The 72,089-nt window shown below is 40.6% G+C and overlaps 2 protein-coding genes across 3 annotated transcripts; both read right to left on the reverse strand.

The window, feature by feature from the left end:
• Positions 1–9,079: 9,079 nt before the first annotated feature.
• Positions 9,080–11,042, reverse strand: LOC306851538 (uncharacterized protein). Of its 2 annotated transcripts, XM_079387836.1 has the most exons (3): positions 10,748–11,042; positions 10,005–10,150; positions 9,080–9,942 (listed from the first exon to the last, which is right to left on the reverse strand). In XM_079387836.1, the coding sequence occupies exon 3, from the start codon at positions 9,909–9,911 to the stop codon at positions 9,252–9,254; it is 660 nt and encodes a 219-aa protein (XP_079243962.1). In that variant the 5' UTR covers positions 9,912–9,942; positions 10,005–10,150; positions 10,748–11,042; the 3' UTR covers positions 9,080–9,251. The 2 variants fall into 2 exon arrangements, with proteins under 2 accessions (XP_079243962.1, XP_079243963.1); XM_079387837.1 differs by having other exon boundaries at positions 9,082–10,150; positions 10,748–11,030.
• Positions 11,043–19,537: 8,495 nt separating this feature from the next.
• On the reverse strand, positions 19,538–22,247 carry LOC306851469 (lysophosphatidic acid receptor 6-like). The gene has a single exon (XM_079387725.1). The coding sequence runs from the start codon at positions 21,443–21,445 to the stop codon at positions 20,327–20,329; it is 1,119 nt and encodes a 372-aa protein (XP_079243851.1). The 5' UTR covers positions 21,446–22,247; the 3' UTR covers positions 19,538–20,326.
• Positions 22,248–72,089: the final 49,842 nt, after the last annotated feature.

The following is a 72,089-nucleotide window of genomic DNA, read 5'->3' on the forward strand; positions in this document are numbered from 1 at the left end:
AACTATTTATATTGCTCTGACATTGTTATTGTCTCGCTCTATTGTCTTTGTGTACTGATTTTGGACCGGATCGTACACGAGAAAATAGCGTGGTGGGACTGGCATGCCAATGTAATTCATCCTGTGCACACTGCCCAAAGGTCGTGTGTGGGTAAAAATGGAAACATGCATTGGAGGAGCAGGGTAGTGAGTTTTTAAGAATGTACTGCTGAACCATTGTTCCCCTGTTGTCTCTGATGTGTCTGCCCACTGCTTTGAAAAGAAGTTGAACACTCCATCTGTTTTTCAGTCTTCCTTCCTTGCCGGCTCAGAATAGCCTAGCACGGCCTTAGAAAAAACTTATCAAATGCAGGTCATATTTATCACTGAGGCTTAGAGGACTGTTAAGTTAATGCTTTTGTTCCATGTATATTATCACTGTTAAATATATATCATACTGTTTTAGGACAGTGTTTTGTTAGTGTAAAGCATTAGTTAGTCCTGTACTGAAATAAAGGCATATTATAACTTTTCATCTAATAATATTTATAAAGTTTATTTTTAATGTTTAGTTTGTTTTATTCACTTCTATTTGTATTATAATTTTAAATTAAATCATGACATTTAAATTATTAGGATATTATACATTTCATGAATATTTTTATATATTTTTTTAAAGTCCATGTATATTTTTATAAATCAGAAAATTATATAAATTGTAACATAAGGTTAAGTATAAACAGAGTTTGCTCCTGTAATGAATGTGCTGTCCTCCCATGCAGTCTTCCTTTCAGTTATGCTGGCTCATGGTCTCTATTGTTAAAAGTGACCCACCTCTGAGGTATCACACAGATCAGCACATTTTGAATTGCAGATTTTAAACTGCAGCTGAATACATCTGTCTAGAACACACAAACATACATAGCCTACTTATATATTTGGCGCCAGCTACTGTAAGATATGCTGATCTTAAGAGTGTCATTATGAACAGTAGAGCTGGACGGTTATGATAAGACACTGAGTCACGTCAGCTAAACCTGCTTCTACTCGTGTGTGTGTGTGTGTTTGTTTGTTTTGTATCCAGGTAATCAGTAGCTTATCACTTCCCCTCTGCGCCGGATGAACTGAATCATCATACAGTCACGACATCTGTGAGGCACCAACACTTTCATAATTGATACGAGAGTGCTTAGAAATCAATGTTTTGGTTTCTGTACATGGGTATATGTAACATGTCACATGTAAATAGTTAATTACAATAGTAATAACATTATATGTACTTACTGTATGCAGATGTACTGTAAATCAGAATTTTTTGCATAGGGAAACTGATATTTAGTCAAGTCAAGTCAAGTCTGCTTTATTGTCAATTCTTCCACATGCACGGCACATACATACAGAGAATTGAAATTGTGTTTCTTTCAGACCCTTGGTGCATACAGTAAACATTAAACACTGACAGTAGACGTTCTAATACAGATAAATACAGTTTAAACATATGTACATACAACTATACAGATATACAAATGAGGACATTGTAGAAAAATAAAGAGAGCGATGGATAAAGTGGCATAAGGCACATGGCAGATAGAGTATAAGTTGTAATGATAACTTATAAACCTTTAAAGACAGGCTTGTGAATTCTAAAGTTGTATCCATTGTTTTCAAATGTTATATGCATTATTTCAGTTTATACAATGCTGAAAAACGTCTTCGGTTACGTATGTAACCCCAGTTCCTCGAAGGAACGAGACGCTGCGTCCAGAGATGCTTAGGGGAACGCCTTCAGCGTGACCGGCTCTGAATGCAAATAAAATCTGTCCAATGGATGGGCGGGATGTCACGGGCGAGGTGACGTAATGACCAGCTGGTATAAAAGCACATGTGGTGAAACCTATTTAGTGTTGTCTGTCTGTTCTCACATGTCGAAAAGCCAGTTTAAGGCTAAACATGGGAGCGAAGCGCAATACAAGCAGTGTGTTCCTCCCTGCAAACGTTTTTTTGTGTGCAGGGGATACACACAGCTTGTGTGTGCTTTGCTTGGGAGCAAGACATGCGGAGGCGGCTCTTGAGGGGGCTGATTGCCCGCACTGCGGGGTCCTTCCTCTGTGTGTGCTTCGCTCCCGAAAGGACGCAGCTCGAGTTCCTGAAGAGGAACTTCATTACCCATAATTCTGTACAGAAAATTCCACCAATTTTTTAAAAAATGGTTACACTTTATTTCGATAGACATTCTACTAACTATAAGTAACATTATAACTACATGTCAACTAATTCTCATTAATTTGCAACTACATGTCTACTAACTCTCAGTAGGGTAGGTTTAGGGTTAGTAGAATAAGTTGACATATACTTGCAAAGTTTCTAATAGTCAGTATGTTGTATGTTGTGGACCCATCAAAACAAAGTGCTAGAAGATATTAAGCAGACAGTCTACTAATACTCTAATGACTGCTAGTTGACATGTAGTTGCAAAATTACTTACTGTTAGTAAAATGTCCAAAGTGGACTATCGAATTAAAGTGTTACCAAAAATATGTATATATACTTTTAAGATTTGAAGTACATTACATGTGCTTATTCATCACAATTATGTGTACTTCATTTTCACAAGGGTTGAATAAGCTAATTCATACAATTCCTTTGCTAGGACAGAATTCATGATTTCATGTTTTAAATTTCAGCCTGTGATCACACAAAACTATAGTATGACTTCAAAATATTTTGAATATAGTGCAAAATACCTATCCAATAGCAATATTTATAACACCTTTTATTGGTTTTTTATGTATTTATGTATTTTATGTATTTATGTATAATCTGACTTTTTACATTCTTCAGAATACAGTATATCCAAATTCTGGTTTATACAGTATGCATTACTATTTAGCTTTTATTACTTTGACTGGCCAACAACACCATCATTGATCTTAAAGAGAGATGATGCAAACCCTAAAGCCATTCTGCCAAACGTGATTGATTGCTTAAGACCTAAGAGGCATCATGTGCTCTCAGGTGCCCCACCTCAACTAACCTGCCCATACTCGCTCTTATGTCATTCATTAATGTTCAGAACATAAATCCACCCTCTGGAGAAACCCTAGAGCTTGTGCTATTTCCCTTAAACTGTAAATGTTTCACAACATTGGTAATCAGACCATCCGACGTGATAAGCAGTGTAAGTAAATTATAACCCGGTGTTATTGAACAGTTGACAGTTTATGGAAATGCAAAATGCAAGAAGGTATGAATACAGGAAGTTGATGTAATTTTAAAGTGGGGATTTCCATTTAACAACAGGGTGAGGGTTTATGGGAAGGATTTCAGTTACAGAGTGAGTAACGTTAGTTCACACAGATGACACCTTGTCTGAAGGTCCTCAAAGACGTGTATGAACAAGACTGATCTTAAAACACAAAGTTCTCCGTGCACTCATTTTCCAACTGATTGATCACAGCGGAAATAACAAGAGTAGTTCTAAGGAATACGTGATTAGATGTTGTCAGATTTAGAGGAAGCATATCAATAATTTCACTATAAGTAATTTCATGTTGTTCTCCAGCATGGGTGACATTTTACAGTGATATAATCTTATCAACAAGAACAAATCTGTTAAAATAAACTTTTACTTTTAGCAGTTATCTTTACCTGGATTACAGAGCCTATAAATTACGTTGTTTTTCTCCATGTGTCTTCAGAACTCCTTTGCCTGTTACTCATTCACCCACCCCTTGCCCCATGTAAACATTCTCGAATGCAAACATAGTAAATTCAGGGAATTAAATGTTCAATAATTCAACAATTCAGAGCTGTACGAACACAGGAGTTCCAGGCAAACAGGCGACGGCGTCCACACCCTCCCTACCAACCAGGACAACGAGTCTGGCTCTCCACGAGGGACATCAAGTTGCGGCTGCCCAGCAGGAAGCTCAGTCCTAGGTATGTTGGCCCTTTTAAGATTCTCAAACGTATTGAGGTCACTTACCAGCTTGAGCTTCCAACTAACTATCGGATCTCTCCTTCCTTTCATGTTTCCCTCCTCAAACCGGTCCACCCGGATGCTGACCCTGGGGCCGAAATCCTAGAGCAACCACCACACTTGGACATTGATGGGAACCCACAAGGTGAACATGTTGCTGGATTCAAGGAGGAGAAGGGGTCAGCGAATTGCGAAGTATTGCCAGTTTGCCTGCCTTACCAAGCGTTTTCCATTGTTATTTTCTGCCTGACTTTCTGTGTATTACTCCGCCTGATTATTTCGACTTCTGATTTCCTGGATTTGCCCCTTTGCTCTGTTTATCTGATTGGACGGATGTTTGTGTTTAAGCCCTCTGCCTGCCTCCTGACTCTTGTCTTTTGGATTGCCCCTGTGTTGGTAAACGGATTCAACTGTTACTTTGGTGTTGACCCTTTGCCTGACTTCACGTTTCTGTCTACTGCAAATCCTTTTAATAAACTTCTGCAAATTGATTCCAGTTCTGCCTCAGCGCCATCCTTACAATTTAATATAAGTTTAAACTATAACTATAACTTTTCATTTAATTTAGTGTCTGAAAACATTAGCACTTAAGTATGTTCTTTTAAAGTATATATTTTTCTGTTATAAGTTCTATTGAAAGTATACTAAAGTGTACGCCAAAATGATGTTACAATGATTTTAATGTTACGCTATACAATATACATCAGCATCTGTAAGGTGGTCAACAAACTGCTTTATACTTCTACTTTACTATTTTACTTAACCAAAACTTCAGCACTGAGCACAATGAACACGTACTCTGGTAGCCTACTGATTGAGGTGGGGGAAAAAAAGGTATTTCAAGTATCTAGTATTCTAGGTCAAATGGGGTTTGCTGACCAAAATACTCCCTGCTTAGGGATTTTCATTCTGTGGCACCAAGCAGAATTGAATCAGAATTGTGTGGGTAGATGTGTGTATGTTTTATTAAGCTAAGGATGAATGCTTTGTGCTTCATCTCTGTCTCGTGTTATTAAAGGCAACACAGATACAGATTCTTCTCTGTGCTTTGATAAGACTTGTTTGTGCTTTGAGACGTCTGGATTGTATGACAGCCCATCTGTGTCTTCCTCCCTTCCTTGAGCTGACTGCAACTGAAATGCTTTTTATTGAGATGGTACTGCTGGAGGGAGAGATAAAGCACATTTTTAAGTTTTTGCTCCATCAGACATGTAACATGATCTTGTTTTTCTTGCTTATTAAAACATTTGTGAACATCCGGTGAACTTGAACTTGTTTGCGCAAAAACATTTGTCAAAACATACTCTACAAAAGCACATGGACACTTCACTGATGCAAGGTTGTTTTACACATTTTTAGATACCAAAATATGCCTGAAAGCAATTATAATGCAAAGCAACGAGCACAAGTTTCATTATCAGCTTTGCCACAATTGGCGTACATGGTGAGAATTAGCATAAACATTCTTCACAATTGTATACTTTAGAGCAGTTATGTAAAAGCGCATATTAAACATACTTTAATATAATTTCTACTGAAACTTGTTTATCATGTATTTAAATATATTTGTAATTACATATCTGTAGCTATAAAGTTGCAGTTTAGTTGGGATTTAGTACACATTGGTGCATCCTTTCATGTCATCTGTAGAACTGCGGCATTCAAATTTTATTAACCTAAAATTATTAAATTGTAAGTATTTGACGTGTTTTGTTATGTTAATCAATACAACAAAATAAAAATAAACAATGATTTAAAATTTACAGTTCCACTTTATATACATCATTAACTACTGTGTACTTACATTTAAATTATACATTTGGTACAGTGCACTTATTCCATGGTCTAGTTCAAGTTCAAGTTTATTTGTATAGCGCTTTTTACGATACAAATCGTTGCAAAGCAGCTCTACAGGAAATTAAATTTCTATATATTAATATATCGCAGAATCTTAATATATTTAATTTATGGGTGATATTTGGTAATTCTGTATGTTGTCTGAGCTTTGGCATCCTCTGAGGTCCACTGAGGGGTTGGCATCATCTTTTCTCAGGTGTTCGGTCATCTCAGATCATTTAAGGGTTGGATCCAGACTGAAGCTTCTGTAATTCCTAGTTACCATGGGATGTTAATCCCGTGGCAGAAACAGAGAAACAAATAGACATAATTAGCGTAGCTGCTGTTCCATTTAAGCAAAAATGATTTGTTCAACCCAAGCTAAAGAATAATAATAATGTACATTTGATCAGATATAACTGCAGTACAAGATTATAAAATGCATTATGTGAATGCTTGGCTAAAGAGATGTCTTTAATCTAGATTTAAACAGAGAAAGTGTATCTGAACACTGAACATTATCAGGAAGGCTATTTCAGAGTTTGGGAGCCAAATGTGAAAAAGCTCTACCTCCTTTAGTGGACTTTGCCATCCTAGGTACTACCAAAAGTCCAGAGTTTTGCGACCTTAGGGAGCGGGTTGGATTGTAGCGTGGTAGAAGACAAGTTAGGTACGCAGGAGCTAAACCATTTAGGGCCTTATAGGCAAGTAATAATGTTTTGTAAATGATACAGAACTTAATAGGTAAAATTGGGGTAATATGATAATATTTTCTTGACCTGGTAAGAACTCTAGCCGTTGCATTTTGGACTATCTGTAGCTTGTTTATTGAAGATGCAGAACAACCACATAGCAGTGCATTACAATAGTCCAGTCTAGAGGTCATGAATGTATGAACTAGCTTTTCTGCATCAGAAACAGGTAGCATGTTTCGAAGCTTGGCAATGTTTCTAAGCTTGAAGAATGCTGTTTTTGTAACATGGGAAATATGATTTTCAAAGGACAAGTTGCTGTCTGATATAACAACCAGATTTTTGACTTTAGAGGACGTAACAGTACATCCGTCTAGTTGCAAATTGTAATCCAAGAGATTTTGTGTACTGTTTTTTGGTCCAATAAGTAATATCTCTCTTATCTGAATTTAATTGGAGGAAATTATTGGTCATTCAATCTTTTACATTTGTTACACAATCTGTTAGCTTAGTTTAGAAGTTTCATCTGGTCTTGTTGAGATATATAGTTGAGTATCATCAGCATAACAATGAAAACTAATCCCGTATTTTCTAATAATATTACCAAGGGGCAACATGTATATTGAAAATAGCAGAGGACCTAGGACAGATCCTTGTGGTACTCCATACTTTACTGGTGATAATTGAGATGACTCCCCATTTAAATGAACAAAGTGGTAGCGATCGGACAGGTAGGATCTAAACCATCTTAAAGCCTGCCCTTGAATACCAGTATGGTTTTGTAATCGATCTATGAGTATGTCATGGTCTATAGTGTCGAACGCATCACTAAGATCAAGTAATACTAGCAATGAGATGCAGCCTTGGTCAGAAGCAAGAAGCAAGTCATTTGTAATTTTAACAAGTGCAGTTTCTGTACTATGGTGAGGCCTGAAACCTGACTGAAATTCTTCATAGAGATAATTTTTTTGCAAGAAGGAGCACAATTGAGCAGACACAACTTTTTCTAAAATTTAGACATAAACGGAAGATTTGAAATGGGTCTGTAATTTGCCAGTTCATTAGAATCTAGTTGTGGTTTCTTAATAAGAGGCTTAATAACCGCCAGCTCGAATGGTTTTGGTACGTGACCTAAAGATAACGATGAGTTAATAATATTGAGAAGCGATTCTTCTGCTACAGGTAACAACTCTTTCAGTAGTTTAGTGGGTACAGGATCTAATAAACATGTTGTTGGTTTAGATGCACTGATACGTTTATTTAGCTCTTCCTGTCATATAGTTGTAAAGCACTGCAGTTTTTCTTTGGGTGCGATGAATGAAGCTGAAATACTAGACGCAGTAGAATATACATTTGTTATTGCATTACTGATAAAATAGATAACATCAGAAAAGAAATTCATAAAGTCATTACTATTAAACTGTGAGGGAATATTTAGATTGGGTGGCGTCTGTTTATTTGTTAATCTAGCCACTGTGCTAAATAAGAACCTTGGATTGTTTTGGTTATTATCTATGAGTTTGCGGATATGCTCTGCCCTGGCAGCTTTTAGAGCCTATCTATAGCTGGACATACTGATTTTCCACACAATTCTAAAAACTTCCAAGTTAGTTTTTCTCCATTTGCGCTCAAGATTACGAGTTTCTTTCTTGAGAGAATGGGTTCAACTGTTGTACCATGGCGCAGTACGTTTTTCTCTAACCTTTTTCAATTTGAGGGGGACAACAGCTTCTAATGTGTTAGAGAAGATTGCTAGTCATTTCGTCTAGTTCATGTGTATTTATGGGTACACAGAGCAGTTGAGATAAATCAGGCAGGTTATTTGTGAATCTGTCTTTGGTGGCTGGAACAGTAGTTCTGCCCGGCCAATAACGCGGAGCCATATAAGTAATATCACTAATACGCAGCATGCACGATACGATAAAATGATCAGTAACATCACTTTGAGGTACGATATCTATATCAGTAAGATCAATTCCATGCGATATAATTAAATCTAGCGTATGATTAAAACGATGAGTGGGCCCGGTGACGTTTTGCTTGACTCCAAAAGAGTTTATTAGGTCAGTAAACGCAAGTCCTAATGCATCATTTGTATTATCAACGTGAATGTTAAAATCTCCGACAATTAGCACTTTATCAACATTAACCAATAGATCTGAGAGGAAATCTGCAAATTCTTTTAGGAAATCTGTATATGGCCCTGGCGGTCTATACACAGTAGCCAGAGCAAGAGATAGGAGAGATTTATTTTGCATATCTAACAGTGTAACATTAAGCAGAAGTATTGTAAATGCGTTAAACCTCCTGTATCCTGTTTTCTGAGTAACATTGAGAATATCACTCTATATTGTTGCAACACCACCGCCACGACCAGTCTGACGGGGCTCATGTTTATAACAGTAGCTTGGTGGAGTAGAATCATTTAGACCAAAATATTCATTTGGTTTAAGCCAGGCTTCAGTCAAGCAGAGTACATCAAAATTATTATCTGTGATAATTTCATTTACAATAACTGCTTTGGGTGCGAGTGATCTAATGTTTAGGAGCCCAAGCTTTAAAAATTGTTTTTGTTCATTTATTTTGCTTTTTTCTGGTTTAATCACGATCAGATTTTTTCTAGATCCTGCATTAAATGTATATTTAGACCTCGCTATTCGGGGAACAGACACAGTCTGTATAGATTGGACAACGCAAGTATTTCTATCATTTAAGTGGGTAGAACAAAAGTCATCATAGTAGTTATTTGAGAATTGGCTTACTAGTCAGATGGAGAGTAGTGTCCTGGAGATGTTGTCCGACAGGAGTTCCGCTCCGACTCTGCTGGGGTGCAGGCCATCAGCATGAAAAAGCCTAGGACGCTCCCAGAAAAGATTCCAATTATTAACAAAGAGCAGTTTATTTTCTTTACACCATGACAATAACCATTCGTTTAAAGCAAACAGTCTACTGAACCTTTCGTGTCCTCGTCGATACGTGGGAAGCGGTCCTGACACGGTGATCATCGTCGTGGGCGATGTGCTGCGTACCGTCTCGATCAGGCTCCTGAAGTCCCTCTTCAGTGTCTCCGTCTGCCGCAGCTTGGTGTCGTTAACCCCCGCGTGCAGCACGACAGCACCGATGCTCTTCGTGCCCTTCAGGATCGCGGGTATCTGAGCAGAAACATCGAGAACACGAGCACCGGGGAAACAGTGAGTGTGCACTTTACCTTCAGCTAACGTAGCCCGGACGTGCCGGATGATGGAGTCTCCGACGATCACAGCGTTGCGTTCCGTCTCGCGGAGGGGAGCGAAGCGGTTCCAGGTGGAGATCTTGAAGACCGGAGGCGGCGGAGGGGGAGAGGTCGTCACCCGTGGCCTGGCTCGTGTCTTCCGCTGCTGGTGCACCCAGGGTCCGTGGCGTCCCGGCGCCAAAGTGAAGGACATCTGGGAAGATCGCGTCCTGGGTGCACAGGGCCTGTGCAGAGAAACACATGGAGTAGAGGTGGTGGGAGTGTTAGCAGCATGCTGTATACTTACCCCAGACTTGTGAGCGTCAGTCCGGGATGTTTCCAGGACGGCTCTCCGCTCTCTCGGCTGGGCCTGCTTCTCCACCAGGTCGTGGATCTGCTTCTCCACGGCCTCCAGCTCCAGCTGCACCGAATGCAGCTCGAATGTGTCCTCACCTGCACTCAAAGGTAGTGTAATAACTTTAGAACTATTGTTCTAACTTTAGCTTTAAGGGAATCATTCTTAAGATTCGATATTTATATGATTAATTGATATTAATCAAAATGTCCAACTTATACCTCATTAATGACTTGTCCAGCAAGCATTAAACCAGTATGCCTTAACAATTCAGATTAATTCCGTGGCCACAGTGATACTGAATTGATTAGGTAAGTTAATGTTGACATTAGGTAAAATTAGCATAGGTAAATTTTGAGCGTAGGTAAACGTGATCTTTGGCAAATAATTTCAGACTTGAAAAATCACATAGCAACAGACATGAGATTTCTTAATAGAATCAAAGTTTATTTCACTACTCTAACACAATACTAAGCTAACGTACACACACAAACAGAAGACTTAAACACACACACAGACACACAAATAGCAGGCAATGAATTGTTTGATCTGAAGAGAGTTTTAGGTTCTAATGCTCGTTTTCAAGAATGCTCTAACTTCAACCTGAGGGAAATCACACGCATGGAACTCTTCTATCTTCACTCTTAGCGATGAATACAACCAGTTTCCAACAGCTTTAGGAAATATTGTCTTACTTTCCTTGCTTTCAGTTGAGTTCAAGATTGTGCGCGGATTGGCGGCTTGGTAGGTTGTCGTCACGAGAATACTCTTCAGTGGTTGGTTGGCTGGCTTCGTTCTGACTTGATGATGCTCCCAGGAAGTTGGTTTCCGTTTCTGAGGCTTTAGATGTTAGTTTCTTTGGAAGTTTGAGTCTTGATCTCTGTTCACTGCTCGATCATGATGTTAAATGACTGAGAGCGCAGAGCAAGCAGAGAGCAACGAGCGAGCTGATCTTAAGCTTGAGTTTAAAACTTTTCTTCCCAAACAACTGAGACATACAGTTGGGTATCTGTCTTTAACGGGCCGATTTGGGATCCACCCACGGGCGGCTGACCCAATCGGATTCTTCCTGTGGGGCGGAGCCCCGCCCTGCACAGCTTCTTTCCATGCATGCATTATCTTGTTCAGTTATTTTATCACATGCAGAAATGATTGACAGCAGATTTCTATTCGTATTGTAATCATACATTGATGAGAACAGACAATTTTCATCCACACCAGATTATTGCTGATGAAATCAGCTTTCATTACAAATCAAACATTAGGTAATTTTGCATAACCAAAGTACATATATCAATTGTATCCATTACGCGGTTAAGCCCTAGATGAAACAATTCTAAATAATCACACCACGCATGTGAAACTGAACAAATATTGATCAGGAAAATCATACATCGAAAGATTACAACAATACCATAAGTTCCCATAACACAGCAAGCTTATAAATGACATGAAAACAACCTTAATATATGTTGTAAATATATTGTATATATTGTTTTCGAGTATTTTGCTTCAATAGCAGAAACCAGTATAATTTGTCCATTTTAAAATACTTGAGCGAAAACACTGCGTCTCTTTGTCTGTCAGAGAGCAAAAAAAAAAAGGCGCGTTCCTCTTTTGGGGAGAAATGCGAGGTCGCGGGAAGGTCACTTTCGTGGAGATCTGGTGTTTTGCTTAGTTCGGACGTCGGCTGTAAAACCGTCTTCCCTGCGGATAACATCATTGAATTACTGCGTTAATGGTCAGGGAATCAGGGAGTGTTTGTGCCGGAGTTTCTCCCAAATGACAAGGTCTTTTGCCCTGTTCGACTTTATTTATAGTAAACCGATTGACCGTGCTGTTCTTTATAGATATCCAGATGTTCCTCTCAAATATATTCTGGGTTTTAGAGTTCTCCCAAGATAAGAGATTCAGGGCAGGAGATCGGCCAGCCAGTCACATGCTGGGAGTCGGGCTTTGATTCCTGTTCAGGAATGTGTCGTCTTGAAATTAGGTGTGTGTGTATGTGTGTGTGTTCTTGTTCCGACCAAGCTCTACAGTAGACACAAATCTGCCATTTAAGGCTGCTTTAGAAAGCGCTGTCTTGCAGTGTTGCCATGTCCTCAGATGCGTTTATGCATGTTGTTTGGTCTTATCTTATAAAGATAGGCACTTTATGGAGTTAATAAAGTGATCTGTTCTGGATATGAGATATGTGTTATAAAACAAAGCATGTGGGTGCTTTAGTGTTTTTTGTGCTTGTCCTTGTCTGTTTGTTTTTTAAAGGAAGATCTGGCAACACTGACACTTTACCGCAGGGCTCATGAGCGCAGTTAGCCCTGTGTCAAAATCAAAATGTGCTAAGTTAAGACTTCTTTCACTGTTATTTTCTTGCATCTCACATACAGACGAAGACACATTTCTGATGCACCTTCAAATACGTCATTAACAACTAGTTGTTCAGTTCAGTTCCAGAAGCTGATTTTATCGGTCCCTTGAGTAGCCTACTAAGGCTTGTTACTAACACAGTAACACAAAAACACACATTTAGCATGTACAACAAGATGTACAACGCTTGGAATGCCTTGGCCAAGCATTCACATTTACATAATTGCTTAAAGTACGTTTTTGATGTTTCTATAATCAGTGTGAGAAAGACGATGCTATTCTTCTGATGTACGAATAAACAAGCTAATCAGCTATAATTTTCTCATATCAAACTGATAATATTCATTTCCTTTCCTTGACTGTCTTCCTGTGGGCCATATCTGTTGTTTTGAGCAATCTGATGCTATGCTATTCAGATTGGATACATATGCAGCATATGTCTCTGTGCTGTGATACACAGAAGAGAAGCATATAACAAAGAAGAGAATGTAATAACAAAAAGAACTGAGCCCTAAATTATTACTTGACACACACAGGTCTGCACCTATGCATGACTGAATTTACTAATGCTGATCCCCAGGCCGCAACAGATACAGACATGTCACTGTGCTGAGGTTTCATTCAATTCACAAACACATTTAACTGTGACCATGCCCTTAGTTATAACAACTTGCATTTAGCATTAGACACGTACTGGCAAAGCCACAACTGCATGGTTTTATTTGTGTGAGTTTCACGGCATGTGATCAGCATGCTACACCTTACAAGTTGGTTAACTGTGCAGATAAAAACATGAGAGGTCGATACATTCTTTAAACTAAGAAAAATCTATTTGCCCTACAGAATGTATGACCAAATTGCAGTCATGGCATTGAGTTTCATATGAACCTTATTATTACAAAATTTAATATGAAACATAATTAACACTAAGGCAAACATCAATATTACTATTGCTTATACTTACAGTAGATTATAACAAACCCCTGACCATAAGCAAGTCACTGTGTAAATCATCCCACACTACCCTTGTCAAAAAGTAGTGCACTAAATTTTATTAAATGTGCACTTACTACAAATCTTAAAGATGTATTTAAAAACGTACTTGCAGATAATAATGAAATAAAAGGCCACTTTAAGTGTTCTCAAAGAGAGTACACTTTCCTGACACTTTTATGTTTCTTAACACACTTAAGTATACTTTAAAAAAATGCACTTTGTAATTACATTTTAAATAATTATATTTTAATCATCATTACATTTATTTTCATGTGTTAATACATTTTAAAGGTACTGAATTGCAACTTGTAATTACAAATATGTTTAAATGCATGACAAAAGTTTTAATAGAAATGTATTTGTCAGTTTATTTGTCAGTACACTTTTTACCTATAAAGATGTACTTAAGTCCTACTTAAGTCAGCCAAAAAGCACTCTAAATTTCAGGCAATTTCATTTAATTCAAATTGAAATAAGAATATTTATATAATTGCAGTTAGTATGTTAGTCTGGAAAAAATTACTTTCAGTTCGCACTTACGTATATACTTTAAGTATAGCCTTTGGTCATATGCAGGGGGTCATACTGAGTAGGAGCTTTTTGACTAAGCAACCACACAGAACATGCAAGGAACAACCAATGATTCCCTAGCAACCTCATAGCAATGCACAGAACAAGTTTGCAATTGCTTAGCAATGCCCTGACAACCACTCGCCCTTAAAAAATATAAAAATCAAGCAGTTGGTTGTTTCAGCAAACGCACATTTACACACAGACATGCATCAGCATCTTCTCAGTTACACCATTGTTGAAACAAAGATGCAGTGGTGTAAGAAGCTTGAGATTTGTGTATTGGACATAGTGAAGGTGTGTTTGCATGTGTGTTTGTGTGTATGCTCTGGCTATTCTCAATCCTGGCCTCAGGGGGAGAGCTGTTAGGGCGATAAGATAAGACTGTACTCAGAGCAGTCACTTTGGCTTACGTGCCAGGCTCCTGATACAGTTCAGATAGGGTTTGGAACGGCACAACCAGATTCAACAATACCACAAACACACAGACACACACACACACACACACACTTATACTACTCTATATCAAAAGCTATACACTATACACCTTAACGTGCCATGTTTGAATGACAGGGGGCACGATTTTTAGTCTGTTAATGATGTTGTATGCGTCAGGCTTTAGAATCTCTGTAGTAAAAGTACAGAGCAATAAGTCACATGGACTACTTTATGGTGCTTTTTTGTATCTATAGACTTTATTAATAGAAAAAAAAAAGTGTGATTAGGGTTGAGAAAATGTCGAAAGTGAGAAATCCTTTGTACCCACTGAAGCAATAAAGCATGATACATTATTGACTTAATTGCAAATGCTTTTGTAGGAGTTTTCCTTTCAGATGCAACATTTATGGGAATGATGGTATTTAAATAAATCATGCTAGGTGATTTACTGAGGTTTGCAGTAGCCAGATTACTGGTATTTGTGCCATTATTTATGCCCCAAAAAGCATTGCTGGATCTGAAATCAATACACTCTCTTGAGTTGGTACTTATTTTGAATAAATAATTACTTCATGACCGCTAAAAGTTTCCTACTCCTTTGCGTACTGTGAATTTGCACTTCTTTTGTCACATACTGTTTTTCAACTAATGTATGGTAGGGAAGTATGTAATTTCAGATGCAGTCCTTTATATTAACCTGTTTTGTGCCTGTGTAGATTACACACAGGTGATTATCATCAGCTCTGCTTGTTTGCAACCCTACTCTAATTTGCACTACTCTTCGTAGATTGCATTGGTCATTATGGAAACACGCTGGCTGCGTCAGTGTTCTTTAATTCACGCATTGTTAATAGATCACCTGCAGAAATTGTGTACTGATAGCATACTTGTATATGTGTACTGTTCTTGGAAATAAATTGGCCCACTTTTAGTTCATAAAAGAATACTTTGAATGTAGCAATAGTAAACTATTTTCTAACTTTTTCTTTATTATAGCAACAATAAGTGAAATTATATGTATACTGTTTATACTTCTAACTCATTTATTTAGTTTATGGAAGTACATTTTCAATAATACTTTCTGGAAACTACCAGTTTAAGAGACCATATAAATATAGTGAAAGGGAAGTGGTGTCTGGCCAAGTATGGTGACCCATATTCAGAATCCCATATTCAGCTCTGCATTTAACCCATCCAAGTGCACACACACAGTAGTGAACATACACCCAGAGCAGTGGGCAGCCAATGCTGCGGCGCCCGGGGAGCAGTTGGGGGTTTGGTGCCTTGCTCAAGGGTCTCACCTCAGTCGTGGTATTGAGGGTGGAGAGAATGTTGGTTATTTTATAAAACTAGTAGTTTACTGAGACTACTTGCATGAACTTAAAATTTGTCTAAAAATAACATCTAATAAACTAACAGTATACCAAAAGTTCACTTAATGTATTGTTGCTATAAGAAAACACTTAGATGTACATTTACATTTAGCTGACGCTTTTATCCAAAGCGACTTACAATTGCTATATATGTCAGAGGTCGCACGCCTCTGGAGCAACTAGGGGTTAAGTGTCTTGCTCAGGGACACATTGGTGTCTCACAGTGGATTCAAACCCAGGTCTCTCACACCAAAGGCATGTGTCTTATCCACTGCGCCATCACCACCCAGATGTAAACTAGCTGCTTCCCCAAAATTTACTACTATTGCACTCAATGCATACTTTAATAAACTAAAAATGATGACAATTTTGTATTGAAACATAAAAATATACTACTGGTACATTGATATTAGTATACTTACTATATTAGGTATACTTGACAAATATACTTGAACTATAAATTTACTTAAAATTAACTTGATGTATACTTTTATACAACAAATACTACTACCATGAGTATGTGTCAATAAACATGCTTATCTCCCATTTAAAGACAGAGGAAAATAAAAACAGCAAGATTTGAGAACAGTTATGAGGGCTGAGCTATATTTTCTTGACAACTGCTTCACAGCATCTCTTGTAATGTGGCGCTCACATGTTAAAAGGCCAGAAGGTCACTCACAAACATACACTAGCCTCTTTGTTTTGTTATGACTTTTTCCTTTTTTGCAGTCTCGTGTTATAGGGATACAACATGAAAAAATACCAAAAAATAAAAATAAAAAAGGACAAAAAACACCGTAATACTTAATACATAATCCTTAAAATCCAACACTCATGTTTGCATACATTCAAATAATGGAGAATCAAGATGCTTCGTTCATTCACTGAATATTGATATGAATTTGTTCACTGACACAAGCTATTGTATGACTTCAGAAGACTAGGAGGAATATAATGCTGAAGTATATTTAATATATATTTACATTTACGTTTATTCGCTTTGCAGATTTTTTTTCAAAGCGACTTGTAAATGAGGAATACAGCAAGTGATTCATTATAATCAGGCAGTAAACAAGAGAATTGCTAGTGATACAAAGTTTCAGACATCGTTTAGAATAAAAATATAGTGAAAGCATAGAGGAAGATTTTATTTTCAGACGGAAGAGATGACTTTTCAGCTGTTTATTTAATATCGTCAGGGATTTAGTGTCCAAGATTGGGTTGGGAAGATAATTCCACCAACAAGAAACAGTGAACAAAAATGTTCTGGTTGATTGATTTTGTGCCTGTCTGTAATGGTACCATGAGGCATCACTCATTTACTGTCCTCAGGCTTCTGAAGGGGAAGTACTCATAAGGCTGAGTGGTACTTAGATGGGAGCGGAGACTGCGGCTGTTCTATATGCAAACATCAATATCTTAACCTTGTGCAATTCAAACCTGCATGATCGTGGTGTCCTTGCAATATGGTCTTTGAAGGTCAGTTTATTGTCAAAGATTGCCCCAAAATCTCTGACCATACTTGATGAGATTATTGTTGATATATATCTTTAGAATGTTTAAGCTGTATGAACTGAATCCACAAACACATCCAACATCCTCATATTTCTATTTTATATACATATAATTACTCTTTTTTTGTTGCCCTCATCCTCACTGTACGGGGAAAAACAGCATAAACATTCCAAAGACTAATATTGTGTTGACTAAATGACAGAAATTCAATTTTGGATTGAACTTTACCTTTAAATGGAAGATAAATATTTTTTTATCAATTATTACAAAATCCAGATAGAACAGAATCTAACAGACTGACTAAACAGACTAAATAATATGTTTAGTCTTAATCTAGTTAAAACCGTATTCAGTTCTCTGGACCATGCACCCCTCCCTCTAACAACATGAGGAAATGAACTAGTCGAAGGTGCAGAAATAGTAAACAAGCCTGTGTTGAAGTTTTTGAAGCTTTGAAGTGGAGCTTGAGGTGGCGTGCTGGGTTTCAGATGCTGTGTTACAATGTTTTTATGAAATTCACCTACATGCGTGCCTAAACAAGAGGAGCTTAAGGAATTGAAAATAAAAGAGATTTCAGTTTGATATTTGGGAACTAACACACTGCTCATTGAGGATGTTTTTCCATATTTAGCTCTTTGCTTTAGCTAATTACCTAAAGATTTACTTATATTGTGTGTAGCATGGGCAATTTTCTTGCCAAAATGTTTAATTGTCTAATATAATCTTAAAATGCAATCTTAATTAGTAATTGGTGGACCAACTAGGTCCAGAGACTCTAGACTATCTAACATTTTGACCATTTTGGTAATTGTGCCAATAATATGTTTATGTAGGATTAGTTTGTTTATGGCACTTTTCCACTGCATAGTACGGCAATGTACAGTTCAGTACGGCACACTTTTGGGGGTTTTTCCACTGGGTATAGCACCTGGTACTTTTTTTAGTACCACCTCGGCCGAGGTTCCAAGCCAAAACGTTACCGTTACCAAAATGTGACGTGTAAACTCTGCTGATCACTGATTGGCTGGAGAGAATCATCACTTCCTGCGTCATTGAACTTGCTGCACAAGACACAACAGACCCGCTAGATTTAAATCAGCACAGCCAGCGAAGGATCGAACGCAACTGTTTTCAATGGGCGCACCTTTTTTAACACCCAAAAATGGCTGTTTCGTTGAAGTACATACGTCCCTCTTTTAGATAGCCGAGGAGCGGATCCAGCGAGAGCTTGATGGAGCAAAGCGGAATTGAAAAGTTTTTCAGGAGTAATGGCAGTAGAGGCGGCGCAAATATAACGACACGTGAATAATACCACCAACTCTAAAAGCGGTACTAAACTGCAGTGGAAACCCAAACCGAGCCGAACTGAGCCGTACCGTTTTGAGCCGAGCCGAGTTGTACCACGCAGTGGAAAAGGTTTATTAGTCAAGGATGTACCAAAGTATTAAAATATCAGTGTAACCAAATATAATATTAAGAGAATCTATAATTGAAAAACCCAAAGTAATTCACCACTGTTCTGAATTTTGTGGAGCAAACATGCAAGTGACGTAGAATGTGATCATGTTCAGTGCTGTTGAAGCCAAAACACTAAGACTAATGTGCTTTGCATGTCTAAGTGTGAGCAATTGTATTTGAAGTGGGCAAGTGTGAAGTCAATACTTCTAATTAGACCTTTTTTTCCACTGATGGTATTTTTCGTTTCCTCTTTTCTTTGTTTCTCACATGCTAAAATAGATAAACTGTGGATGGCATGGCAACACGATAGGTGCGGTTGATCTGATGTATCAGTTGTGCCAATAGCTTAAGAGCTCTGGATCTCCCTTTACAGATATCGCAACACCTTTATGCAAACTTTTACAGGCATATTTAGAATCAAGGATTTTGGTCAGGATTGGATGTGTTAACAGTTCCTGCTAAATCTAGCGCTGTGCTGTCATGTCACAAATTATGGTTACAAAGATATTTCTCAACCTCATTTACCCCAAACCTCACTTTAGTTTTGCCTGCAGCAGGTTACATATTTATAACAATGCAGAAAAAACAAATTTTGAAAAAGTTCACAGTTCTTGAATGCGGCTTGTATCAAAGTGAATAAAGTACATCTGATTCACTATTCAGTTTATGACACTTTGAGTGGTTAAAACAAACTTCTTACAATGCATTTAGTCAAGGGACTGTTCTTCGTCAATATTAGCCAAATAAAATAGCTAACAACACAGTGAGAACTTCATCTTTTATATCAATGTGGCAGTACATTTACGGAGGCATATTCTGTAGAAAGTATCCGTTAAAACAGTGACTGCTGAATTTTTAAAAATGACATTTAAACTTTGTAACTGCAATATTGCAGACTATATTGTACTTTTTGAATGGATATTACACAGGGAGAAGAACTGATAATACTCTATTGTAAATAAACACTTTATTAAATGAAGTTTGTAACAGAAAAAAACTGCAATATCAATATCAATAATCAGTATCAATGCCAGTGCAACGTTAATATACAGTATTATATAAAGTGCTAACAAAAGTTTTCAGCTTGTTAATAGTATGACACTTCAGGCAGTCAATGTGTTTACATGTGGCATTGCATAAAATGGTATCATTCTACTTTGTTTGTGGGTTTAATTAAATAGTGGTTATATCCTAGTATGTAATTTTCACATTCACTTACCATTCTGTAAATGTAAGTATTCACATATAGTTAGAGGTTCTGGTCTAGTTTATCAAGTTCCAGTTGATTTACAGTATATATGTATTATTCTTACTCCACAGTTAATTATTCCAAATGTTTGGATATAATTCCATTGAGAACAGGTGTGCCCCCCAGTACTGGGCTGAAGGATGACTTTAAGAGGGAAGTAAATCCCACTAAAAGGGCGTAGTTTACTTACTGCCCTGAGAGATATTAACAAACCAAATTTAGGCATATTCGCAGGTTTTATGCCAGATTTCAGTGTGCTTTTTGTGCATTCAGTTTCTTTACATCCATTTGTCCAATACTTGTCCTTATACATTAGACTCATTGTGGAACATCTTGTTCTTTATGGACCTCAGGCTGAACTGAAGAGCGGAGCTTGTCTCTGACTGCAAAGCCTCAGAGAACTTGACATCAAAGGAACGGTTCATCTGAGACTTCCTCTTAATTGAGTTTTGTATAGTCTCTGAGGTGAAATAGTAGACGATGGGGTCAAAACAGCAGTTGGACACAGCAATACACAGAGCGATCGGATAGATCGTCCGAACCACTGATTCTACTGCACAGCCCTCCAAGGTTTTTGTCCGCACTAGTGAGTAGAAGACAAGGTTGACGTTGTAGGGGATGAAACAAAAGCAGAAAATGGAGAGGTGGACGATGATCATCCTCAAGATCTTTTTCTTGTTCAGCTTCCCTCCCCGACTAACAGTCTGTGGCTTCCTCAAAGTTTGGAGCACCATAGCAGAGCAAACCACGTTCAGTATCAAAGGGATAAGGAACCCCACTGTCTCTATGAAGATCACCACCTTTGAGAGATGGCTCTTCCACTGATTTGAGGAGAAGTTCTCAAAGCAGGCTATCGTGTTGTTTTTTTGCTTGTTAGTACTGTTCAGCATGAAGCCTGTCGGAAGACTTCCAGAAAGCACCAGAACCCAAACAGCAACACATACAATTTTGGCATTGCGTTTGGTCCGGAGACCCCTTGAACGGAAGGGGTGTACAATGGCGAGAAAGCGGTCCACGCTGATGCATGTTAGGAACAGGATGCTCCCATACATGTTGGTGTAAAAGAGTGAGACAGAGAGCTGGCAAAGCAGGCTGCCGAAAGGCCAGTTCTGCTGGATGAAGTAAAAGACCCTCAAAGGAAGTGTGAGCACAAATAATAAGTCAGAAACCACAAGATTCATCATATATGTGGTGGTCTCATTCCGCAGTTTCAGTGAACAAGTAAAAATGTACATGGCTGCAACATTGGTGATGAGTCCCACCATGAAGACAATGCTAAACACTATGCTGTAAAGTGGATATTTGAAGTTGTCATTCTTTGGGCAGTGGGTGATGTTGTGTAGCTGCAAAGAGGAATTTTTGTTGCTGGCATTGCCAGTCCATATCTGGGTCAAAGCCTCCATCTGAACAGTGGTGTTGTACATCTCAGTGAGAAACAAAGGCGCACTATGGGGTGGCAGTTAGGCGAGACTACACAATAAGAGGATTTTCCTCAATCCACAATTCAACAGGGCAAAACAAAGCATGTGCAGCAGACAGATTGCTTCCAACCACAAGATGGTCTTTCCTTCAAGGGCACATAGATCTCTTTAATGTGATTTTTTTTTTTCTGTTGCCAGTTCAAAACTGAAGCGATCAAACACTCCTCTGCGGCATTCTTCAACAAAGCCTCAAGTTGAAGGCATTTCACCCCAGAGACTGGAGCCAGACCCCGACTACCTCTTCCCCTCCCCCTTCCTCCTGTCTTTTCCCTAGCCACCCCACAAGATTGTTGCCCCAAGCTTAGAAGCTACTCACTCCAAAGTTTTAATTCACACAGTCCTTTCCTCTGGTTCGACTTCAGAAATACCATCCAAAAGCAGCCAAAAGGAGTAATCCTGTTAGAATCCACTCCTAGTATATCCCATTGAGGAAAAACAAATGTCTTTGTCCAAAATACTTATGAAAGCAATCCCAAATTCTTCCCAGACAAGTCTTGAAGTATCCTTTAAATTAGCCTTCTTTGTTCTCAGTCCCACATTGTCCAGTGGTTGTAGAGCACCTGTAGACAGCATGCAGCTCTCTCTGAGTGTGACAGTGTAAAAGCAAGTCAGACTTGCTTCATCCAAGGGTCTGTTTCCTGGCCCACCCCCTTCCTTGCTACTCCGTCTTGTTGTCTCTGTCAGCAGTAGCCTCAGGGGCATTCTGTGCTGAGAGCACTGAAGAGGCGAGAGAGGCAGCTGTGCTGTGAAGAACTTTACAAACCGGTGTTATCATGACTAGCATATTTGACTAACCATGGCTCCTCCTACCTCCTGGATAGATTCCTCCCCCTCTAACAGAAAAGCCAGACAGCAACAAATTATACAGTGTACAAGGGGCAAACTGTTCTTTTAACAACTTAACATTTCAGTATTTTTCAACAACTTTGAATTTATTATGGTATTATTTAATATTAAACCTTACCCAAAAGTAAATTATATCAGGAAGTTTTAAAAGTACAAGAGGCTTACTGGAGTTCTTAATTGTGTTTCTTATAAGTATAAACTGTTTTGTTGAAATTAAGATACAGTAGTTTAGATGGTTCAGTTAGAGGAGCTTTGGGAGAATTTTGGTAAAATGTTTTAGTTAATATTGAAATCTCAGTTTTGTAAAGTCATTGGCATCTTGGCAAAGAGTTATTAGTTCTTCTTAGGAGATACTGTACATTTGAGATTATAAGAGAGTTTTTCCATGTCACAGTTGGCCTTTAGCATGGTCCAGTTAGCCCCTGCTGGTAGATGTGGTAACTACACCATCTGAATGCAAAGAGTATTCAAATGATCTGACTATATGACTATATTTGTGTGATTATGTTTATAAAACATATATTTACATAACCAGTTTTATACCACCATATATATATATTCCCCTAATAGCATGAAATGTACTCATTACTCACATAACATTTACTGCTCATGTGCTTGGTTCGGGGAAAAAATAATAGAAGCAGAACTGAGTGCACATGAGCCATGCTGAGCACTGAGTACTAAAATGGGAAGATTTCAAATTCTGAGAGGCAACAGCCAAGCAAGTGTCACTGAGATTAACTGAAAGGCTAAATAACAGAAAGCTGTTTGTAGCACTTGCTCTTTTTTCCCTTCAGGAAAAAAACATCTGAGATACAAGAGACTTGTGCAAAAGTTGTATGGGAGAAGCTATTTAAATCTTAAAGAGCTGTCAACTGGGATTTTATAACATTAATAGTTAGCAACATAGAAACTGCAAGTCTGTTCCTTTTCCAAGCTATACTTAAGAAAGAGGAAATGTAACCAGCTTCCTCTGCAAAAACTTCCGTTTAGAGACATTCTGTCAGGGTTAGGCAAGGGATTTTGTATTATATACCACACCCATGATACACGCACTTTACTTGCAACAACAACAAAGGAACCGGTATTTTATTAAATAATGGAGCACAACAAGGGCAGTAGTTCTAGAATTATTTTCCCCATTCATTTTCTCTATAAGGATTTTAAACAAAAGACCTCAATACAGAATGTTAAGTATAACGAAACAAAATCAACTCTGAGATGAATCTAAACATTTAAAAGTTTGTTCTGAAGGAAAAAAAGATTAAAATTACAAGACTGTGTGCACTTAATGTAAACTTCACCATGGAACACAGCAAATGGTATTATAATAATAATAATAAATCAGACGTCAGAAAGAGCATTTTTAGACACACAAGGAATTTGGCAAAACAGGAAAGGAAAGGAAAGGAAAGGAAAGGAAAGGAAAGGAAAGGAAAGGAAAGGAAAGGAAAGGAAAGGAAAGGAAAGGAAAATAACAAAATTTGGGAAATAAAACCTCAGATGAATAACAGCACATGACATATCACAGCATGTCATTATTTATTTAGCAAAAATAAAGCCTTATAACAACCTAAGGACAGCCTTACTGTTAACATAGGAATTAAGAGGGTAAGTCAGGCACTGCTAATCAAATATCTTTGAATAACTGATCTTCAGCAAGTGTAAGCACCTAAAAGCAAATGTTTTTTGGGGGTTTTTTTGGGCAGTTTGCTGGTCTGGAGCCATAATGCTTATAGTGCTATCAAACGATTAATTGCGATTAATTGCATCCAAAATAAAAGTTTTTGTTTACATAATATATGTGTGTGTACTGTGTATATTTATTATGTATATATAAAGATACACACATACAGCATATATTTTTGAAAATGTTTATATGTATTTACGGGTACATATTTATATTAATATAAATTATATCATATATAAATATATTTAATATATAAATGTAACATCTTTTTCTGAAAAATATACATGAATGAGTGTATATTTATACATAATATAGTTACACATAATATAGTTACACAGTACACAAATATATTATGCAAGCAAAAACTTTTATTTTGGATGCAAATTATCGTTTGACAGGCACAGCACTATACTATATAAGAGATGCACCTGTATATATGTGTGTATATATATATATGTATATATATATATATATATATATATATATATATGTATGTATATGTGTGTGTGTGTGTGTGTGTGTCACGGTTCGTGTGGAGGCGAGGACAGGAGTTGCAGGAAGAATGGTCTTTCTTTTTAATAATAAAATTAAACATAAATGAACAAAAACCACCCAGAGGAGGAAAAACAGGCAGGCGGGCTAGGAACTGCAATATAGGCAGACATAACACACACGACGCAAAACACTTGACGAAAAACAACGGATCAGCACAAGACTATAGACACCTGGAGAATAAATAGGGAGAAAAACGAGCAGGGTAACGAGGGAGACACAGGTGGAGCAACTGAAACAATAATGAGGTGACAAAATGGGAGGGGACAGACAATAGACAGGAGAAAGCATATGGCACCAAAACAATGGTGCATTCCAAACGGGATATATCTTCCTCCGAAGGGCACTTCGAAGTGAAAACAATCATGGCTGCCATATTGAAGTGTCGTTCCAAACCGAAGTGCTCAAAACTAGCCACTTCAAAGGGCCCTTCGGAATGAAGGATTTGGAAGGGTACAACTGATGGACACTTTGGGCCCCCATGATCCTTTGCGCTGACGCTATAAGGGACTATAAATAATTGGACAATTGACTCAAAAGCTGTTTCATGGACATGTGTGGGCAATTTTTTTCATTATTTCTACATCCACTAAGCAGGTAAAAGGTCTGGAGTTGCCTCTAAGTGTGCTATTTGCATTTGGAAGCTATTACTGTGAACCCACATCATGCGTTCAAAGGACCTCTCCATACAAGTGAAACAGACAATTGTTAGGCTTCAAAAACCATTATAGAGATGGCAGGATCATTAGGAGTGGCCAAATCAACAGTTTGGTACATTCTGAGAAAAAAATGGACTGGTGAGCTCAGCAACATAAAAAGGCCTGGATGTCCACGGAGGACAACAGTGGTGGATGATCAGAGGATCCTCTCCATGGTAAAGAAAAACCCTTTAAGCACACTTTTTTTGGGGAGTTTTACCATAACATTTAGTTTTCATATGTATACCACTGTTCAGAACTGTGTTAGCTAACCATGTGCTGATTAGCATCTTTGAGCTAAGTTCAGAATTATCTAAAATGGTCACTACCGAAACAGTCGCTACTGAAATTGTAAGGGGTGGTTTATTACTTTTGTAATGCGCATGTGCAGTGACGTAAATATAGCATAATAACATATGCGGAACGAGCTGTTCTTCCCGGTGAATAAAAGTGTCATAAATGAGTGTCCAGTCATTCTAAAATGCTACTTTCACTCAGCTTATGTGAAGTGGAGCAGGTCAACGTCCCACTAGTCCTTGTTTAAGACTCTCATCCACAGGCGACTGGTTTTTGGCACTGGAAGGGGCACTTTTACTGCTTTCTAAAGTAAGCAGCACTGCGCAATAGTTAATGTGCTGGTCATCGCCTAATTAGGACCCGACGTAAATAAATATCAATTGTACTTTTTAAAACAATACGTGACAACAGCAGGAAACTATAGGAATATTCATACAGGAATATGCATGCAGTGTGCGCATGTCAAAAGATTGAATCCGATCAGAAGCTTGTGATATATAAACACTCACATCAACACGATCACTTTATTTAGTGTTCATGTAAACACTACGTCAGGATTTGACAATCAGAATGAATTCATTTGGATGGAAGAAAAAAGTTTCCATCTAAACGTAGCTATTGTTTCGGTAGTAACAAAAGGTAACACATAATCCTCATATTTGGGGGAAATAAACAACATTTTAGTACAGTTATGCAATTTTTTTTTTGTATTTTAGTATGTTTTAGTATGCAAGTTAAAATTCTGTAATGTGATGTGATTGCTACCAAAGCATTACTGTCACTACCGAAAATGTGCTGTCACTACCATAACATGGGATGTTTTGTCAAAAATAAAGTATACTGAATTATCATTCAAGATGTTATGATAGTTTTTGGTTCAATGTATATTCAAACTGATGAATCCTTAAATTTGAAATCAGTATGATCACAATTTTTGGCCCTTCAACACTTGAAATTTTGTTGAAAATTTTATTATAGCTTTATCTCTGAAAAAAATTAGTAAAATAGCAAATATATATATATATATATATATATATATATATATATATGTATGTATGTATGTATATATATATATATGTATGTATGTATGTTTACAATCTAGATGTAAGCAAAATCTTAATAGGTCAATATAACCATTCTAATAAAATGATTATTACTGTGTTTCAGTATAGTGACAAATATGGGGAGAGGACAAATATTCCAAAACTTTCTTAAAATACAATATGAGAATTAATAGCACATTTACTAGAAATGTGTACCTTGGATATTATTGGATATTTGCATATATAATTTTTTATTTTATTTTTTGGAAAGAGACACACACACACACACACGCGTGTGTATATATATATTAGCATTGTGTTAACAGCTGAAGGCTCCAGACCAGCAAACTGCCAAAGTGTGTGTGGAGCTAAGCGCTAAGAACCTGAAAGACACTTCAAATTTTGTCACTTGATGAGGAGATGAGGTGATACTACTTAAACTGTACATGAAACACATTTTTAGACTTTTTTTTGGCCTTGTTTTATCATTTGCCAATGAAAAATTATATATTTGATGTTTAGGTTTTGATATTCAAACATTTAGCTTTTCTGATGCTGAAACTCCAAATTGTGACATTTTGTATGTTCTGATGTATGTTCATGTCTAATGTATTAATAAACATTTCTTTCAAGGATAAGGCTGTCTGTAGATTCTGGAACTGACACAAGGGATGCCTAACATTTCTGCTGGTCCCCAGTCCAGCATTTGCACAGTTTGCTGCTATTGAAATTAGATGTTTTGCGTTCCTGAGACATGTGTTTCTTCTAGTGTCAGCGCACAATTGAGAGTCTTGTTTTTGTGTGTTCAGTGGAATGGTTTTGTTGGAGGTTTTGCGTGCAGCAGACAATGACATAGTCTGTTTTTCACTGAAAATGTCTCCCTGTCCTTGATGGTGTTTGTTTTAAGGGAGCCCCATGGGGAGCACAGAACAATGGTCATAAAACAGCTTACATGTTTCACTGTCGGCACAGGCTTCAAAACATTTGAGTTGTTTTCATGTCAGTTTACTGGGTTTTTGCTCCAACCCCATAACTGTCACCTGCCCGTATACGGGCAACCTAAATTTACTTCACTATATTACTATTAAATCCTAATCTAGTCATGGAAAACTATATATCGTTGGAAAGGTCTAAGACTCAAGAATACATATTTGTTGATGATTTTGCAGAAAAAATATATTCTGGAAGAGTAATGGATTAATATATGACAAGAGTGTACATCAAAAAATCTGTATCATTACAGGAGTTTAAAACTGTCACCTGCCCGTATACGGGCAACCTAAATTTACTTCACTATATTACTATTAAATCCTAATCTAGTCATGGCAAACTATATATCGTTGGAAAGGTCTAAGACTCAAGAATACATATTTGTTGATGATTTTGCAGAAAAAATATATTTTGGAAGAGTAATGGATAATATATGAAAACAGTGTGCATCAAAAAATCTGTATCATTACAGGAGTTTTCACCTTCGTAACAAAAAGTCAACAACCACACTTTTAATCATTCAAACTTTGATTTTCATGCTAAAAGTTCATAACATAAACATTGATTCTAGTATTTAGCCAAAAATATTCAGAAAATAATATTATACATAGAGAACAGAGAGAGAGTGCAGAAAAAGATGCAGTGTGTGCCAACAAAAAACCGCTATGATCTGCCATGCATGTAATTTGTATTTTTGTTTCAAGGCAGCAATCAATGTTTCAATCACTGGCATGATGCCCAAAACTTGTAGGTTAACATTTATAAAGTTGTAAATAGTTGTTAACAAGAGGGAAAAAAGTTGTAAATAGGTGAAAATTGTAAATAGTTTAGATTGTAAAAAGTTTTGTCAAATGTTTGTGGTTTAGTTTTTATAGTTTTCTTTTTTGATTCATTCTTGTTTGCTTGTTCCAAATGAAATGTTTATAGAAATGTAGCATTTATTTATATAAAAACAATCAAACAAATAGTAAAAAACACAAAAAAACATCAATGTGTATTGTGGTGTCATTTGCCAGATCAAGTAACTAGGACATTTAGGAATCACCAATAGGGTGTGCCCCTAGTGGATTTTTGGAGGTTATGCAGCTAAAAGTCTTAAAGAAAGCTCATTTTTTGAGTTTTTGACCTAAAATTTTTAACACAACTTGGTTAGAATTTTGGCTTTGACTTTCTGTCTTTTTTAGGATGAAACCTATATTAATTTATATATTTTTTTAATAAAAGAAATAATATATATTTTATTATATTTTTATAACACTAAACTTAAATTTCAATAACTTTTATATAATTTAATTCTATGAATTTTTCCACTTCAGCAATAATCTGCCAAGTGTCTTCTTTTAAAAGAGACCAACCATAAGTCTTTAGTCCAAAGGGTTCATGAATTACAACCATTTAAGTTTGGGTAGTGCATTTTCACATCAATGCTCAAAAAGGGGGGTGACAGTTAAAGGGTTAATAAAATCTCTAACACTCCAAGTGATAATGTTTGCTTTGGTAATGTTATATTATACATAATACGTTTCAATTATTTTGTGTACATATTTCCTATAAATATATAGCGAATAGAATAGCAGTGAGATGCCATTAAAAATTTATAGTTTTAAAGTAGACTAGTGCATATTACTATAGTGTAAAAAGAATATATATATATATATATACACTGTACATAAGTGCAAACTGAATGTAATGTTTTTTTACAATTAATTGTGCATTAATTGCAATTAAATGAAAGTGTATCGTAATTTAACAGTCCAGATCTGAAAACCAAATTAGATTTGTGTGGCATGTCAAAAGCTTTTTAGATCCTCAATGAAAGTTGCATTAAAACTTCACATTTTGTAAATTATGTCAAGCTGCACTTATTTGTTTATTAGGGAAAAGTGTCTTGTGGGAAAATAAAGTGTGTTTGTTCTTTCCACTTCTCTATGGTCATAATATTTTATCAGTAGAAAGCACTATGCTAAGGTTAATTTAATAGCTGCCTTGGTTGAAGAGCATGAAATATTTAGACCGTTTTTCTGCATATAATGGACAAAGAAATCAATATTATGGCTCTTTCATTGTTGACTGATATTGAGTGGTTACATTTATATAGTATATGCAGGAATATTACTGATGGCTGCTTGCCATTATGTAGGACAATCTGTGTACAATCTATAACTAATAGTTTGCTTTTTGCAAAAAACAAAAAACAAAAAAACATTGTGTTCCAGTTACGTTGTTTCATACTGATACTGAACTTAAGTATAATTTGTATATTTACATAATTGCTAAGCACTAACAGTTCTTCCAGGAATGCATCCTAAATATTAAGATAATTTACTGGCCTTATAAAGTGTCATGCACTATTCCAAATCATTCCCTGTGAATTTTCCTTTACATGTATATGAAAAATAGCAGCCTGAGAATTCTGCTAAATATCTCCTTTTGTGTTTCACTTCAGAAAGAAAGTCAAGTCTAAAAGTCTGCATACAAATGTACCATGAAAACAATTGTATTTGCTGGAACTTATGGCAAATGCCCTCAATTTTCATGCATCTCTGGATAGGTGTTTATTTGATGTTGCAAATCGAAATTTTTGTAGGAGTGGTTGGTTGTTGTCATATTGAGAGTATGTGTGGCAACATGTTTGTACAAGCTGAAAAGACACATGCGTCAACAAGAGTCAGTATTGCACCATTGGCCATACTTGCATAATTTTGGGCATTGGTAGGATAGAAAATTGAATGTTAAGTTTATAAGTGGTGATGCAAAGTACACAACCAAGTAACCAAGGCCAATTCATTGAGATTAATTTCTCAAATGAATCCTTTAGAGGAAGAGATGTATGATACAGTGATGTTGAAAAGTTTGTCACCTCTTGTAAAAATGCTTCTATATTTCTATCTTTTGCAATACATTAATAATTTATTTTTTAATAAATAAAAATAAGTTTAAAATTTTTGAGAATTTAATTAAACTAAAATAGCCTGCTAGATCAAAACAAAATAGTTCCTTTTTGTTGTGTAGTCTGCTACGCATTTTGCCACCTATCACAAATTTCACAATGAAGTGAAATAACACTGATATTTCCTGTTAGAGAAGGAAATGATGACCACGTTAATGTAGACAAATGAAAACATGGATGTGGCTTGTGTAAGTTTTTTTTTATTCACAAGCCATTACTTTGCTCCACTGACGGTTATAAATATAGCATATAAAGACAAGTGATTGAAAAAGATGAAGTTAATGTGTAAATACGCAAACCTTTGGGCAGCGGGGGATACTGACTGAAAATACAAAGTCGAATATTATATACCACAGCCATCTTAAGCACAACCTAAGAACGCATCTCCAGAGAGGAAACAGAGCTGCTCGTGCGCGAGCAAATAGATGGGCTAATTCTACATGCAATGACTATCCATCATGACATGTAGGCATGTTTATATATATGTAGCCTACACAATAATAATATTCTACATTGTAATTCTTCAATTTTTAATATTTGGCATGTTTGTGTGCTGCTGTGTGTGTAATTAGCAGAGTGCACACGTGTGGTGGACCCGCCTATAGGCCCATATTACTTAAGCACTCTTTAAATAAAAAAAGAAATATAATAAAAAAAAAAAAAAGTGCACCATTGACTTTAGACCAGGTTTTAGTTGGTCATTGGCACAGTCTATTTCAGTTGCCTCAAAATAGCAACGGGCCAACAATGGGCCTGAACACACATGGGCGCACAAATGGGCGCAAATGCATTTGCTATTTAAACAACGTGGCGCAGGATACGAAAATGATAACTGTGTCGGGTTGAAACTGGCAAAAGACACTTGCATTGCACCGGATGTATTATAGGGCCCTTTGTGTTGCAATCACTTGCTGGAGTGCCCTTGATGGCAACCAGAGTGCACTCCACCCCAGATCCTTGCCATTCCATCAAGGACTAAATCCCCAAAATCCTCTGTCATCACTGATTGTCCACAGGTGTTACTCATTAGCCTCATTATTGTCTATAAAAGCCTGGTTCACGCTGTCATTTGTTGTAGTGATGGTGAAATAAAGCTTTTCAAAGCACCAAGGCTTTCCCCTCAAGTGTATGGTAAAAAGGTTCATTACTCGAAGCTTTCCAACGCACACTAACGACATCTTGTGGTCAAAAGATGATGAATGTCCCAGATGGCCCATTATTATAATAATAATCATTGTTTTATGTATATTGTTGATTGTTTCATGTAATAAATCACTTTATTAATGAATTCATGAAATAATTAATAAATGGAATAAATTAACTTATACAGAAACTATTGTTTTATGAATGTGCTTTGATCAACACATGCAGCCTTATTCACATAAGCTTTATCCTTATTCCTAAACCTATGGATTCATAGGCAAGGCATAGGCAAGGTTTATGTAGGCATATAATCAAAAGAAAAGGACACTATTGTGGAATTGTCAAATGCTTGTGAACTGATTAGTGAAAGTGCATGCTCTAAAATGTCTCAACATGGAGGATGTGTTATTATAAAGAAGCTGTTGAGAACAAATTAGGCACTCAACCTACAGAAGGTCACATGTATTAATATATTGAAATTCTTTTCCTACATTATGTAGGCCTATTATTTAACATATTTTATTATACATTGAATAAGCATAAAATACACATGTAAATATTTATTCATATTATAGTTCATTATTATACTAATTATTACTACTACTAATAATAATAATAATTACTATTGTTATTGTTGTTGTTATTATTATTATTCTCTTATATATATATACTCTTCCGGTTTGAGCGAACGCTGGCGTGTTTGGCTGCCGCTGCTCTCCGGTATTTTATTTTATTATTTTAAAATTAAGCCTAATTTTTTAAAATATTTTATGCCCTTTGATCGAGGAGATCTCACCTGATTATTGTTGGGTACTTTTTCATCGGTTGCTATGGTTGAATGAGTCGGAGGATCTGAACGTGTGGATCTATTGAGACTCGTTTGGTGAACTTGAACGTGGAGGAGTGAATCCAGATTGAAATGTGGGGTTATATCATTTGCACACTGGTGTGCTGGAGTTCTTCAAAGTGGGGTCTTTTTTCTGTTCCCGATGTGGATAACTCTCCAAATATTGTGCTTAAATACTCTTCGGTGGATTTACAGAGACTAAATTCGTCCTGCCGTCTCTCCGGCGGAATTTACAACCGCTGCGCCGCATTGGGAATTACACGCCGCCACAGATACATCCATCGCGTATCTCTCGCCGTGACCCCCTTGTGAGGACTTCGACTGTGTTTCAGGACAATTATTCCATTCCGGTCATCTGGTCGTCACATCACCGCTCTTCCATTAGCTCAAATGGTAAGAGTCAGAGTGTCAATCTTGAAAACATTAGTTTGCTCAAACACGCGCCTCTCAGCTCTCGGCAGCCTGTTTGCCCTGCTACGGTAAAGATGGCCTTAGTGAATGCAAGGTCAATATCGAGCAAATCTTTTATTTTAAATGACTTGTTTACATCTCACTTCTTAGACTTTTTATTTGTGACTGAGACCTGGTTAACACAGGGTGACTTGATGCCTCTTGCCGAGATTGCTCCTCCTGACTGTGCTTTTCTCAGTTCTCCACGGGCCTCTGGACATGGTGGTGGAGTTGCAACAATTTTTAAAAACTGCTTCAAATGTAAATCTGTGCCTACGGACACCTTTTCCAGTTTTGAAGTTCAGTTACTGAAGGTTGATTTAAATGGTCCTATGCTATGTGCTCTAATTTACAGACCCCCTAAATACAATAAGGATTTTATTCAACAATTTTCTGTTTTTCTCTCTGATCTGGTGACTCGGGCTGACAGACTATTGATTCTTGGGGATTTTAACATTCATCTCTGCTGCCCTTCTTAAACGTTGGTCAAAGAATTTGTAACTATGTTAGAGTCTTTGAACTTTGTACAATCTGTATGTGGTCCAACTCATAATCTCGGTCACACACTAGATTTGGTACTGTCTCGTGGTTTTTTGATTTCAAACCTGGAGGTTATTGATGCATGTGTGTCTGACCATTATCCCATTTTTTTTTATCTGAGTGCGTTCTCTCGTCTTCTATTTGCCCTCAGCCTTCATTTCTCTCTCGAGCTATTCACTCAAATACTGCAAATTTGTTTTCTGAACATTTTTCTGCACATTTTAATAATAATTTTCTGAATGAAACAGATACTGAATGCTTGACTGAGATATTTTATAAAGCATCCTCTATATCTATGGACGCTGTTGCTTCGCTTAAGCGTAAAAAGATGAAGGTTGCTGGCCAGCCGTGGTTAAATGATGACACCCGCGCTTTCAGACAAGAGTGTCGAAAAGCGGAGCGAAAGTGGAAAAAAGATAGGCTACAGATTTAATTTGACATTTTAAAATCAAGTTTGTTCAACTATCAAACGGCAGTAAAACAGGCAAAATCAATTAATTTCTGATAGCGCTAAGCGACAGAAAGTCCTGTTTGATATGATTGATTCTATTCTAAACCCGACCACAAATATTTTATCGGAGGCCTCTATTCAGCTTTGTGAAGATTTTTTAAAACATTTTACATATAAATTGATGATGTTAGAAGCTCCATTGTTCCATCTGAACCATGTCACTTGCAACTGCCCTGTCCTATGAGTTGTCTGTCTAACTTTAAACCTGTCTCTCCAACTCCGCTAGCTGATATTATCTCTACTATGAAGTGTTGTGGTTCTAAGTTAGATATTATCCCGGCTTGTCTTTTTAAGGATGTTTTCTCTACCATTAGTCATATGGTAACCGCTATCGTAAACAGCTCTCTAGCCAAAGGTGTCGTTCCAGCTAGTTTTAAACATGCAATTGTGCAACCTATGTTGAAAAAACCTCAACTTGATACAGAAATGTGTAGTAACTATCGACCGATCTCAAAACTGCCTTTCATCTCTAAACTTTTAGAGAAAGTAGTTTTCTCACAGCTCCAGTTTTATTTGAATTATTTTAATATTTTGGACATGTTCCAGTCTGGCTTTAGATCGTTACATAGCACTGAGTCAGCTCTGTTGAGGGTTACAAATGACATCTTGCTTGCTCTAGATTCAGGCTCTTGTGTTGTGCTGGTTTTGTTAGACCTGAGCGCTGCATTTGATACCATTGACCACAACATTCTTCTTGAAAGGCTAGAATATGTGGTAGGTGTTAAGGGCACTGTACTAAAGTGGTTTGCTTCCTACCTCGAAAAGAGGACTTTTTCTGTAAATTTAGGAAATTGTTCCTCGCCATCCGCGCCTGTTTTGTTTGGTGTGCCCCAGGGATCTATTTTGGGACCTTTATTGTTTTCCCTCTATATGTTCCCCTTGGCCCTCATTTTTCAAAAGTACAACATTTCATATCACTGTTATGCAGATGATTCTCAGCTTTCCCTTACAGTAAGGCTTGACACCACTGCTCAATTTGATGTGCTATTGGAATGTGTAGATGATATAAAGAGGTGGATGACAAATAATTTTCTGCAGCTAAATGAGGATAAAACAGAGGTTTTAATCCTGGGTTGTCCGGCAGATGTTTCTCCTGCGTTGAAAGCCCAGTTAGGTCCTCTCTCAACAAATGTATGCAAACAAATCAAAAACCTTGGAGTGATCTTTGACTCTTCACTATTTTTTGATAAACAAATTAGTGCGGTTATTAGAGGAAGCTTTTTCCATTTAAGATCTATTGCAAAGCTGAAGAACTTTCTTTCGAGCAAAGATTTAGAAGTTGCAATTTATGCATTTGTAACATCACGACTAGATTATTGCAACTCTCTTTATTGTGGTCTTCCTCAATCTTCACTATCTCGATTACAAATTGTTCAAAATGCAGCTGCAAGACTGTTGACTGGGTCTAGAAAGAGGGATCATATTTCTCCTGTTTTGGCATCCCTTCACTGGCTTCCCATTAAATTTCGAGTTGATTTTAAGATTCTTATGTTTGTTTATAAGGCGTTGTCTGGTTGTGCACCAAGGTATATTTGTGATCTTATTGTGCCATACTGTCCTGCTAGGGCACTTGGATCTTCAGATCACTTGCTTTTAAATGTGTCATGAAGTCGCTACAAATTAAAGGGTGATCGGCTTTTTCTGTGGCTGGGCCCAAGCTTTGGAATGCTCTTCCTTATCATGTGAGGTCTGCTTCTTCACTGGACATTTTTAAATCTACTTTGAAAACACATTTTTATTCCTTAGCTTTTGGGGATTTGTAATTGTTGTAGTGTAGTCGTGTTATGCACTATGTACAGCACTTTGGATAAATTTTTATTGTGTTAAATGTGCTTTATAAATAAAGGTTGTTGTTGTTGTTGTTATTATTATTATTATTAGCTTACTTTATTTGTTGATACAAGTTGAAAATGCTGCCAGACTTCCGAACTGCCTTTTTTCTTGGCTGGTTCCATGCTGACAATTCAAAAGAGCTCAGTCTCTGTTCCGAGGTGCTTGGCATGCGAAACCTGCGCAAGGGGTTCGCGCTATTTTTGAATCAGATTACGAAGCAGTCATGTGGTTGTACACAAAAGTGAATCTTTGGACGTCACTGATCACGTTGTAGAAAATGAATCCTACATATATATTTATTATTATTATTTAGCTTTTAGGGAATCACTCTTAAGAGTTGATCTTCATATGATTAATTGTTATCAATCATAATGTACAACTTATGCCTTGTTAACGACTTGTCCAGCAAGCATTAATAACAGCAAGTTATCTTTTAACACGTTGTTTATTTCATTCGTGGCCAACGATTAAAATAAATCAAATAGTTAAATTGAGTTAGCTTAGTTAGCTCAAGAGCGTATAGGTAAACGCGATCTATTGGCAAATAGTTACGACATGTTAAATCACATAACACAGACAAAAGATTTCTTAATAAAGTCAAGGTTTTATTCACTACTCTAACACATTAACTGGACAACATAAACAGACATGAACACACACATACGTTGCAATGGGAGCGAGTTGTTTCTATCTGAAGAGAGAGACTTAGGTTTTAATGATAGCCTTTCGACCTGAGGACACTCATAGACAGAACCATGCTATATTTAAACAGCAACAGAGAGGAGTCCCGGTTTCAGTCAGTAAAGAGATTTTGCCTTACTTTGTCGTTTGCGTTGTTTCGATCGAACTCAGTCTTTCCTTCTGTTCAAATTCAGGCTTTTTCCTCAGGTGAATTCAGTCCTATGCTCTGCTTGAGACGGATCGCGTGCGGATTGGTCGTGTGACGCGGTTGCTCTTCAGTGGTTGGTCGTGCTTTCAGGAAGGCGATTCAGGTCTTAGAAATGTAATGTTAACGTTCTTTGGTCGCTTGCAGTACTCAGCCGTGATGTTAAGAGGCGAGAAGCGCTTTGCAGCGTGAGCAGAACGAGAGACTCGCTGGCGTGCGTGTCCTCCTGTTGTTTTCAAAACTCCAACACCGCGAACTTCATGGGCGTGCATCCGTTTTAAGCGAGCTGATTTCGGTCCGCCCTTTTTGGCGCGTAGTCCAATCGAAAGAGTCTTTGTCGGCAGAGCCCCGCCCTGCGTAGCTGCGTGTTGCATACATTATCTGCGCAAGTATTTTATCACATAAAAACTTATAACAGCAGACTTCCATTCATCTTGTAAATAGGCGTTAATGAAAAACAGATAAGATTTAATTCATACCACAATATTATTATTCATTAAATCAGCTTTCATCCGAGACCAAACACTAGCCGTTTAACAGGCACCAAAATACAAATATCCTTTATATTCGATTTCGTAGTTAAGGCATTGATTAAACGATCTTAAATTCTAAATACACATATTAATCAAGTGAAAATGAACAACTAGTACTCAGGAAGATTATAAATTATGGAAACAGATTTACCATAGATTTAAAATAATGCAACAGCTTATAAATGTCACAAACACACACTTCTTAATACATGTATAGATAATCTGTCTATAGTGTTTTTGTTTGAGTATAATTTGTTTCCGTAGCAGAAACGAATATAACTTTTGTTCCCCTTTTTAAGACTCATTTCTAATTCAAAGGTGTGGTTCCCCTTTGTTAGATAGCACCACAGAAACGGCGCGTTTCCTTGGAATGTGCGTGATGTGCAGGGTCGTAAAAGTCTTTGGTTTGGAAAGTCTGGAAATTTTCTATTTCGAGTCGACCGTAAACACGTCATCCTTTACTGCGACTTAATGGATAGAGATTTATGAATATGGCGCCAGTGAAGTTTAGGCTCCGGGAAGGGGAGTTCTGTTTTCTTTCGAAATGACAAAACGTGAATTTCCTGAGCTGGAATGCGAGCTTTGATCCATCCTTGCATCAGGAATGTGTTGAACCTAGATGTGTGTGTATCCTGATCAGGCATTACATATTCCCCCTTTGCTCGGTGAGGTCCCCGTTTGTGGACGTCGGCGGGCACTGGAGCAAGAATCAGGGAGAACAGGCACACACAAGGCACAAACAACATCTCCATCACTGACTGAATCCTGGTGCAGGGTAATTTTGGAATGTACAGGTTAGAAACTTGAGAAGACAACTGGATTACTAGAAGTGTGGTTATTTTGATTGGTTTAGTTGTCCGGGGTTCGACGAGGCGGTACAGGCGTGATCTCAATCAGGTTAAGTGAGTTCTCTGGTTCGGGTTCTTGGTCAGTTTTATCACGTCGGAAAATGCGCGGGACGCCTGACGTGCATTTGTTGCAAGACCCTTGAACGGCGTTCACTCGTTTGTGTAGGAGGAAGGCCAGGGTCAAAGTCACAACATATCCTCCAATAGTAGAGATGCAAAGCGCTGTGTCAGCGGCAGACCAAGACCGAATAATCGACGCGCCAACGGGCGGAAGGCGAGCGATAGCTTCTAAAGCTGTATCAACGGGAGTTAAATCAATCAGTTGTGTTCCTTCCTCCCTGATCCTTTCTTCCAATTCTGGATCAAGGGTGAAGGAGTGCTGTTTGAAGAAAGATGAGATTTCGATTTCAGCCTGATACTCGTCGTCGGTAAGGTGGTACAACGCCAACTCGTCAATATGGAGGATCGAGCCCTTAGGGACCGTGATCCATAGAGTTTGGTTAGGTAGGTTAATGCGTGTGGCGGTGTCGTGTTGATCGTATGTGAGGGTAGCCGTTCGCGCTGGGGTGTTGACCAGCCATCGGTTTCCGATAATTTCGGCTTGCGTTACCTCAACTTGAGAACGTGGTGTCGCTTCGGCGGGGCAGCTAGTGTCGGGCCTTATGGATTCTAGGCCGCGGATGCCCTCAGTATTATCGCGGATAAAAGGCTTACTCGGGCAGAGGAAGTGAATGTCCTTCGTGAGCGTACACATCTTTAGGTTTGGGGCCAGATACAACTGTTCGTTGTTATCGTGATACGCAACGACTTCAGGAGTGTGGATTTTGACATAGGTGTTCCTTTGCCAAAATCCCACAATCACTACATCTTTGAGCCGGTAAATGTTATTAGCGTCGATAATGGTTAAACTGAGGAGAATGGCCCGGTCACCTGGATCGGTTGACCACGGTTCTCGCAACGAGTTACAACGACTTATTAAAGGGAGTCAATCTCAATTTCGGGACCTGGATTTAAGGCATTTGTAAAGGGAGTTTCCTGATGAGGGGACTAGAGGAGAAGAGAGATTGGATTGAGAAACGGAAAATGGGAAAAACATAAAAGAGACACGACAAACAAAAAGATACACAAAGAGACACAAGGACACCGAATGAGATGAGGCCGCAAACGAGTGTCACATGTGTAGAGTAACTCCTCTCTACTAGAGGTTGGCCCTAGTAGTGCAGCTGAGGAGAGAGTGTATGTGTTATGTTTAACGAGGTCGCTATATGTTTCCTAAACAACAGAAATTATGTTAGTGTGATGTAGAGCGTATGGGTGTCGGTCTGTGTCAGTGGGCTTGATCTTCCCCCTTTGCCAGTCGGCTGGAGCTCTGGTGCCTCTTTATCTGGTTTCGATGGACCCATCGAAGTATTGGCTCGCTGCGCCCTTGGCTGATTTTGATTCGGTAGGCGACAGGGGAGAGCTTGTCTACTATCTCATGGAGTCCCGTCCAGCGAGGTAAGAACTTCTTTGCCAGGCGATGGGAAGTGTTCTGCTTTGGTTGGGCAAAGCGGTAGTACCACACTTTGTCTCCGACACTGAGCTCATGGTGAGAGGCCTTTTGGTCGTAGTAGGCTTTACGACCTTCTGCGCTTCGCTGCAGTTGCTGTTGCGCGAAGGCGAAAGTTGCTCTCAGGTGTTGATGCAACTCTTCCAGGTACTGGTGAGTGGTGTAGGCAGTGACAAGGTTCAGGTCACCGGGTTGGTACAGCAGATGCAGCGGTAGCGTCATGTTTCTCCCTGTCATCAATGTGAACGGGGGTACTCCGGTGGACCGGTGAGGGGTGGCTCGAGCGGCCATCAATACCAGTGGAAGTTTGATATCCCAATCCTTTTGATTAGCGGACACATACTTCTTTAACATGCTGACCACTGTTCGGTTACCACGTTCGACTTGCCCTGAGGACATTGGTTGGAAACTTATGTGGAGCTTGGCCTGTATGCCCAGGAGTTTCCACACTTCCTGCATGATTGCAGCGGTGAAGTGGGTTCCACGGTCAGAGTTGACCCTTAAAGGCAGTCCAAATCTTGAGAAGATGTGGTTCATTAACAGGCAGGCTGTTGTTTCTGCTGTATCGTTGGGAGCTGGGAGACATTCTATCCACTTTGTGAATTCGCAGACCACGGTGAGGAAGTATTTGTTACCCCGTGTTGACCGTGGCAGGGGTCCTACCCAGTCTATTTGGAGGTCCGACCATGGGAAGGTCATTCCCTTTCTTTGCAGTGGGGCTCGGTGGTTTGGGTTTGCCGGTTGGAACTGGCAACACACCAGGCATCCTTTTACGTATTCCGCTACGTCCTGCTGCATGCCGGGCCAGTATGCTACTTGCTTGAGGGTTTCGTATGTGGCCTTGGCACCGTGGTGTCCAGCGCATGGTGCATCGTGTGCGTGTGTCAGCAAAATCCCCCTTTGGCCGTGAGGCACTACGAGCTTTGGCGCAGTGAGAGGCTCAGGGACATATGTGAGAACACCGTCTCTCAGATGCAGCATGTGCTTGATTGAGTGGAGCGTGCGGAGCTCAGAGGAAGCAGTTAGGTCGGAAGTGGAAATAGGATGAGATAATGGGTCGGCTATGTGAGCCGCAATAGTTCGCAGAGTTGGATCCGCAGTTTGGAGGGTGAGCAGATCGTCAGTAGCGAACTGAGGTGATAATGCAACGAGGGAGGAGGTGGGGGTATGAACGCCAGTGGCGTGCTGGCGGCGGGTTATTGCTGCCACCGTTGGGTTGGGTGGGTGGGATTGAAATGTCCAGGACTCTCCATGTAATGCTCCTGCTTTGGCGAGGGCATCGGCTTGGTCATTGAAGTCTTTGTCTTGTCCTGGTTGACGTGAATGACCTCGAACCTTTTTCCAATACACGATAATGTCGTGTTCAGTGACAATGTCATCGCTTGCTTGGAAGAGTTCCTGGTGCTTGACAGATTTGTTGTTAGCTGTCTTGAATCCATTCTGTTTCCATCCAGCTAAATGGCAGGTGAAGCTGAGACGGGCGTAGTTTGAATCGGTACAGATGAGGAATTCTTTGATGTTGTGGGATGCGGCCATTTGCAGTGTAATGAGGATGGCTGCTATTTCAGCATATTGTGATGAGCGAGGGCCTAAGTTGAATTGTTGCGGTGGGCAAGGGTCGTTGTTGAGCCAGACCACTCCCGCTCCAGCTTGTAAATTGCCCTTGTGGTTGTAGGAGCATCCATCGACATATGCTGTGGGCATTCCTTCACACACATTCTCCTCGAAGTACCTGTGATTCGTCATTTGAGGATGTGGTGGTTCTTTGGGTTCCGCTGGTGTGTGCAGCGTGTCCGTTGAACAGTTTTGGCAGGCTGCTAGCCCGTTGCCCAATGATGATTTGTAGTTTTGGGCGTATCGTGCCTCCACATCTCGTCCTTGGAGTGTCATTAGCCAGGTAGCTATGCGTGCGTTGGTCACCACGCCATCTCTGATGCGTTGACTGTTGAGGAAGGTGACAGGTTGGTGACAAGTCTCGATGATGACTTTCTGTGCACCAATGTAATTCGAGAAACGCTGGATAGCCCACACAGTGCAAAGTAAAGCTTTTTCGCAGTCTGAGTACTTGCATTCTGGGGAAAGCAGCGTTTTGCTGGCATAAGCGACCACTCGCTTGTCTTTGTCATGGAGCTGGTATAGGCCTGCGCTGAGGCAATGATTGGAGAATCCAGCATCCAAGTAAAATTCTTTTCCGGGGTCTGGGTAAGCTAGACACGGGGCAGAGCACAGGCGCTGTTTGAGCTGGCTCATCGCGGTGTCCTGGGCTTCCGTCCAGACGAAGGTTTCATCCTTTTTCAGGAGGGAGGTTAGTGGTCGGGCAATGTCAGCGTAGTCTTCGATGAACTGTCGCGAGTAATTGCACACTCCCAGAAAGCTCCGCAGTTCAGAGATGTTAGTCGGCGCTTTTATGCTTTGGATGGCTTGAGTGCGGTTAGACTGTGGCTCAATGCCGTTTCTTCCGACAAGCAGTCCGACATAGTTCACCTTGGTTTTGCACCACTGTCCTTTGTGAAGAGCGATTTTGGCTCCTGCCGTTGTCAGCTGGTTTAGGACGTGATCAATTTCCTTGAGGTGATCTTGAACATTTGAATTTTTCATCAAAATATCATCGACATAGACAAGGTTGCCTCTAGCTCTGGCGTCAGGGCATGCTTTGTTTAGAAAGATGTTGAATTCAGCTGGTGAGTTGGCATAGCCGAAGGGGCACCGTGTGAAGGTGTACTGTCGATTGCCAAAGGTGAATGCTAACTTGTGTTGGTCATCGGGGTGGACAGGGATCGTCCAGAACCCGGAGGCGACGTCCAGTGTTGACAGGATTGTCGAGCCTTTGATCTTTGGGATTTCTTGATCCAACTGGGTCATAGGCCATCGTGACAGTGGTACTTGTTGATTCAACTTGCGATAGTCGATGGTGGGCCGCCATTTGCCGTTAGGTTTTAGGACTGGCCATATCGGGGCAGAGTATGTGCTGTTGCAGGGCCGGATGACCCCCTTTTCCAGCATGGAGTCAACAATTTCTTGCACTGGCTCATATGACGCTATTGGAATCTTGTATTGTCGCACAAATGTGGGTGGCGCATTCGGGTTTGTCGGGATGCGCACCGTGTGGATGCTGGTCAGTCCACAATCCAGAGAATCCTTTGCGAAAGAGTCTCGGTATTTGTGCAGAATGTCTTTGAGTCCTTGGCGATCCACTTCGTTGTGAAGGGCATCCGCCTCACTCAGGATCTGCTGAATTTGTGCGTTGAACCCGGTGTAGGGTTCTTCTGCAGTTAAGTCATTTGAGGGGCGTTGGACCCCGGTGTTCACCTGTGGAGGTGATTCCGTCGCAGGCTGTGTTGAGACAGCATAGACAGCGAGATGAGTGTCATCTGTTAGTTCTGATCGACAGACGCTTTCTCTGGACACCGGCAGAATGGAAGTGATGGCAATGATTCCATGAGGTTTTGTGAACATTACGGTGTCGTCATATTCGTGTTCGTCTGGCATTAGATGTGCTGGTATAGGGCCTATGACAGGTACCATCAGTTCAAAGTCATGGAATGTCTGGCTGATGAGCCATCCCAGGTGATTGGCTTTGGGAACGTGGATGTCTTGGGCCGTACAGTTGTTGAATAACACATACACAGCACGAGATGACACTTCGATGAGAGGTGTGGCTTCCAGGGTCAGTCCTAGTTTCAGGCAGGTCCTGGAAGGTTGGAAGAAGCTTAGCTTACTGTTGAGAGTTTGGCCAGGTCGCATGTTGAGGCGGACGCTGACACTCTTGCTGTAGGCAGGTATTATGGCTTCTTGCTCCGTGATCATAGCGCATGCATCGGGCATGGTTTGACCAGATTGGAGGTTCTTGAGGTTGACTGCAGTTGTCAGTTGGTGTGACAGAGGAGCCCATATGACGTCGTTCACAGTGTCAACGTAAGCATTGAGCCGGACCATGATATCCGCTCCAATATAGATGTCGTGCGGTAGATCTGGAATGACGAGGAAGTAGTGACTCAGCTGTCTGTTGTTCCATCGTATGTCCAGAGCGCAGATGATCTTGGAGGTGGCCATGGTTGTTGCCCAGGGACTGAGAGGGAAGCGGCTGTGCTTAGCGACATGTGGTAGGCTCTGATGTCTTTGCTTCACTGTGCTGAATAGCTTCAGGCTGATGGCTGAGTTCTCTGCCCACAGGGCTAGTGCTGCGTCGGACACTGATGTGCCTTGAACGTCTATTGCAGTCATGACTCGATGGGGGCCTGTGTTTGATTCAGGCTCTTGCAGTGAGCATAGAAGTGGGTCCTGGTCTTTGTTGCTTGTGCTTGATCCAGGTACAGGCTTTGCTACTGCATCATCAGTCGCTGGATTGAGGGTGGTGTCTGTGACTTGACACTGCGACTCGTTGGAGTCTAATGACTGGCAGGGCAGAGGCTCTTGGACTTGTGTCCACATCTTTAGGTGCTTGAAGTCTATCAGCGGTTCGAAGCGATTAAGCAGATCTTTCCCAATGAGAAGTGGATACGTCTTGAGTGGTGAGACGTATACCGGATGGACGAGATCCATTGATCCAACCGTTAGGTGGATTGGGGCCACATGTTTCAGTTGGAGGCCCGTGTGGGAATATGCTTGGAGGTCCAGCTCACATCTGTGGAGTCTGAGACTTCTGTTAGTCCCCTTTGTTCTTTCTTGGACCTTTTCGAGAAGCTCGGTGGACATTAGAGTAATGTCGGCTCCCGTGTCAAGAAGGGCTTCGACTCTGATGTGTCGTTCGATGATGATGGAGAGGTAAAACTTTTTCGCTATACCTTTCTCAATGAGATCGCCTAGGAGTTGAGGGACTGGATTTTGGGAGGAAACGGTTAGGATATCAGGGCTGGTGTGGTGTTCTTCGGAGGAGTGGCAGACGACCAAGACAGCACTTTCAGGAACTTGAGTGGTTTCATCAGCAGGTGTTTGCTGGACGCTGCTGTGATCTAGAGGTTTGAGTGTTGAGTTAGTGTCTAACTCTGTTGCTGGGTTTTCAGATGGGGTTTTGTGTCCATCTGAAGTTATTGTGATTGCAGTTCTCTGAGAGTGAGATGAAGGAGTGCTGTTCTCCATGGCTGGTTGGGCCAGCTGGTCGCTGCCTTCTCGTCCGGCCGCTAGTCAGGCTGAATCTGGTTTCTCTTTCTTTTCCCATCTCCGATCTTCCTCCTTCCGTTGGAAGAATTCTTTCATCATCATTTCCATCAGTTTTTGTGAGTCGAAACACGGTGGTGACTTTTGTTCCTGCGTGGATTCAGTTTGAGCTCGGTCAGCTTGGAATCGTTGTGAATTCTTTCGTCGATTCCTTGGGCTAGTCGCTCCAGGGTGACTTTGTCGTTTTCCCTTGGTGTTTCCGTTGGATTCCCATGAGTTTTTTCCTCTTGAGTTTCCAAACGAGCTTGGCTGGTTCCACGATCTTTCCCATTGACTCTCATGAGGCCTTGGCTGGTCCCATGTCTTTTCCCAATGCCGTCCAGGTGAGCATTGACGTCCACGCGGTCCATCCCAGCGTTCATATCTCTGTTTAGATCTGGTACTGGCGTGGGAGTCTCGTTCTTTGTTGGACGAGGGTGCGTTCCACTCTCTGGGTGGCGGCTTGGCACTGTCTTGGCGTTGGGCGCCCTCTAGAGCCAGGCCTTGACTGTTAGTGTTGAAGTCAAGAACTGCTGGGCTTTTGCCGCTCTTTTCCGAGGCCATTTTCTGTTTGCCGTAGGCTTTCTGCGCCAAGTCTCGCAACTGTTGAGCAGTCATTGTTTGTGGACATGCGAGAACGCCAAGATGGTGGCTTACGCCGGGGTGAAGGTTCCTTAGGAAGAGAGTTTTGAAGTTTAGTTCATCTTCCATGTCAGGTTCGTTACGAGTTCCAAAGTATGCTCGTCTGAGTCGGCTGTAGTAGGCTTGGGGAGGTTCGTGACGTCCTTGTCTTGTCTCCAGGGCAGCCACTAGGCCTTGATCGGACTCAGGGTCGGAGAACTCTTTAATGAGGGCTTCTCGGAGCAGTTGGTAATCCGTCTTTGTGTAAGCAGGCTGCCTGTCCAGGAAGCTGCGAACTTCAGAGCTGGATGTTGTTCGGAGCAAATAGAGTCTATCTTTGTCCGTAACGTTAGGTCGCATTTCCAGATGGAAATCGATGTCTTGGAGATACGCTTGGACATTTTGGCTGTTTGGCACACTTGGAGTGAATTTGCCAATATTCCTGGCGAGCTTGTCGAGGTCTTTTAGGTCCAAGCCGTGCGATGATCTGTGGCTGGCTGCCGCAGATGCTTTTGGCTGAGGTAGAGTGAGGTAAAGTTCTCTAGAGGCGGGTGGTGAAGGTTTCCGTTCCACGCCCTCCATCCTTTTCTCACGTGTCAGTCCAGGAACAGGTGACCCAGTCCTGCTTGGCAGGGGTGAGGTCGGTGCGTCTCGTGTCCTTGATGGCTCACGGCGCAGTTCATAAGCATGCTTGAGTTCCTCTTGGAAACTATCAGCTTCTTCTTTGACATAGTCTAGCTGATATGTTAGACGGCTAACCTCGTTTCTTGACTCATCCAGGTGAGCTTCAAGGGCTTTGATTCTGCCGTTCTTGTCCCTGAAGTCGGCCTTTGCTTTCGTCAGCAGCTGTTCCGCGTACTGTAGCTTTTCGGACCGATCAGCGTAGTCTGCCTTGACTTGTTGCATTTCTTTGTTAGTAGCTGCTAGGGTTTCTTTTAGCCTTTTGATTTCCTCCTCAGCGCCTTGGTTCACCTCATCGGGTTTTTCCCGTCGTTCCTGAGCTTCCAGTTGTAGCTGCTCGATGCGCCGCTGTGCGCGTGTCAACTCCTGCTGGAGCTGTGCAGCGTTCTTGTCGCTCAACTTGAGGGTCGCGATGAGTGTGTGACTTAAGGAGCCGGTAATCTTGGCTAATTCTTTGTGACTGTAGCTTTGACTTGGGTCTTGTGCCATGACACTTGTGATGTTTTCATCTAGCTGGTCTTGTGTCTGGTGTTTCAGTGTTTCAGCGGCTTTAGGCAGGAGGCTGTCGGTTGCAGCACTTAGCCATGTTTCCAGATCCTCCCAGTGACCGACATGTTCCGTTGCGCGAGACATGTTCTGACGGGTGAGGGAAGTTTTCCAACCGCAACTGACACAGACCTTGAAGAGAAAAACAAAACAAACCAAAACAAAAGAAACCAAACAAAACAAATCACAAACAAAGGAGTGTAGATATGCACTGTTGAGTGTATACTAGTGTTGAGTGTGTACTAGTGTGGTTCTCTGTGACTGTGATCCTCTGGGGGGGTGTATGTGCTTCTAAATCGTTGCCTCTGTGGGAGAAATTGAACACACACACACACACACACAGGGAGAACAGCTAGAGAACAGATAAAGAAAATGAAGAATCCCAAAAGGAGCAAGGAACAGGGTGATAATCGGATGCTTCACCGTTTTCTGTAAAAGAAGGCCCTTCTCTCTTTTTTTTTTTTTCAAGGGCGAAGGTTAAGCTAAGCCAAAATGAGGGAGAGGGACTCAAACAAAATATATCTTTCTGATATTAGATTTCCCTTTTTTTTTTTTTTTTAAGTCAAGTCTGATATCAGAAGGTTGCTTCTTAGTCAGAGGATCGTGAAAGGAAAATGTTTTTTTTTTTTTTTTTGTAAGTCTGTGATTGCTAATATTTTTCTCCGGGGTGAAGGAAAATAATAATAATTACAGCCCTGGTCCCGTAATGGCAAGATTGACACCGCAACGCCTGTTAGCGTGTTCCTCGTGTGTGTTGGAAATCTCACTGACGCCTACCTTTTCGTTGACCTGCTTCAGCCTAGTGGGGTAGGATTTCACAAAGAGGAAGGTAAAAATGAAAACAATTTGAAATGCCGTTCTCAAGTTTCCAAATACCTGCTTGATAGCTTTATAGTTCTGTCTATGATTTCCCTCAGGCAAAATCCCAGCAACTAGTAGCAGTAGTCAAATCAGAAGATAGTGACAGAGAGAAAAGAGAAAAATGAGCTTTAGAATTTACTCCCAATATCAAGATTAATAACAAGTATGGCCACACGGTGGTGCTGTTGAGTCGATACACCTAAGGGTTTGGCTAATTAGAAGTCTAAGTTCTTATTTGATCTAAGCAAAAGTATATTTAAATTAACTCCCGTGTTAATTAAGTAACTAAAGGATTGAGAATAAGGTAGACAGAACAAACTTAATTGCCATTTGAATTTAGAATTTCAAATTATAAATAGGGATTCCTAATTAAATTTTTCATGATGTCATCATTAAAATTGATAGGATCGATTCAGATTAATTTTTCAGAGGGATATATATTTGATTATAATATTAAAATATTATAATAGTCTTCCTAGTTGCAGTTAAGTATCAAGATCTTAATGAGGTTTGTCATTAAAATTACAAGCACAATTGCAACTGAAACCAATATGAAACAGGAACTGTAATTAATTAAATTAATTAGAATTTTCCAATTCGTAATTAATTATGAAATTAATTTACAACTTCCACATCCCTAAATTTGACAGGTTACTAATTCCTTGTGTCATCAGAACCTTCAAAACAAATCAATCTCAATTTATAAAAGGAAATTAAAAATTTTCAGGGCCTGAAAATCAAACACATTGATAGTTAATAACTACGATCTTAATGTTATTGTTAAATTATCAGAGCACACATAATTATCTCAATCAGTCTATATGGAATCCGGAGCTGAAATTATTTTCAAATGAGTTTAATTTCAAATCTGGGATGAAATCAAATTATCAGTTTCAAATATTTCATAGCGATTCACCCACTGATATCCTAAAATCATGAGCGCACTTACAATTGAATTAATTATCCTTTTATCAAGGTGAATGAAGTTAAGGTCTGATATTAACTGTGTCTAACTCCAAAGGAGAAGAACAATCCTAGCCAAATGCCTCTATTCCTATAGAATTAACTGCTTTGGAATATAACTATTCCTATAGAATTAACAATAGTTTATCGACATCTGTATTTGTTAAAATCTTTTCAAAAGGGAGGAGAGAAAGCATTAATAATGCACAAGAGAGAGGAATGACGTGAACATTCAGAAGTGAGTTAGAGTTCAGCAGTGAAGGAGTTAACCGTTTACACACACACACACTGCATAGCACACTGCATTCAAACCCACAAAATGCTAGGTGCTAATCGCTAGCCTTCAATGCTACCAGCTCGGCTAAGCTTTAATGCTACCTACTAGCTTCAAATGCTATGCTATTTGTTTACAATAGCTTCAAAATGGCGCTCGCGGCTGCGCGTGCGCACTAGAACATTTCCGGGCAAGTCTTCTGACACCTCCGGTTCAGGCCGTTACCATGACACGCCTAGGCTGTGTTCAGGTTTCAACAGCCACACAGCACTGTTTTAGATTAGTTTCTTTCTAGCACTGCAATCTCAATTTATTTAGACCGAATCAAATTAACCCACAGATTAATTATCAATCTAATAGTTTGACCACGGCGGGCCGATTCTCTGTGTCACTTCATGTGACTTCACAGGAAAAACACAGTGGATTATTTTATCACACTATAAAATCAGATCCAATAAAATACTCCCTCACAGACGCGATCTGGCCCCTCCTTCTGAGTGGCGCGCGCTGACTTCACTTCCTTAGTGAATTACAAGTGGCAGAAAATAATAAGTAGCTACGTTAATGTTTAATGCCAAGGGAGATTTATCTTAACCATAGGTGGGATAGAAAGTGGGTAACGCACTTTAACTATGACAACACTATGAAGGCCTTATGAGGGAGAATAAAAGGAACACGCTTAGATTCTCTCCTTTCCTTTTCTGCGCTATGAGCGACTTACATGTCTCACGGACATCTTTTAATCTTACTGCAGTTTTAAGCTATATCTTTAAACAACACAAATACACATTGCACTTTCATTCCACAAACACATTGCCACAAGTAAGTACAGAATAGTGAAACCAACTTTGACTCTCTGTGTCTCTATTTCTTTCCGGTTAAAAATAGAAAAACACACCTTTTTTTAATATGTTATGAATTTTTCAAATCAAACTAATGCCAGCTGAAAATCCTCCACCATTAATATGTAGAAAATGAATCCTACATATATATTTATTATTATTATTTAGCTTTTAGGGAATCACTCTTAAGAGTTGATCTTCATATGATTAATTGTTATCAATCATAATGTACAACTTATGCCTTGTTAACGACTTGTCCAGCAAGCATTAATAACAGCAAGTTATCTTTTAACACGTTGTTTATTTCATTCGTGGCCAACGATTAAAATAAATCAAATAGTTAAATTGAGTTAGCTTAGTTAGCTCAAGAGCGTATAGGTAAACGCGATCTATTGGCAAATAGTTACGACATGTTAAATCACATAACACAGACAAAAGATTTCTTAATAAAGTCAAGGTTTTATTCACTACTCTAACACATTAACTGGACAACATAAACAGACATGAACACACACATACGTTGCAATGGGAGCGAGTTGTTTCTATCTGAAGAGAGAGACTTAGGTTTTAATGCTAGCCTTTCGACCTGAGGACACTCATAGACAGAACCATGCTATATTTAAACAGCAACAGAGAGGAGTCCCGGTTTCAGTCAGTAAAGAGATTTTGCCTTACTTTGTCGTTTGCGTTGTTTCGATCGAACTCAGTCTTTCCTTCTGTTCAAATTCAGGCTTTTTCCTCAGGTGAATTCAGTCCTATGCTCTGCTTGAGACGGATCGCGTGCGGATTGGTCGTGTGACGCGGTTGCTCTTCAGTGGTTGGTCGTGCTTTCAGGAAGGCGATTCAGGTCTTAGAAATGTAATGTTAACGTTCTTTGGTCGCTTGCAGTACTCAGCCGTGATGTTAAGAGGCGAGAAGCGCTTTGCAGCGTGAGCAGAACGAGAGACTCGCTGGCGTGCGTGTCCTCCTGTTGTTTTCAAAACTCCAACACCGCGAACTTCATGGGCGTGCATCCGTTTTAAGCGAGCTGATTTCGGTCCGCCCTTTTTGGCGCGTAGTCCAATCGAAAGAGTCTTTGTCGGCAGAGCCCCGCCCTGCGTAGCTGCGTGTTGCATACATTATCTGCGCAAGTATTTTATCACATAAAAACTTATAACAGCAGACTTCCATTCATCTTGTAAATAGGCGTTAATGAAAAACAGATAAGATTTAATTCATACCACAATATTATTATTCATTAAATCAGCTTTCATCCGAGACCAAACACTAGCCGTTTAACAGGCACCAAAATACAAATATCCTTTATATTCGATTTCGTAGTTAAGGCATTGATTAAACGATCTTAAATTCTAAATACACATATTAATCAAGTGAAAATGAACAACTAGTACTCAGGAAGATTATAAATTATGGAAACAGATTTACCATAGATTTAAAATAATGCAACAGCTTATAAATGTCACAAACACACACTTCTTAATACATGTATAGATAATCTGTCTATAGTGTTTTTGTTTGAGTATAATTTGTTTCCGTAGCAGAAACGAATATAACTTTTGTTCCCCTTTTTAAGACTCATTTCTAATTCAAAGGTGTGGTTCCCCTTTGTTAGATAGCACCACAGAAACGGCGCGTTTCCTTGGAATGTGCGTGATGTGCAGGGTCGTAAAAGTCTTTGGTTTGGAAAGTCTGGAAATTGTCTATTTCGAGTCGACCGTAAACACGTCATCCTTTACTGCGACTTAATGGATAGAGATTTATGAATATGGCGCCAGTGAAGTTTAGGCTCCGGGAAGGGGAGTTCTGTTTTCTTTCGAAATGACAAAACGTGAATTTCCTGAGCTGGAATGCGAGCTTTGATCCATCCTTGCATCAGGAATGTGTTGAACCTAGATGTGTGTGTATCCTGATCAGGCATTACAACGTGGTTATGGCAAAACGAATCAAGCTCCGGTACACTGCTTCACTGCGAGATGTTTCGTATTTTTGATACAAGCTTCGAAGCCTCGGTGCAGAACATCACATCACTAATTTGTTGAGCTTAATTTATGTGTCCCATACATGACCTCTCTTGTCCTGTTTCTTGACTGCCAACCACTGACTGATACAACAGCAGCAATGCTGAATGCTGATCTCTTGAGAATGATAACCAACACCAGTCACAGCCACCCTCATGCAGTACAACGTTAAGTAAATCAGAAATCGTGAACACAACTGTTCGAGGAAGACTGCGGAATTCTCTGCCGGCTTGTTGTTCCCGCAAACGCCAATTCTGTCCGTGTTTCGACTTCAGCAAATCAGTTTCGGCAAATACAAACAACGTGATTTATTTTTCATGAGTCCAACATCAAGCCACACAAGAAAACATGCAATCTACATGAGATGTGACCATTAAGGGAAGTCATCTTTCACTATTGTAATGTTGTAAAATAGAGAAAAAAACATTTTACATTTAAGTAATAGCTTATTCTTAACTTTGGACCTTATTCTTGTAACACAAAATGACTAATAAAAAAAGTGTCAAACACCAAAAGCAGCCCATATTAAATCTATAAGTTGTCTTTGAAATTGAAAAATATGCATTTTCATACTAATATACAGGGTGTGATTTGTAGGAGGGGATAGGGGGATTTCCCCCCTTCTGGTCTATGTATCCCTGCCTCTGCTGAATGATTTTTATTCCCGGTGGGGATAAAAAAATATCCCCCCAGGTGATGCTACTCCACCAACCACTATATAAAATACCAAAAAAAAAATTAAACATCAAGTAACAACAAGTAAACACTGCAACATGATAATACAAATAACAATAAAAACAGAAATGGACTTTAACTGTAAGTGCTCCCGCTTAATAGAGACAGTCTGAGTTTCATGATCCTGGTTCATGGGCTTCCATGCTGGGCTTTTCAGAAAGTCAGTGCGTGCCATTAGTCTATTTCAGAGTGACAGTATGAGATTAATACACAGTGTTTTTACTCAAAACTCACTCTGCTGTGACCAAATGCAGATATTGTATATAATAAAGTCTCATAAAAACAGAACGCAGAAGTTTACCGTCACCGTAATGTGGGAATGATCACGCAATATTGACTTCTGGATCGGCAGAGAATCGTCTTTCTGTGAGTCATTAAGAAATTATGGTTCTATTTAAAGAAATGAGGTAAATCTGTGAATACATAATGTGCGCACTTTTAGAGTAAAAGTTTGTATGTTGTGTAGTGAAGCACTGATCAAAAATAAATGGAATCAAATGCGATTGAATATGTACAGGTTTGTGTCTCATTATTCTACTCAAAATATATCATTAACTCCTGATTGATTTTGCATTCCTGGCATAAAAAAAGAACTATTAGTGTCACTGTAACCAAGCATTAGCCTATATTAAATGGTGTTCAAATATCGAAGCTATCTAATCTCAAGGTCAAATCAGAATATTTACTGTAAAAATGATTCTTTAACAGCTGCCAAAAATAATCTATATATTTATAGCTCCACTGTGATTTGTGACATTTTCAAGGGGAAATAATTCAAAACATCCCTGCCTCTGGGGCCTCATTTATAAAGTGTTCGTACGCGCACCCTGCGTCCCAATGTTCATACTATCCATCCTAAATAGTATGTGAGATGACAATAAGTGTGTCCCAATGAGATCCAGCAGCTTGTGTGGTCCGCAGACGCTGCCGGCCAGCTCTGGAATCTCCGCTTCCTTGAGCCGCTTATATATTGTTTATGTTATTTTGTGTTTTGGTGGCTAAATAAAAGTTTTCACCAGCTCCACTCTGCACCTCAGTCCTTCCTCACGCACGCAGTGACAGAATCTACTCACCTCTAATGCATTCAGCAGAGGAACCGGAGTTGCACCGAGCCCTCTCGCAGCAGGGCATTCTACTGGGTCGGCAGCAGGAAGAACTAGAGGCATCTCGTCACGCCTATGCGGAGGTTTCCAACTTAGCCAGCTGGTGGAACGGCTGGACCAGCTACAGGTCAGCTCTTCGGCTGCTCGGGTTGCTGCACCCGCTCCTGGCCCGGAGGGAGGAGTTCCTCGCTACGTGGAACCGCGGCTTAATCTGCCCGCTCCATACTCGGGTGAGCCCAGTTCATGCCGGTCATTTCTGTCTCAATGCTCCCTCGTCTTCGCTCTCCAGCCATCCTGTTTTCCCACGGAGCTTTCCAGGGTAGCGTACGTCATCACACTCTTGGTGGGTCAAGCGAGAGAGTGGGGCACGGCCATGTGGGATGGCGAGCATGTCTGCTGTCATTCATTCGAGGCGTTCTTGGAGGAGCTGCGCAAGGTGTTCGATCGCTCGGCTCGGGGATTTGAGGCGGCACGCGCCTTGTCACTGCTTCAGCAAGGCGAGCAGTCAGTGTCCGGTTACTCCATTGAGTTCCGTACGCTCGCCGCCTCCTGTGGCTGGAACGAGAAGGCACTCTGGGATCACTTTCTCCACGGCTTGGCAGAGCACGTTAAGGATGAGATCTATTCCCTGGAGCTGCCTTCTGGCTTGGATGGGTTGATCGATCTCGCCATTCGAGTCGACGACCGAATCGCGCTCCGTTCCCGGAACCGCAGAGGGTCGTCTTCAGGCTTCATTGCGGTCTGGGGCAGTGGTTTCCCCGATATCTGCCTTAATCGACTCTGGAGCGGAGGGCGATTTCATGGATATTGGATTGGCCACACGCCTGGGGATTTCGGCTTTTGCCCTGGCCGAACCCATTTCTGCCAGAACTCTTTGTGGCACCCTACTGACTAAGATTACACGTCACTAAGTTTGTCACGTTAACTCTATCTGGTAATCATGCGGAGGAGATCCGTTTCCTCCTGATTCACTCGCCCACCGCTCCAGTGGTGTTGGATCACACATGGTTGGTCAAACATAACCCCCATATAGATTGGGCTCGCAGTTCAGTTTTGGCTTGAAGCCCTTTCTGTTTAGCTCAATGTTTGGGTGCTGCCTTTTCCCTGGTTATGTCTTGTTCTGTGTTGCAGGAGGAGCTGGTGAGCCTGGCGGATGTACCGGAGGCTTACCATGACTTGAGAGCGGTGTTCAGTAAGTCCCGAGCTTCATCTCTGCCTCCGCACCGCCCGTACGACTGTGCGATTGACCTGTTGCCCGGCACTTCCCCACCTAAGGGACGCCTTTACTCTCTGTCCGGACCAGAGAGGGAGGCCATGGAGAGATATATACACGATTCTCTGGTAGCAGGTATTATTCGTCCCTCTTCCTCTCCAGCTGGGGCGGGGTTCTTCTTCGTGGAGAAGGATGGTTCGCTGCGCCCCTGTATAGATTATCGGGGGTTGAATGACATCACGGTAAAGAATCGTTATCCTTTGCCATTGATGTCGTCGGCCTTCGAACTCTTGCAGGGGGCAACCATCTTTAAGAAGTTGGACCTCCGCAGTGCTTATCACTTGGTTCGGATTAGGGAGGGGGATGAATGGAAGACCGCCTTTAACACCCATTCTGGGCATTTTGAATACCTGGTTATGCCATTTGGCCTTTCTAACTCCCCGGCGGTCTTCCAGGCACTCGTCAACGACATGCTCAGAGACATGGTCGATCGGTTTGTTTTTGTTTACATCAACGACATCCTGATCTTCTCCCAGAACGAGCGCGATCATGTCCAGCATGTCAGGCGAGTGCTCCAGCGGCTGCTGGAGAATCGCTTATTCGCTAAGGTGGAGAAGTGTGAGTTTCACGCACGGTCGGTTCCGTTCCTGGGGTTTATTCTCTTGCCTGAAGGTATCCGAATGGATCTTGCCAAGGTAAAAGCTGTTGCTGATTGGCCCACCCCAGACAGCCGTAGAGCGGTCCAGCGCTTTCTGGGGTTTGCCAATCTTTACAGGCGATTCATTCAGAACTTTAGTCAGGTCGCCCTTCCTTTGACGGATCTCACCTCCACTAAGAAGCGATTCTGTTGGTCGTCGCAAGCCCAAACTGCTTTTGAGAGCTTAAAGAGTCGACTTATTTCAGCTCCATCTTAACGACCCCCGACCCGTCTCGGCAGTTTATGGTGGAGGTGGATGCGTCCGAGGTAGGGGTTGGGGCAGTTTTGTCTCAGAGATCACCTTCAGACGAGAAAATACACCCCTGCGCCTTTTTTTCTCATCGTTTAACCCCCACGGAACGGAACTACGACATCGGGAATAGGGAGTTACTAGCTGTCAAGCTGGCGCTGGAGGAGTGGCGTCACTGGTTAGAGGGTGCGGGGTTTCCATTTATCGTTTGGACTGACCATAAAAATCTTGAATACATCCGCACCGCCAAAAGAATGAATTCTAGGCAGGCTCGCTGGGCATTTTTTTTTGGACGTTTCAGGTTTACCATTTCGTATCGCCCAGGATCTAAAAATGGTAAACCTGACGCGCTGTCGCGGATCTTTGAGGCTAAGGCTAGTCCCTCCCCCCCGTGGCTATTCTGCATCCCGAACGGGTTGTGGCGGCGGTCACCTGGGGGGTGGAGTCCAAAGTCCGCGCTGCGCTACGCGACTCCACTGTTCCCGCGGGATGCCCAGAGAGCCTGCTGTTCGTGCCCGAGTCAGTCCGAACGGCCGTCCTACAGTGGGGCCACTCCTCTAGCCTGGCGTGCCACCCTGGAGCGACTCGTACGGATGGGTTAATCAAGCAGCGTTTTTGGTGGCCGTCCGCGGCGTGGGATACTCGACGGTTCGTGTCGGCCTGCCCGATTTGCGCTGCGGGTAAGGGCTCCAATCGACCCCCAGTAGGGCCAGCCGCTGTCGGTCCCTTCGCGACCCTGGTCACACATAGCGATGGACTTTGTTACTGGCTTGCCCCCTTCTAATGGCAAGACGGTAGTCCTCACTGTGGTGGACAGGTTCTCAAAGGCGGCCCACTTTATTCCCCTCCCCAAATTACCCTCAGCGAGGGAGACAGCGACTATTGTCTTGGATCACGTGTTCCGTATTCAAGGCCTCCTGGTGGACGTGGTTTCTGACAGGGGTCCCCAGTTTGTGTCTAAATTTTGGACAGAGTTCTGTCGACAGCTGGGGGCGACTGCAAGCCTATCCTCCGGATATCACCCGCAGACTAATGGTCAGGCTGAGCGTGCCAACCAGGACTTGGAGAGTGTGCTGCACTGTGTGGCGTCTGCCGAACCGTTATCTTGGAGTTCCAGGTTAACCATGGTCGAGTATGCGCATAACTCCCTCCCTGTGTCGTCTACGGGTTTATCTCCCTTCCAGTGCTGTTTAGGCTACCAGCCACCATTATTCCCCTCTCAAGAATCCGATTCCGTTGTTCCTTCCGTGGACGCGTTTATTCAGAGATGCCTCCGTACGTGGAGGATCGCCAGAGAAGCCCTCACTCGGACTGGCGAGAGGAACAAGGCGTCGGCGGACCATAACCGTACCAAGCCCCCACTTTACGTGTGTGGTCAGAGGGTCTGGTTGTCTTCTAAGGACATCAACTTCAGACTCCCCTCGCGTAAACTGGGACCCAAATTTGTTGGACCGTTTATGATTTCTAAAGTGCTCAGTCCGGTGACGGTGCGGCTCAAATTACCCCCACAGTTTAAAAAGATCCACACGGTTTTCCATGTGTCAAAGATTAAGCCCGTCCTTCGCTCCCCCCTCCAGCCCCTGATCTCCGCCCCTCCGCCTCCTAGACTCATCGAGGGGTTACCAGCCTATACGGTGCGGCGACTCATTGATGTGAGGCATAGGGGTAGAGGTTACCAATACCTGGTAGACTGGGAGGGTTATGGTCCGGAGGAGAGATGTTGGATTCCGGCTCGTGACGTTCTGGACCGCGCTCTCATTGATCAGTTTCATCAGCGTCATGGTGAGTCCTGCGGTGGGGGGTACTGTCACGGTTAAGGGTGCCTTCTCGGCTCCTCGTGCTGTCTGTGTTGTCCTGTCATGTGCGGCAGCTCGTGGTCTGGGCAGTCAGCGCTGATCGTGCAGCGGGAGGGCACGGATCACGAGCTGACTCTCCCCCACCTGTCGCTCATTCCCCCACTCCCATATATGTCCCTGTTTTTCCGTTTCTCGTTATGAGTAGATTATTTTGTCTGTGCTCGTGTTACGTGTGTTTCAAGAATCTCACTTCTCGTTGTACTGTACTTTTATTTCCATTATGCTACAGGACTCGTAGCACGGAGATCCAGCAGCTTGTGTGGTCCGCAGACGCTGCCGGCCAGCTCTGGAATCTCCGCTTCCTTGAGCCGCTTCTATATTGTTTATGTTATTTTGTGTTTTGGTGGCTAATAAAAGTTTTCACCAGCTCCACTCTGCACCTGAGTCCTTCCTCACGCACGCCGTGACACCCAAAGCATAGTATGTTGAAAAGAGTATGCCAAAAGTCCCCGGATGGTCTACTATTTCAGGTCGATTTTTGAAGTGTGGATCCGTGCACACTCTAATGGCTAAAATTGCCCACAATCCATTGCGCTTTGGCGAAGGATTCGGTCCAGAACTACAAACATGTATAAAATGTGTTAGAAAAACTACAAACGTGGTGGATGCGCGCGATCGATGGTTAGGTAGAGAGGTTTACAAAAAGGGGTTTGAGTTGCTAATAATCAACATTTAACCTGGAAAAAAATATTTATTTATTGTTATCCGTGTTAAATTTCATCTGCAATCGCAATGTGAACTTTTATAAACAGGTTGTTAACTTTTAAATGCATCATTATGCAGAAGACATGAGCAAAGTTCTCCATTTGAAAGACCCGCGACTGGCAGATCAACAAGCTACTTCTTTTCTCCCTAATACGGTAGGAAGTTAAATGAGATGTGGAGGATGTTAACTGTGACAAGATGATTGACAGGCCAGTGTACAGTGACAGGGAGCGTATAGATGCGGCAGAGCGGTCAGTTAAAGCCAATTCACACCACACAGACAAACTCCAACAAACAAGTTGGCTCAAGTTGGCTGTTGGATTTAGAATCTTATGAAAAATAACTGTCATGTTCACACTGCACCAACAGACACCGACCAACTCTATATCTATAAGCATGTTCAGTCGGGTGAAAACAAACTCCAACCAACGCCAACAGGGGTAACACACTGATCCAACAAACTCCAACAGACTAGTTTGTTGAAGTGTTGGTGTTTGTCTGTGCGGTGTGGATTGGCCTTTAAAGACGCAGTTGTGTGACGTGATAGTATTGTCCCAAAGCTTGAATACTCTTCTACTACACACTCAAAAGTGTGTACTTTTTCTTCACCAAAAGAGTACATACATTAAGGTTGGTAGTATAAGTAGGCACATTGGGACGCTGTATAAGATTTGATCTTAGAGTGTGCGTACACTTAAATCCACGCCAGCGCTCATATTTATAAAAACTGTCTTTGACGTGGAAAAGTGCTTAGCGTCACGTCAGGGTCTGAGCAGACGTACGCATTTTTTATTGTCGGAGTATTGTAGGTTTTACAAATGTAAGCTGTTCTTGCAGCTCGCTATATTTTATATGGCATTAATTAGGAGTCGTTTACAAGCAGAGAGCTGAAACCAATTGTGTGCATGTTCAAGATCATTTGCGATTCATAGATTTCACATATGAAAGAGACGTGTACGAGCGTTTTCTGTTCGTACGTTCATTCTATGAATCACACGTATGCATATTCGAGAGATGATCGTAAGATCAAATTTAGGATGCTTTCTGTGCAACATTTTATAAATGAGGCCCATGGTTCGTACCAAATCGTACCATATGTACAGTATATGTGTATGTATATATATATATGTAACCCCTATAAAATTTCAGGGTCACAGACATTCAAAGAAAGAGAATAGAAACGTTGTAGTAGCTAGTAAATTCTTTCTAAACTCCTCTTGGTGAGTGATATGAGATAATCAGAGAGAGAAGTAGACGATCTTGCTAGAAAAAAAAGGAGAATGGACAGAAGATCTGTTGACTCAGCACGATAACTTCTAAAAAGAAATAAAAAGTGAAACAAGTGGAAAAAAAAGAGTTTAGGCTGATTCTGATCAAATTCAAAGGATGATGCACTAGTTCATGATTTGTTTCATGGAACTCCGGTGAGTTTTGCCGTCTTCGCTTGAAACTTGTTTTGTAATTGTAAATGTTCATCGTTAAGAAATATAACTGATTGTAATGGATGACAAACAAATATTGACAGATGTGCACTGAAATGAAGATATAAGCATTATTTTGTTGTGAAAAAAAAACTATCTGAGTCGATTGTTAAAATGTGTTCAGCGTGTGACAACCTAGTATTTTCTTTGCGAAAAGAGGGTGACAGTACGGTGGCCGGGAGAGCTCAACGCGCTGCAACTTCAGAAAACACATGCAAATAGAAAAAAACACCAGCAAATCAAGAAAACATCTTCATCATTTTGACAGCACATGCGCTGCAAATCCTCACAACACATGCAAATTAAGAAACGCTGAAAATCCTCACAACACATGCAAATGTCACAAAAAATGACATTTGCATGTGTTGTGAGGATTTGCAGCGCGTTTCTTAATTTGCATGTGTTGTGAGGATTTGCAGCGTTTTTTAATTTGCATGTGTTGTGAGGATTTGCAGCGTTTCTTAATTTGCATGTGTTGTGAGGATTTGCAGCGTTTCTTAATTTGCATGTGTTGTGAGGATTTGCAGCGTTTCTTAATTTGCATGTGTTGTGAGGATTTGCAGCGTTTTTTAATTTGCATGTGTTGTGAGCATTTGCAGCGTTTTTTAATTTGCATGTGTTGTGAGGATTTGCAGCGTTTCTTAATTTGCATGTGTTGTGAGGATTTGCAGCGTTTTTTAATTTGTATGTGTTGTGAGCATTTGCAGCGTTTCTTAATTTGCATGTGTTGTGAGGATTTGCAGCGTTTCTTAATTTGCATGTGTTGTGAGGAATTGCAGCGCATGTGCTGTCAAAATGATGAAGATGTTTTCTTGATTTGCTGGTGTTTTTTTCTATTTGCATGTGTTTTCTGAAGTTGCAGCGCGTTGAGCTCTCTCGGCCACCGTAGTGACAGACAGTTGAAAGAAAATAATTCATTTTATTGAATGTCATGTCATTTCATGTGAAAGGTCTGTCGTTACTTTAGATCAGGGGTTCTCAACCTTTTGCAAGCTGGGCCCCCCCCAAAGCTGGTTCATTGCAGTTGGGGCCCCAGTAACCCCCCCCCCCCCCCCCCACACATCCCAAACACCACCTTGGATAGATAGATAGCCCTAGGCTATTATTTTTAGGCCCACATTATTATTATTATTATTATCATCATCAGTAGCGGTAGGTAGGCCTATTGTCATTACTAGGCTATTGTTATAATTGGCAGTAGCACCAGACTTCTAATGTGAGCTTGCAGACATTATTATTATTATTATGAGTAGTAGTAGGCCTATCATCATTACTAGGCTATTGTTATATAATTATATGAGGTTACATGCTTTGTTGTTGTTGTTGTTGTTGTTGTTGTTGTTGTTGTTGTTGTTATTATTATTATTATTATTATTATTATTATCATCAGTATAAGCCTATTATCATTACTAGGCTATTGCTATAATTGGGAATTGACACCAGACCTCTGATATTAATTTATGCTTTATTATTGTTATTATTACTAGGCCTAATAGTAGGCATCATCTGCATTTTTTACAGAAGCTTGCAGGTAGGTGATGTTAATGTGAGACCTGAGCCTGCTTTGCCTTGCAAAGATCCTCAATTCTTGGCTCAATGTTTGATAAACATAGCCTCAAATCATCCTCGATTTGTGCACGATTGCGGTATTTCGTTTTGAGTCCAGTCATTTTTGAGAATCCTGCCTCACACAAATATGTTGACGCGAAAGGAAGGAGAATCTTAAAGGCGACGTCACAGAGTTCAGGATATTCCTGCATCAATGCTGCCCAGAATGACGAAAGAGGGCAGGAGCTAAAGAGTTCCTTCAGTCTACTGTCACTCTTCAGCTCAATAAGCTGTTCCTGCATATCAATTGATAGCTCGTTTGCTGTGCACACAAACGGATCTCGAACCCACGCAAAAGAGCAATAATCCTCTTTAAAGTATGTCGCAAATTGTTTTCTCATTGCTGACAGGTGCTCAGACGCTGATTGAAATAGGGAGGAGAATTCGTGTGACGTGCCTGCATCAGTGATAAAGTCTGCAAGGCTGGGGAACATGTCGCAGTTCCCTCGACTGATGCGGCCATGCCAGAGGTCTAGTTTTTGTGTGAAGGCGTGCACTTTGTCTGCAAGGAGCAAAATATGAGTTTCGCGGCCTTACAAAGACAGGTTGAGGCCGTTCAAGCGGTAAAATATATCGACCAAATAGGACAGAGACGCAAGCCACATAGTGTCATCCAGATGCTTCGCCAGATCTGATTTGATTTCTGACAAAAACCACTTCACCTCCTCTCGCAGCTCATACAACCGCTGTAACACCCGCCCCCTGGAGAGCCAGCGAACTTCAGTGTGCAGAAGCAGCTGTTCATGCCCTGACCCCATCTCCTGGCAGAGGACCCCAAACAAGCGAGTATTTACCGGCCGTGATTTGATGAGATTTATCATTTTCACGGATTGGTTCAGCACGGAGTCAAAAAGAACCGGCATTTTTTTAGCAGCTAGTGCTTCGCGATGAACCATGCAATGTGTCCATTTCACAAGTGGAGCTACTTGCTGAACGCGAGCAGCTAGGCCACGCTCACGCCCCGTCACTGCCTGCGCACCATCCGTGCATAGGCCAACGCATCGGTTCCAAGCCAAACCATTTTCACGGATAAAAATATCAAGGACATTGAAAATGGCTTCTCCTGTAGTGTGCGACTGAAGAGGCCGGCAAAACAGGACATCCTCCTCAATCACCTTGTCACGCAGATACCTGACATAGGTGAGGAGCTGTGTCTGCCCAGCAATATCAGTGGATTCGTCCAGCTGCAGCGCGTAGTAAGGACTCTTTTTTACGAACTCTATCAGTTGCTCTCTGATATCATTGGACATGTCTATAATTCTCCTAGCGACTGTGTCATTGGACAGCGGTACTGCACCGAGTTTGGCTGCTGCACTATCGCCTATCATTATTCTGCACGTCTTGCGCTGCCGGCAAAATGAGAGTCTCGGCGATTGTATGCGGTTTACCCAGTTTACCGATTCTTTTGGCCACTACATACGATGCCTCCAAACTTTGTTTAGACACAGTGCTGTGCACTGAAATGGTTGCCTGTTGCTGATGGAGGCCATCAAGCTTTTTTTTTAAATATTCAGCCGGTTTATTTTTAATGCCAGCATGCTTTGTTTCGAGGTGCCTTTTTAATTTGCAGGGCTTTCATACTGTCGTTTGCCAGCACCTCGGCACACACGACACACTGAGGTCTCAGATCAGCCGTGACTGTAAACCCAAACTGCAGGTATGCTTCATCGTACCTTCGAAGCTTTTTTGCAGCTGGTGGTGCGTTGGTTGGCTTGTTGGTCCTCACAAGAAATTTCTCTATTTTTGTTATGTGTTTTCAATAAAGTTTAGGCAATATGTAACTGTGTGTGTGTCTATGTTGAGAGACGTATCAGGGGCTAATCAGTAGGGACTTAGGCATGATCTTTAATTAAACCAACAAAATAATTATTTTGCAGACATTTCAGATTTTATTTTAATACTTAACGATTGTAGTGTGTGTGTGTGTGTGTGTGTGTGTGTGTGTGTGTGTGCACCTGGTATTCATCACGTCCTGGGGACCAAATGTCCCCACAAGGATAGTAATACCAGTAAATCTTAATCTTGTGGGGACATTTTTTGGTCCCCATGAGGAAACAAGCTTATAAATCATACAGCATAAAGTTTTTTGAAAATCAAAAACTGCAGCATGTTTCCTGTGAGGGCTAAGTTTAGGTGTAGGGTTGGTGTAGGGCAATAGCACATACAGATTGTACAGTATAAAAACCATTGCGCCTATGGGATGTCCCCATAAAACATGGAAACCCAACATGTGTGTGTGTGTGTGTGTGTGTGTGTGTGTTTGTGTGTGTTAGTCGCGTGGGTAGTTTTAGCGAAGTGTAGCTACTGCCTAGCAGTTAAAAAAAATTACTGGCTAGGGCTGAGATTTGATCTAAACTTTAACAAGAATGTTTGTGGGTTTAGTCTTTAAAAAGACTGTTGGGGTTTTGTAGTAAAGGCCTATGTAAATCGAGATTGATAACAGACTAGCGAGAGCTGGCACAAGCGAACTTGGCAAGAGACTAGACTAGAGTAAATGGAAAGCTATGTCGTGAGTCAATTTAAATGCAGTGATTTATTTTTGTGTGAGAGTGAGTGAACATTTACATTTATATTTACGGGAACGGCGGCGGCCATGCGCATGCGCGATTCATTTGCAGCCTGGACGCGGAGGGGTGTGTGTCTCCTCTCTGCTCTGATTGCTGCGCGAGGCTACTGAGAGACTACTCTACCCACCTCTGCATTTGAATACAGTTCAGCAACATACATCACACGACCTGATGACCAAGAGAGCTGACAATTGACCATCACTTAATTTACCATCACCTCACGATTGAAAATGTGACACTGATTTCATATGACAGTTCAACAAACAAGTTAATAATATTAAGTCACTTACATTTTTGATGAAATAATGACTGTTTTGGTATATTTTAGCAGCGAAAATAGACCCGATGAATCCAAACAAAGATCACAGCATAGCGCATCTCACAGCAACACTCAATCGTGTTTTGAATGATTCAGTGTTTTGAACAAATCGGTTGAGTCAAAGATTCAATGACCTATGCACAAACATCTGTCTCATTCTTGATGAATCGGCCGTTTGAACGAATCGTTTGAATGAACGACTCAATGGCTCGCTTAATCGCTTATCACCTGCATTTGCGCTCACTATCGACAAACCAATCAAATTTGGTAACAAAGGTGTAGCTTGCTGGTTGGCGCCGTGGCTTAGTTGGTAAAAGTGCCTGTCTTGTAAACGTTGTCTTTGGCAATCCTAGTGTCCCTCAAGCACATGGCTGTCCAAAGTCGGTCCTGGAGGGCCGTTGTCTTGTGGACTTTTGCTCCAACTTGCCTCAACACACCCGCATGGAAGCTTGTAGTATACCTTTTAAGAGCTGGATTAGCTGCTTCGGGTGTGTTTAATTAGGGGTGGAGCTAAACTCTGCAGGACACCGGACCTCCAGGACAGACTTTGGACAGCCCTGCAAAGGCAGCAGGCGATTCCGTTTCTGTGCTGTGATCCTCTCAGTTGCCCCCCCAAAGTTCAAGCTTGCAGGTTGGCGCTGTGGCTTAGTTGGTTAAAGCGCCTGTCTAGTAAACAGGAGATCCTAGGTTCGAATCCCAGCGGTACCTTTGGTTGCCTGCTCGTATGTCTGGCTGCTCGCGGCACTTGAGCTTTTGAAAACCACCCCTCAGCTGCTTTTGAAGGATATCACACCATGCAAACGCGCCACAGCAAGGAGGCACCGTGGCTTAGTTGGTCAAAGCGTCTGCCTTGTAAACAGGAAATCCTGGGTTCGAATCCTGGTGGTTGCGCTCTAGTAGCTCGTCGTTGGACAGGAGACCCTGTCAGTGCTGTTGCTGTTTTGAACCGGGCGTCAATTGCACTGAGGAAAAACCTTTTAAAGTTTCACTGGTGGGCTCTGTGGCGCATTGGACTTCTAGACAGCCAGTTGAGGCCATTCAAAGTTTGTGGGTTCGAGTCCCCCCCAGAGTCGTGACTTTCGGCTTTCTGCTAAGCCCGCTTGGCCAACAAACACAGAGGCTAGCTGGCCACCCCGACTCAGTTGTCAAAACAACTCTTTTAGGCTAGGCTGTGCAGTGCCTGGCCTTTGGCCTCGTCTCTGGATGCTTTGGTCCTCTGAGTCGCCCTCCCGGAGGACAAGCGCCTCTACTCCTGAAAAACATTTTAATTCCGCGTCGCTCCATCACGCTCTCGCTGGATCCTCTCCTCGGCTATCAAAGAGAGGGACGTCTGTACTTCCTCAACAGACAAGAAACAGCCATTTTTGGTTGTTAAAAAAGGTGCGCCCATTCAAAACAGTTGCGGTCGATCCTTCGCTGGCTGTGCTGATTTAAATCTAGTGGGTTTGTTGTGTCTCGTGCCGCAAGTTCAATGACACAGGCAGAGACGATTCTCTCCGGCCAATCAGTGATCAGAAGAGTTTACACGTCACGTTTTGGTAACGGTCCGGCTCGCTTGGAACCTCAGCCGAGGTGGTACTAAAAAAAGTACCAGGTACGAGGTACTGTACCCAGTGGCAAACCCCCCAAAAGTTGTAGAAGATTTTTATTAGTCAAAATATGAATTGACCAAGTATAATTAATGTGAATTTAACCACTTGTGTATTAAGTTATATTTCCAATATAAGCATATGCCTGTGTGTTAAGGGCTCGCATGGAGGGCATGTTCTGACCCTTATGATGGAAAACATATGTGGAAATACAAAGAAGGCTTCTTTCCTTAAACACGTCTAGGAGCCCCTTCTCTCTAGGGAAAGAACATATGTATAAATATTGCCAAAAAAGGAAATATGCACATGTATGAAATGTTCTGAACACGCCTAGATAGACTATATAAAGAGAAACTCAGAGAACGTTGGGAGGGCTCTTCTGCAGAAGATTCCACGGCTTTATTGTCTTGTTATAATAAAGTCTATTTTCTGGGATCAAAACCCCACAAGGCTCTGAGAGTGATTCTTCAGAAAGAAGGGAAACCACCACATTTGGCGTCACGAACAGGATTGAAAGGAGCAAAGGGTGAAAGACCGCATTGAGCTTGCTGACAGACAGCACAAATTAAGTGGCCACAGGGAAGCAGTTTATGCTTATATAATTGGTTTGTGTTGTTTGCCAGTTGGCCCTTTGTGGTAAGAACTCTTAAAAATTGCTCTTCCAAATTTAAAGAACCAAAAGAAAAGAAAGGGGTTTTGATTCCAGAAGAAATAATTGCATGCACAGATCTGTTTTACTGTTAAGAGGGCCTTTGATGGATAGCAGTGAATTAGGGCAGATTGTGTATGCAAAAATCTGTGTTTACTGTTAAGAGGGCCTTGATGGATGACGTAAACGTTGAGCAGATATACATTGCATGCAATGGTCTGTGTTTATTGTTTAATGGTCATTGAGGATAACATTAAACGTTAAGCAGATAAAGTAGAGAAAAGCGCGCAAAGTCCTTAGGATAAGGCAAAAATCCTGCAGGGAGCTGTTTTTTTCTGTGTTGAGGAAGTGCATCAGAAAAAGAGTGAGCAGTTCAGACGCAGGTCGTTCAAGAGGAGCGAAGTGTAGTTTTGTCTGTGTCTGTGTTTGTGTCTGTGTTTGTGTCTGAGTGAATGATTGAGGTTGTATGAAAAATAAATAAATTCCGTATTGGGTGGGCAAGAGCTGCGCCCCCTTCTGGAATTCCCTTGAGGGGGGAGTGGCTGGTGCGCGCCTGAGAGGAATGATTGACTGCATGAACCCTAAAAAATAAAGGGGCACTGAATGAAAGAATGAACCCTAAAAAATAAAGGGGCATAGAATGAAATAATGAACCCTATAAATAAAGGGACTAGAAGGAGTGAATGAGATTAGGAAACATTTGTATCAATAAAGATCTTTTATATGTTTATACATTTTAGAGCTCTGTGTGAATGAAAAGGAGAACATTTCTGAGATCAAAGCAGCAGAAGTAAGATCTAGGCATTATGTAAAAAAAATAGACCTATAAGGGTGGACAAACGAATTGAAGGAAAAATAAATATAAATATTATTTTTAGTAGTTTTGGATATTGAGTGAATATAAAATAGAGCTGAAACTATTAACTCGTACAGAAAGTGTACATGCATCAGAAAGAATAAAAAACTAAGTTTAAGGATGCAGGTCACAAAATAAAGAGGAAAGTATTGGATAAAATAGTTAAATTAAGTGGGAAAAATAAGTTAATTAGCTATAAAGAAATATATATAGAATCTTAACTATTGGATTGTAAGATTATAGAAAAGTATGGCAGCCACTCCGGTGGAATTATTAGGATTAAAATATCCATTGTGTAAAGAATTGATAACTAAGGTCTCAAACAAATGGCAGAAGAGAACTAAGAATATGATGACAAAATGGCCAAAAGAAGGGACATTTGATGTAGCATTGTGTGAGGAAATGGAAACTCTGATAAAAAACTATAAAACTAAAAGTATCAGTAAAAAAAAAGAGAAAAGAGAGAAGCAAAAAGGGAAAAAGAGAACGAAGTGTTAGCCATGTTTAAAAAGGAAGGGAATGATGCATTAAAAGGTATAAAACAGGCAAGGAGGATGCTTAAGGAGGCAGACAAAGAAACAAAGAAAAAGGAAATGTTGTTTTCTAAACCTCCCCCATATCTGCCCCCAAAGGGACAGTTACCTATTATTAAGGGTACGGTAGAAGTGTTAGGAGAAATGCAGATGGAAGGGCAAGTAGAATTGGAAGAAAAAAAGAACCAGATGTAAAGACAAAGAGGCGACAGGGAAAAGAGAGTGAAGGATATTTACCGATGGATTGTTATAGACAGGCACGCATAGCATTAGAAATGATGAAAACAAACCATGAAGGCAAAACAGAATATGAGGACGTGTTAGAAGAGATGAGGAGAAAGGATTGGGAAATGGGAGCACAAGCAAAGGTTATGAAAGGAGAAATAGAGGAGAAAATTAAAGAATCAGGAAAAAAGATTCAAGAGGTAACTAAAGTGAATAGAGGGAGAAATAAGCTGTTTGACAGCAGTGAGGATGTGAATGAAGATGAGGAGTCATTTGATAAAGGAAAATGGAGCAGAGAAAGAAGGGCTCTGATACCACTGGTTGCACCACTCCCAATTTTAAATCAAGGGTGCACAGGGACAGTATGTCCCCTGGGCCACACAGGACCTCGAGGGGCTGGTCACTCGCCTCCCAGATATTCATGAGGGGGCTGGAAAGTGGATTAAGGTGTTCGAAGAAGAAACTATGGGCAAACTTTTAGCTGTGGGGGACATTAAAGCACTTCTGGCAAAATTAATGGGAGGGGCAAAGATGGAAGAAATTCTACAAGCATCTAATCTAAACAGAGCTGTGGACTCTCACTACATGGATGGAACTGTTTTTGATGCATTCCGTCCAGCAGTATGGCAAGCACTGCGAGCAGAGTACCCGATCAGACTAGACCCTAAATCATTAAAGGGAGAACAGCTGGGGGAAGCAGAAAATCCAACCATATATGTTCAAAGACATCTAAAAAGATGGAAACAAGAGACTGAAGGGAATCCAGAAGGAGACCCATTAATGGCTACACTGTTTAGAAATGCTGTGATTGATGCCATGCCACAAGCTGTAAAGAGCAGGCTAGAGGACGTGGTTGGCTTAAACTCTAAAACACACAAAGAGTTCTGTGACCATGTGTCCCATGCAGTAGAGCAGCATAGAAAAAATGAACAGAGGCTCAAGACCCAAGAGAAAGGCTACAGAGAAAATTAACTCAGTTACAACTTGAAGAACTGACAAAAATTAACAAGAAAAACTTTCAAGCTCCAATAAAGAAAGATGAATCAGAATAAATGTCATTGATGTCTCTAATAAATACTCCTCAAGCAGCTATTCAGCCGAGCCCACCTGCAGCGGTCCCTCCAAATGCACACCACACTCCTGTACCCATCATTAATGTCTATACTCAACAACCAGAGACAATGGGATGGAACAGAAAACCAGTACAAAGAGGACAGAGAGGAAGAGGCAAGCCGTATACTGGTCCTCCAGGAGTGTGCTGGGGATGTCAACAATTCGGACATAACAGAATTGATTGCCCTACCAATCCATTGCAACAGCCACCTCGGGGTGGAAGGGGGGGAGTTGGCAACAGCCCACCCGTGGTCCATTACAGGGCCCAGTAAACCCTTGGGGAGGTCCAAATCAGGGCTATTAGGGGTGCCCAGAGAATCCTACAGGGGAAAGACAGCTTCTACTTAGACAACTAAAGCTGATCAAGAGCATATTCTGCAAATTAAGATAGAGGGAAAAGACACACCAGTTATACATGTGTAAATACAAATTATGCCTCACATCTCCCCTTGTCTGGAAAATTTGCAAAGATAATAGAATTATCGGGACAAATACAGCTAATTCCAATGACAGCTCCAGTGTGTTTACAAACTAAAAATAAAAGCATAACAATGCCCATTCTTGTGTCAAATCAGACTCCTGTTAATTTGTTAGGGAGAGATGCATTATGTAAATTGGGGCTAAAAATTTTGTGTTCTTCAGAAGGAGTATATATAGACACAATTGGAGTAGAAACTCAGATGATGGTTGTAGAACCAAAAGCAAATGTTTATTGGATAGGACAAATAGAACTAGATGTGAGACAAACAGTCAATAAATGGGAAAGTTTATTGAAGCTCAGTTACCAGAAGCACAGATACCAAAATCAGAATTTCATTGCACAATGATGTTTGATCCCGAAAGAGATGAAAAAGTAGAACAAAAATGGCAGGAAGAAACAAAAGGACAACAAATTGAAATAGTCTCACAGTACATAGTAATAGGTAAACAGGGAGCAGCTTTAAATATGCCAGATTGTGAATTTGTGAAAAAAATGGTTCAATGTAACTGATTCTGTCCCACATATTGCAGTATATGTAGGAAAAAATTGGGAAGCAAAAGAGTTAGGACCAATGATGAAAGAAGCAGAACAAAGAAAATGGGAACCAACAGAACATCCGTTGATATCTCACTCAGCTGATAAAAATTACATCAAAATTTTGTGTGCAACTAGTTTGTTGGGAATTCCTCAGGAAGTAGTTATTAGTCACAAGAAGCTGACGCAGATGTCTGCAACATCTGAATTGATAGACACTCCTGACACTGAATTATTTAAAGAAGTAGAACAACAGGTACCAACTGAACTATGGTCTCAACACGACTCAGATATAGGATTAATAAAATCAGCAAACCCAGTGAGAGTACAACTTAAGCCAGATGCACATCTACCCAGAAAATTGCAATACCCTTTGTGTCCTGATGCTGAAGCAGGTATAAAAAACACTATTGAAGGGTTAGTGAAGGCAGAAGTATTAATAAAAACAACTAGTTATTGTAATACTCCAATTATGTCTGTGATTAAAGCAGACAACAACAGGTGGTGTCTTATACATGACATACAAACAATCAATGAAATAGTAGAAGATATGCCAGCAGAGGTACCAAACCCACACACGCTACTGACGAATGTCCCTCCTGATGCAAAACTTCAGTGTTCCACAAGCAGAAGAGAGTAGATATTTATTTGCATTTATATATGCAGGTAAACATTATACCAAAATCCCATAAGGGTTTAAACATTCGACACATTTATTCAATCGAATTCTAAAAGGCAAATTTAGAAGGTCTTATGATAGACAGACAGACGTCGGTGCTTGACTCACCAATCAGATAAAAATGAAGCTGGATTTGGCATAGTCTGGGTTAATTTTATTAACCAACTAGGGGAAAATGCACAACTGAATTATTGACAACAATGCTGAACTCTTTGGGGGAAAGAATGAAAAAAAAAAAAAACATAAAAAGAGAAAACAAGATGTCTAATTGAAAATATATGGCAGATAAAATAAAAAATATTGGTCACTCCAGTTTGTTTAATAAAAATGGACAAGGGTTAGTTTGAATATAATAATAATAATAGTAAATAAATTTAACTCCAATGATCCTAAATCATGAAATCACAAATGCTGTCATCGCTGAGAGTGACAAGATAGAAAATTGGCAATGAATCCTAAATTATGAGGAGATATCCAATCCCCTTCTCAAAGTAGCTCATGACCAATAATAAAAATATATGATTAAAATTTAACTTACACAAACAAGAGACATTTTAAAAATTACAATTGATTCTATCAACTGCACAATGCCTAAAACAATTATACTAAACCAATTAATCTATTAGATTTTGTTAGAGGACAAACAAAAAGAAGTTTATACTGCGGTATTAAATTAATCTTTATGGTGACTGACGTTGTCCAATTGCATATAACATTTAGACACTATGTAGGATGCTGCCAGGTCTACGCTCAGTATAGTCTAACAAAAAAGTCATGTTATCATATTCGAAATCTGTGGCAATCTAAAACCATTAATTTCACAATCAGCTGAACTCTCAAGACAATATGTTTTTGACCAAAAGGGGAGTGTGAAAGAATGTGAAAAAGTATGAATGATGGTGTTGTGGAGTGAAAGAAGGTGCCTGACGAGACACTGAGGCAAATCAATTATTTTGCCAAAACAGCTGTATGCAAATTATAATATGTGGGCCCACAGGGCAAAAAATGCCCAGTAAAATAATGACCATGGAAGAATATGGCTAAGTTTCCTGGTCAATACCTAGGTTATTGTTGTGGCAGAAAGAAAAACAATGCCACACTTGCGCAGCGCATAACATGGGAAGGCAAAGCAAGCAGGCTTGCTCTGTCCACCCCACAACTAACTTTCTTTCCACTTTCACTTTTCAGCATATCATGATGGAGCTGATTCTGTCTCAAAAGGGTAAAATATTGTCTTTCTGAATAT

Source organism: Barbus barbus, assembly GCF_936440315.1.
Source record: "Barbus barbus genome assembly, chromosome: 31".
Classification (NCBI taxonomy): domain Eukaryota; kingdom Metazoa; phylum Chordata; class Actinopteri; order Cypriniformes; family Cyprinidae; genus Barbus; species Barbus barbus.

Coding starts and splice junctions, on each gene's coding strand:
- LOC306851538 (XM_079387836.1), bottom strand. CDS start 9,911: ATGTCCTTCACTTTGGCGCCGGGACGCCACGGACCCTGGGTGCACCAG.
- LOC306851469 (XM_079387725.1), bottom strand. CDS start 21,445: ATGTACAACACCACTGTTCAGATGGAGGCTTTGACCCAGATATGGACT.